Source organism: Apium graveolens, chromosome 11 (assembly GCF_009905375.1).
Source record: "Apium graveolens cultivar Ventura chromosome 11, ASM990537v1, whole genome shotgun sequence".
Lineage (NCBI taxonomy): Eukaryota > Viridiplantae > Streptophyta > Magnoliopsida > Apiales > Apiaceae > Apium > Apium graveolens.
This window is the reverse complement of record NC_133657.1, coordinates 201,059,358-201,131,446: the sequence shown is the minus strand read 5'-3', so window position 1 is coordinate 201,131,446 and position 72,089 is coordinate 201,059,358. Positions and strand designations below refer to the sequence as shown.

Genomic DNA, 72,089 nt, shown 5'->3' with positions numbered 1-72,089 from the left:
ATATTATTAATCAAACTATAATCAAGAATTCGTCTGTAAATTAAGACATAGTATTATCTAGTCAATACATTTTCTGGGAATGTTACACATATTCCTAAACAATATCATATCACATTTTGTTAACCAAAATTTAATTTCCTAGAAAATTAAAAACTTAAAAGCAGGAGAACAAGAGAATAACGTTTAATGTACATCACATTTAACTGTAATTTAACTTTTTAACTATTTGTCACGTGTCTCGGCTGTTCAACGTGGGTGATTCTACATCAGTGGGCTAATATATCTCTTATAGAAATCGGCCGATTTTTCAAAAATCGCCGATAAATCGCCTTAAAAATCGGTCAAAAATATTTGTCTGATTTAACCGATTTTCGATAAATCGCCGATTAATCATCCGAATTTTTAAAAATCATCCGATAAATCGTTAATCGGTACCTCAACCGAGTAGTTCCGATTTCCGAAATCTGTAACACTGGCTAATATATATCATCACCAAATTGACAAAGAGGGAGCACAATTTTCAAGCTAATATTTGGAAATTGAATTTTCGTTATAATTTTAATATAATTAATATATTGAAGTTGGATGAATTATTTAACTAATGGATTTGAATGTTCTCGATCAGTGAACAATTCACATAATATATATTCTATTTTTCTCATTCAATTATATATAATTTATTTTTAATATTTGATATGTATTTTAAGATTAATAAAAAAATACTTTCATAATTTATTTTTGAATTTTTTTAAAAAAAATTAGACAACAAATTATTACCCAGAAAAAAAAATTAAAAATTATTTACGACACTATACTTTTCAGTAATCTTGCAATGTGTGCTGAGCCCGATTCCCAGTGTATACTATTTAGGGGGAAACATTTTTAAAAAATCAGAAAATGATAAGAAAGTGATTCGAGCGAGAATAATTTGAATAGTAAAATCAATAGTTCTGCAATTTCTTGATAAAAATATCGAATGATTAATCTGCACAATTTTCACATTTTTGATTTCATATTATTACAGTGAAAAAAAATAATTCTCGCTTTAAAATAAAATACATCTTCATACAACGTATATTATTTATTTATTTTTCAAAATTTCATCGGGCGAGTACAAAATTTCAGCGGCCCTGTCCATTTCTAGTGGCGAGTCCTATGGTTTCATGGACTGGTATAATTTTTGCACTCGAAAATGTCCAGACTCTTGGGCTTATCTATGGGCTCTTTTTTAAATAAACTTTGGTTTTCTATTCCATGTAAGGAGAGAAGATTCCATGGAAGGAGAGAAATGAGAAGAACTTGGGTGTTGCAAAAGTTTCTAAGCTTTTTCAAGTCAGTTTATTATTATTTAGAATAATATTTTTGTTATAATTCTTTTTTTGTCGGTGAGATATGTAATCTCGAATATAAATTGTATTGAGATATAAAATGAAAAAAAAAAATCTTCACATAATAAAGTTTATCATCTAACAAATAATAATGACCTCAAAATTTTAGACAATAACGCCTTAATTAAAATTTAAAGACAGGATACACAAAATTAAACTAAATAGTATGTATTTGATAAGCATCATAGTATGTATTTGATATGATTAGCTTTATACCCGTGTGAGGATGGTTATTAATTTTTTATATAATTTTTTATGAATATTTATTGTTTATTTAACTAATTTTCAATAAGATAATTTTATTTCCGAAATAAAGTTTATATTCTTCAATAATAATGTATTTTTTCAAAAAATTATACTTTTTGTACTTATATATTTAATTATTATTGTATTATTAATTTGACATTAATAACCTAAATGTAACATATATGTTATAATTTATTGTATTTCTTTCATTGTTTGATTTTTTTTTCAGATTATAAATTTGTACATAAAATATTTTTATTCATATCATATAATATATTTACGTAATTATTTTTTATATTTATATATATTTTACTTAATCTTATGGAGTTTGATCAAAAATTAGAAAGTTGTTTGGATTTGCATCTTGCGACGTAAAAATATTTTATCATTTTTCGGTTCTAATAATGATTTTGAAAAAAAATACTTTACACTTAATTGTCATAGTACTTTTAAATATATTTTATTAGATTAGTAATTTGAATTTTGAATTGTAATTTTTTATTATTATTATATTTTTCCTAATTTCTATGTTTTATGGGATTTATGTGCTCTAAATTTTTAAAAAGACAAACTCTAATTTTCCCTAGTATTTTATAAGATTCATGTACTCTAAATTTTTTAAAAGACAAACTATAATTTTCCTTGTTACAAAACAAAATAAAAAACACGTAATAGTTATACATAAATATAATTTAAATGGGTTCCTTATTTTATAAAATTAAAATAAAATTATCCATTCATAAATATTTTAAATCAAATTGTTTCTCATATTATAATGTAATACTTTTAATATTATTTTATGTCATTTAATAAAATATAATTATAGTTCACATAATATGTTTACGTAGTTATTTTTATTTTATTTATATATTTTCTTTTCATAATATTGTGGTGTTTGAGAAAAAATGCAAAATAATTTGGTGTTTGAATCTTGTCAATATTTCATAATATTTTGGTTATAGTAATGATTTTTTAGAAAAAAATTCACATTTATTTATGATAGTACTTTTAAATTTGTTTTATTAATTTGTTTTTTAATTTTGAATACTAATAATTTTTTATGATTATTATTATATTTCTTCCTAATTTTTATGTTTTATAAATGTGTAATTGTAGTTTAATTTCTTGATTAATTATCTATTGTGTTTGTTATACAGATTATGAAGTATTTTAATGGAATACTAGAATAGATAAAATACATATGGTATATAATATATTTTATTGGATTTCTATATCAATTTTAAATCGTAAGAGTTTTATTATAATTATTATTATTATTCCTCATTTTTATCTTTTATATGATTGATGTAGTCTAAATTTTTTAAAAGTGTCGTTGCATCTTCCGTGACAATATATCATGATTTTCCAGTTCTAATAATGACTTTGAAAAAAATACTTTACATTTTTTGGTCACAATACTTTTAAATTTATTTATATATTTTGTTTTTCAATTTTGAATTATAATAATTTTTTATGATTTTTATTATATTTCTTCCTATAAAAATTCATGTGATCTAAATTTTGTAAAAGAATATTTATACCTAAATATAATCTAAATGTGTTTCTTATTATATATGATAAAAAAAAATTATCATTTTACAATTTTTTTAATCTAATTTACCCATTGCAATTGTTTTTTAAAAAATGATTGAATTTAACGTGATTAACAAATATTTGTTCATTCTTACTTAGATTTATTTTTATTAAATAATTGTTACTTATATTATATATATAATTTTTTTAGTACTATTTTATATCATTTAAGAATGTGTAATTAATTACCTAGTGTGTTTGTTATCGAGATAATTAAGTATTATAATGAAATATTAGAATTAATAAAATAAATATAGTATATAATATATTTTATTAGATTTGCATTCAATTTAAAATTATAATAGTTTTATTATTATTGTTATTATATTTCTTCCTTGTTTTTATGTTTTATTGGATTAATTTATTCTAATTTTTTTAAAATAAATAAAACACATGTAATATTTATACCTAAATATAATCTAAATGTGTTTCTTATTTTATAAGATAAAAATAAAATTATTTATTAAAAATATTTTAAATTAAACTAACACATTTCAATTTTTTTGTAAAAAAATGATTCTAATTTAACGTGATTAACAAATAATTTCTTAATTATTGCTTATATTTATTTTTGTTAACATAATTGTTGCTTGTATTAGATATATATATATATATATATATATATATATATATATTACTTTTATTATTATTTTATATCATTTAAGAATATATATTTCTAGTTCAATTTCTTAGTTATCTATTGTGGTTGTTGTACACATTGTTAGCCATTATAATAGTATAATAGAATAAATGAAAAAAAATTATTATACCTCAACTATCACCAAAACAAAAAATTACTTTAGGAGTGCTTTTTCTGGTTTTTTGAAAAAAATTAAATCTGGTTTTTTGCTTTTTCTTTTTAATTTTTAATGGAATGTTCTAATGTATTAAATAATTAATGTAATTCATTTTTATATTTTTAGGTTTTTTTGTTTATGTATTTGTTTTTTATTTGTTCATTTGGTAGTGTTTTCACACCTATTATGATTTTTTCAATTTGTTTTTTTTTTGTTTTTTAATTTTATGTAGATGTTTATTTATTGTAATATGTGATGTCTTAAATAATTAATGTAATTTATTTTTACATTTTTTTGTTTGTGTTTATGTTTTTTATTTGTTCATTTGGTTTTATAGTTTTTTGATATTTATGTAAGTTTTTTATCTAAAATAATTACATATTATAAGTGATTAAAATGAGTATAATTGAAAAAACTACATTCTTTATTATATGAGCTAGTTTTAGGTGTTAAATGACCTTGTTAATCGTGACGACCAAACCTTAAGCATTACACTAATTATTTGGTTTTATAGCCTTTTGATATTTTTGTAATGTTTTTATCTAAAATAATTACATTTTATTATATATATAATCTCTTAATTGTTACTTAAATTTATTTTTATCAAGATAATTGTTACTTGTATGTTTGTTAAGTTAGCATTATAATTTAATAATTTAAGTTTAATATTAATAATAATATATAAATTCTAATTACATATTTAGATGTTAACCAATAATAATAATAATAATTTTTAGTGATGTTATATATTTAAGTATTAGTTTTTATTATTTTAACTTGTATTCCATTTATTAGACTTTTTTGTTTGTTACTAATTTGAAGTTAACAAATATTAAAATTTTATTAATATTACTCAATATAGTGGTATACTACACATGTCAAATTTTTATTTTTATTTTAAATAAACTATTTTTAAACTTATTTACAACTGAACTATTTCATTTATGACTTTTACGAAAATAATAAATTGAATATATCTAAATATATACTTTTTATATGATTTTGTTAGATATTTTGATTTATCATTAATATTTTAATATAAATATTAAGAACATATGTGTTCTAAAATTTATAATATAAAATTTTTATGTCAACCTTCAATATGATATATTTTTTATAATACGTTTTTTTATTTAATTAATATAATTTATTTTCTTGTTTATGTATTTATTTTTTTTATTTGTTCATTTGGTTGTATAGCTTTTTGATATTTGTTAAAGGTTTGTATCTAAAATAATTTTATATTATAAATGATTAGAATGCGTTTTATTTAACAAACTACATTTTTATTATATGAGTTTATTAGGAAACTATTTAAAAAAAATTGAGTAATATTTATTTATTTTTAAACTTATGTAGTGTGTGAAATGGATAGCTAGATTTAGATTTTAAATGACCTTATTAAGTAGTTTTTATGTATTTTGAACTTATGTAGTGTGTGAAGTGGATAGTTAGCTTTAATTTTTAAATGACTTTATTAACATGACCACTAAACCATCTTACCGTACCATTTTAAGTGCCTTATGTGATTTTGTTAGATATTTTGATTTATCATTAATATTTTAATATAAATATTAAGAACATATGTGTTCTAAAATTTATAATATAAAATTTTTATGTCAACCTTCAATATGATATATTTTTCATAATACGTCTTTTTATTTAATTAATATAATTTATTTTCTTGTTTACGTATTTATTTTTTTTATTTGTTCATTTGGTTGTATAGCTTTTTGATATTTGTTAAAGGTTTGTATCTAAAATAATTTCATATTATAAATGATTAGAATGCGTTTTATTTAACAAACTACATTTTTATTATATGAGTTTATTAGGAAACTATTTAAAAAAAATTGAGTAATTTTTATTTATTTTTAAACTTATGTAGTGTGTGAAATGTATAGCTAGCAAAAAAAATTAAGTAATTTTTATTTATTTTTAAACTTATGTAGTGTGTGAAATGGATAACTAGCTTTAGCTTTTAAATGACCTTATTAAGTAGTTTGTATGTATTTTGAACTTATGCAGTGTGTGAAGTGATAGTTAGCTTTAATATTTAAATGACCTTATTAACACTAACGAACCAAACCATCTTACCGTAACATTTTAAGTGCCTTACTCTAATTATATATAGGATATAATAGGTTTTTTGGTCGTGGGTAATCAATAAAGGTAAAAAAAATTGAACTGATTCTTTTTGTTAATGTTTGTTTTGTAAAAAAAAAATCATTTCCTTTCTTCCTTTTTAGTTTTAAATTTATTCAAAATTTCTCAAAATTTATTTCACACGGCCCTCCCTTCACTGGTTATTTGAATTTTATTTCTCACTTTTATTTTGATAGTTCAATTATAATTGAAACCTTGATCATAAAAAATAGATTAATATCCAAATTAATTTTAAAAAATAGAAAAATATTGTTATTTAGTTTTTACAATTAAAAATTATTTTGATATAATTTATTTGTTAAATTATTAAAATATTAATGATGAAATTAAATAAAAATAGCTATAGTAGTCTATTATAGTCATGTTGTTGAATCGACTAGTCACCCAATTTAGTTAGTACAAATAATAAGTGGACAAGCGATTTGATAATTATGGTGTCCATGGACCTTTACCTGACCCGACAGATAACCATATGTCCCAAATCATGAAAAAAAGGTTTTAAGACGAGGAAACATACACGGATGTACAGAAAAAAAAGGCAACGGCTCTCAACAAACAAACTCTCGTTTCACTCTTTTCAGATGTTTGACTCGGGTAAACTTCTTTTTTAATCTTATTCTCTTTCTTTTTTTCTCTCTCCCCTCTCTTCTTTTTTCATCTCTTCGTCTTTCTATTTTTCTTTCATATATGTCCCAGTTTTTTACTTGTGTGTATATATATATACATAGCTATATATTAATAATTTTTAAAAATGTTTTTAATTCATTTTCCCATTTATATTTTATCTTTTTTAAATATTTTCTTTATTAAACCAAAAAATGAGGTTTTATTACTTATTTATTCCAATTTCGAATTTATTTTACTACTTAATTTAAAACTTGAATTTATAATACTTATTTGTACAAAAAAACAATTTTTAAATTTTATTTACATATACACGGATTGTAATCGGCACAATTTACACACAAAACACAAATTGTATTATACTTTTCTTGCTCAATTACAATTTTTCAATATATTTGTTGTGTTACTTCCGTGTTACTCCTCTCATTTACTCCTCTGCTGCTTGTTTCATTTAGATAATTTTTTACATCTTTCTTTATTGCCTGCAGCAGTGTTGTCTCTTCTTCTCCAACTACAATGGAGACCAATAACCATTTGCAACAGCTTGCTAAAGATCCAAAAAGAAAAGTCAAGTCGAATGGTTCGAGGTGAAAATTTACAACTTGGTCTGATATTACCCGTAAGGATGTCGTGAAATGTATTTTACGCGGGAATGAAAATTATGGCTTAATAGATTTAAGCAACATTTAATTGATGGATTTTCTGATATCATAAAATGTCCAAAAACGAACAACGGAGATTATTAACAAATGAATGATTATGTGAAGTAAAAAAAATGAAAACTGTTAATATATGTTAATGTACATATACAATAAGAAGGCGGCGATGAGGAAGGGTATCAATTCCAATCTATTAGAGCCTCTAACACATTACACAAGAAAGGCAAAATTGTCCAGCAGAAAGACAATGATGCATTTGATTTTCGGAAACATGCAGTGAGTGTAGTCCAAAAATTTGTTAGTTCCATGTTGATGAGGACATCTCAAGTAATTGAAGAGAGGCATAGGGCTGGTCCAAGTCAAACAACTTTGGAGAGCACGATGAGAACAAAAGAAAATAAAGAAATGGTTTCCATGCACATTGCAATTTTCTTCTACGGGAATGGTATTTCCTTTAATATCGCAAATTCTAGGACTTATGAAATTATGGTTGAGTCTATAGGCCAATTTGGACCGGGTTTAAAGCAACCAAAATTCCACGATTTAAGACTACCCTTACTTAAAAAGGCAAAAGATGAAACTAAAAAATTGAGGGGGAGGCATTAGAAGGCTTGGAAAAATTATGATTGCACCCTTATGTGCGATGGATGGATAGATCGACAGAGAAGGCATCTCATCAATTTCCTTGCTAATAGCCCAGAAGGTACTATTTTCTTGCATTCTTTTGATTCTTCGAACAGAGCCCATGATACAGAAATGTTGTCATATTTGATTGATACAATGACAATTGATGTTGGTTATAACAATATTGTGCAAGTGGTGACGGATAACGGGGAAAATTACAAGTTAGTTAGTGCACTCTTATAACGAAGCATGCCTTGGTTGTTTTGGACTTCGTGTGCTGCTCACTGCCTTGATTTAATGTTAGAGGATATTGGAAAGATTTCAAGCATGAAAAAAGTAACTAATCAAGCAAGAAAGTGCACAACATTCATCTACGGGCATGGGTGTATCCTTCATGCAATGAGGAAGATGACTGATGAGATGGATTTAGTGCGGATCGGAGCAACAAGGTTTCACCACTTTTCTTATATTACAAAGCCCGCTCAAGCATAGGGTACCCTTGCGCTCGTTATTTGAGTATGATGATCGGGATGTGTCAAAGCTAGAAAAAACTGAAAATGGGAAGAAAGCTTATGACACTACAATCTTAACAGCCTTTTGGGAAAGTTTAAAGGATTGTTTGAAGGCTTCACATCCACTTCTTCAAGTTTTACGCATTGCAGTTTGTAGATGGTGATGAAAGACCTGACTTGATAGAGGTTGTGGCTGCTATGAACTATGCAAGAGTCCAACTTACAAAGGTATTTGTTGGTCCAAAAATACCACTTCGGAAGAAAGTGTTGACAATACTTGAGAATCATTGGAGTTCACAATTGGGAAAATCATTGTACAGGGCAGCCTTGTTTCTTAATCCCGGAAAATATTTTGACATCATTGAAAAGAATCATTCATGTGCCTCCCTGATAAGAGAGGACTTTAATGATGTCATTGAGAAAATGATCAAGGATCGGACTAAAAGAAACGAAATAATTAAACTTGCCGATGACTACAAAAGTACAAGGAGAGGTTTTGCAAGAGATGGCAATTAAGCACCGAAAGGAAAAAAAGTCCTCGTAAGTTTATTTAAAAATTAGTTAAACTAATGTTACTAGTTTATTATTGTTTGTGTTAGTCTTACTTTATATGACTAGGTATTCTTATTTGTATTATTTTTATATTAGTTGATTGGTGAGATGCATATGGAGGTCGTGTAATTGAGCTTCAATTATTTGCAAAGCGTATTCTTGATTATGTTGTTCATCTTCCGGTTATGAGCGCAATTGGAGTACACTTAAATTCGTATGTGCCTACTCTTTGTCTACTATTATTTATTGTCAAATTGCAACAACTTATACTTGAGACCTAATCATAGTTTATTCATTTGATTAATTGAGATACATACAAAGAAGAGAATAGGTTGGAACATGATTGTTTGAATAATTTGGTGTATATTCAATACCACTGGAAGATAGATTCGAGATTTAAAAAGATGCATGAGCTTGGAAGTAAATTCAATCCACTAATATTTGATGATTTTGAGTGGACTAGTATGTGGATTGATGATATTGAAGATAGATTTTAGAGTGCGGTAGACATAGTTTCGGGCGACTCAGAATCACTTGGAGGACGCAAACTTCCAAGAAAAGTTAAAGGTGGTTCCAAGAGTGATGATGTGCTTATCTATACTCGACGTAACACTAGTTCGACAGAAGTCACACAACAAGAGTGTTAACATATATAATATTTTATTATTGGATAGTTTCTTTATTGTAATAGTTTATTTGTTAGGATGTTTTCCTTTAATACTGTGTAGCTGGTAGCTATATAAAGTCTCATTCTTTTGTAATTGGTAATAAGTTATATTATAAAAAAAATCCTATTTTTATCTCTCCTCTCTATACTTTATCATGGTATCAGAGCTATGCTTCGATCTGGGACAGGTTGACGTAGAGTCGATTTGTAGTGGATTTCACATGTTAGGTTTAAAACATGTGTTGTGATTATTGTTTCTCCTCGTTTTCTACTTATTCAAATCATTTTTTTTTCTTGTATGAATTTGAGTTTTAATCATGACTATTATATTTTTCTTTGATTTGGTTGGATTTCTCATGGGTAAACAAAATTGATTTTGGTTGAAGTTTTTTTCTGCTGTTTTTGATTGGGACTCTCATACAACTTTTCTGCTGGTTTTGGTTGGAACTTATATACAATTTTTTTGCTAATTTTGGTTGGGACTCTAATACACACTCTCGATCTCTTTTTGATGATATTGGCTCCTTGATAATATTTTTTCTTTCTTTCTCTCTCATTTTCCTCTCCCTCTCTCGTGTTGATGATGGGGATAGCCCTAGGCACATCTGTATACTTCTTCGTCTTTTATTTTATTTTATCTTGTGCTCTAGGCACATTAGCCCTTCGAGGGAATGGTTAGTTTATTTGATACTCTAGGCACATTGGCCCTTCGCAGGATTGATTTAGTTTAATTGGTGCTCTATGCACATTGACTCTTCGAGTGATTGCTTTAGTTTATTTGGTGCTCTAGGCACATTGGTTTAGGTTATTTTGGTACTTTAGGCACACTGGCCCTTCGCGGGATTTGATTAGATTTGGATACAATTTTAATTGGGATACAGTTTTTATTTGATTGAAGATTGGATACAATTTGTACTTGGATTTGGTTATTTGGAGTTTTTTGGATAGGTTATTGGGTTGAATTTTATATTATTAGTTTCGGTGGTTGCAGATTTGTTATTTGGATTTAGTTTCGATGGTTGCGGATTTATTTTAGTTGTAAAGTTATTTTAGTTATTAGATAACGTGTAAGGTTCTTCTCTTGATGATTGAATTTCTTGTTAACTCTGATTTTAGATTGAATACACTCGGATTTCTCTATTTTATCTTGTGTTGTTGCGTGTTTGGAGAATTTATCTTATTGGATTGCTCTGTTTTCTCTTGTGTTGTTGTGTGTTTAGACGATTTCTCTTATGTTGTTGCGTTATTAATTTTATTGAAAGCTTTTAGTTATTTTGGATTTGTGACTATATTGGGATTCGTTTGGATACTATTGTTTTCTCAGTTGCAGTTTTGAATCGTTTGGTTATGTGACTCTATTTCTTGTTTGACAAACTTTCAATTCACCATCGTGAGTTTGAGGCGGGATATTAATATATATTATTTTATTATTGGATAGTTTCATTATTGTAATAGTTTTTTTGTTAGAATATTTTCCTTTATTATTATTTGGTTGTTGGCTGTTAGTTATTGAGTACAACACGGGGGGAGGGGGTGGATGTGTTTTCTTGATTTTTAGCCTTTTTAAAACATGTTTGAATGTGGTGAACAAAGCAGTTTATGACCAGATAAATAAACAAATGTCTGCATATAATATACATATACAAATAAATAAATAAACAAATATATATATATTTTATTTAAAATGACAATTATATATAAATAAATAAAAATGAACTTACCCTCATCACCCAAGAAAATGTATTTTTAGTCTCATTACGGAGAAAAGCACATCCAAATAATATAGTCCTGCCATGCAGAGGCGGATCTAGGGGGGTCCAGAGGGGTCTCTGGCCCCCTTTAAGTTTTCAAATATCATTCATGTAGTATACTTATAAACTGACTTCTGCTGGTAGCCTAGCTGGTTTATGATGATGTAGTTTTCCCCATTAACCGGTGTTCGAACCCTGTCTTCTGCTTTTTCTTTCTAAATTTGTGTTTTCTTCTACTTTTGCTTATAAATTTTGTGTTTTACATACATGCCACTTATTTTTTACTATATTCTGCTAAGTCCTAACATATAAATCATGGTGAATAGGTGATGCATACAAATTATTCTTATATTCTAATAATTTTTGTTAACATTTTTTTTAACTTATCCAAAATTTAACTAATTTAAAAATTTAAATTTGAAAATTTGGTACTAAAATTTTTTCAGACCCCCCTAGAAAAACTTTCTGGGTCCACCACTGCTGCCATGATTGTCTATTCCAACAAACATACCCAATAGCATGTCATGAGCATTAATCTTGTAAGTTGTATCAAAGATCACAACATCTCCAAATGATTGATACCAAGTAAAACAATGAGCTGGAGACCAAAAAATATGTTCCACTTTTCTTTCATCATCCAGTGTAATAGAGTATTGAAAATTTTAATTCTCCTCTTTAGCTATCTAGCAATATTCAAAAAAATATAATACATCATTTTTTGCTTGCTCACTACAAATTTTACTAAAAAATATATGAATATCTTTTGAGGTGAATGAAAGGTGACCATGTCTAACATTCTTTTCAAACTCCATTACACGCATGATTTGTTTTATACTAAAACCTCCATCTTTCAATAGAAGAACGCGTTTTTCATCATCTTTTGTCATAAAATGATAAGATGTAAGAAAACTTACCTCTTCTTGTGAAAGTAACTCATGATTATGTGTAACAATAAACTCAGTGACATGCCACTGATCTGGAAAAAAATTCAAAACTTTTCTTTAGTGTTACCCTCATATGAGCTTTGCAATAACACTTAGTAGATGGAGTATTTCGTTGTTTCAGCACTCGATCCACCATCTTTGAAAGTTGCAAACCTTCACGATGACACAAAAAATCTCTTTTCTTGATTTCTCCATCTTTATTTTTGTCAAATATTGCTTTACGGATAGACTAACCATATTGTTTAGCATATCTGTTATAAAACAAATATACTTCTTCTTCACTCAGGAAGCATTGGCCAATGAAAGGCTCAAAGTTGATATTTTTATTTTTCTTGTTATTCTTCTTCACTAGCTTCTTGTTCTTCATCTTCAATGGCTTCTTCACTCTTCTCCAACTCAATTCTAAAAATTACACAATTTTGGTGTAACGCCAAGACTTACACCAAATTTGGTGTGACACCAAATTTTTAGAATTTTTGTATATTCTCATGTTGCACTTGTAACCCTTTACTAAAAAGAAATTTGTTCCATTTGTATCCGACCACTTTATTACTTTTAACTTTACTTATGTACTTTAGTATTTAATAAAATAACCTATAAAGTACAAGAATGGAATGTTGTAAAATTTAGTGTTGATGTGTTGAAGTTGAATTTGAAAATAGTGTAGTTTTTACACTATCTTCGTATAAAAATTACATCAAAATTGTGTAATGGGTTGAAGATGCTCTTAAAAATAATCTGTGCATCGCACGGGTTTTATATAGGGGGCTACTCTATTAGAAACCATTTTAGAATAAAAACTATAAACCAAATAATTTAAAAAAAAATTACTTCGAAACATAACACATATGGTATGCAAATTGATCGTTGAGAGATGGAGAAAATACAATGAAGTCGGATTTTAAAAAAAAATTACCGTTTGACGGGAAAAATCAAATTAAAAACAGAGGGGAAAAGCTGAGATTGGGTGTGGGAGGGTGTAGATTAGTTGGGTGTTGTGCTTTTAGGGGGGCCGTTAGATTAGATTGATCTAATGGTTTAGATAAGTTTCTAGTTTCTATTTTAATTTTGGTTTCTATTTGATCATTCCCGTATATATAGAGAGAGTGATATTCCAGTTTTTTCAATGTCTGCATTTGTACATATGTCCTTTTCCTTAATTTCTAAATTTGCAAAAGTAATTTTTTTTTGCAAAACATTTGAATACCACGTAAAACATACACATAGTAAATAATGTACATCATATTATTCTTCTTTGTGGCGGTTACTGTTTCGTCTCTCTGCTTTCTGTATTACCATCACCATATCCAAGCAATTCAATTACATAACTTTAGACATAAACATCACATCAATCATATGGCTGACAAGAAACCCATATCTACTTTTTTCTTTATCTTTTCTAACGTCTACCATGTCCTACAAATATATAAATTCATCAGTATACATTAAGACATTCTTGTAGAGAGAACCATTTTCAACTTTCTTTAGTTTTTTTGAATTTATTACATTGGTGTTTAACGGTTCTCTGGGGTTTTCGAGTGAAATTTGAATTTCGGGTTCAAATTCCAGACGAATTCAATAATTTGCATATTTGCCGCACATATACTTAAACCTATTATTTAGCGATTTGTCTAGTCTTCTGCTAGCAGTTGTTGTTTTTAAAGGACATTGACAACCGGATTATGATCCGGAAGAAGGCGAGATTGTCAATTATGATTTGTGGTGTCGGTATTGGATACAGAGAATAAGATGAATGATGAATCGTTCTATTCACCACCACCTCGCGGTACAAAATCGAACCAGCAGATATATAAAGCATTTAAATTTTAGAAAATCGTCTCGTACGTCCCATGTGAATAAAAATCATGGGCTCAGGTTTGTATCAATCATTTTTTTATTATTTTTATATGTTTATCGTGCATTTTTGTAACCGTTTTCTCTGACAATCCCATCTTCTTCTTCCTTTATTTTATAAACTTTTATGTATTGTTTCATTATCCATAATGTATACACATACTTTGTCCCATTGGTTGAGTTTCGATTCCCGATATCGAAATCTGAAATCTGCAACTTGTGGGTGACAAAGCAACAAGTAACAAATAATTAGGTAAATCCCATGTGAATAATACCATGGGTTAAGGTTTGTCCCGACACTTTTCAATTTAAGTGATCAGTTTTTTTAGTCTGTTTGAAGTTCATATTAATTCTTGCGTATATATTAAATTATTATTTTCACTTATTACGTATTTTGACACGCACACACAAGTCGGGGGTCTTTTGGGAAATAGCCTCTTCATTTTTCGGAATGAGGGGAAGGCTGCGTAAATCTTACCCTCCCCAGACCCTGCGTTAAGCGGGGTATACAGGGTACGTTTGGTTTGGATTGGATTGGTTTGGTTTGGTTTATATAGAGTGATATTCCACTAGAAATATTCTTATAATGAAAACTAGAAATTAATATAAAAAAGTATCTAAATCACGTCGAAATTTAGCACATATGGTATGCAAATCGATCGTTGAGAAATGGACAAAAATATAGTGAAGTCGGATTTTTAAAAAAAATTATCATTTGACGGGAAAAATCCAATTAAAAACGGAGGGGAAAAGCTGAGATTATGTGTGGGAGGGTGTAGGTTAATTCGGTGTGCTGCATGTAGGGGGTCATTAGATTAAATTAGATTGATGGTGTAGATTAATTTCTAGTTTTCATTTTAAACTGTATTTTCATTTAAACAAATGTCTATATATATATATATATATATAGGCAAATAATCAAATAAAAACTTAAAATTGAAACTAGAAACTAATCTAAGACATTAGATAATCTAATCTAATGGTCCCCCTAAAAGAACCGCAACAAACTAATATGTACGCTTTCATGCACAATCTCGCCTTTTCCCCTCCATTTTTAATTTAAATTTTTCCGTCAAACGGTTTTTTTATTTAAAATCTGACTTCACTGTATTTTTCTTTATCTCTCAACGATCGATTTGCATACTATATGTGTTATATTAGTTTTTATTGTAATGACCCTATATATAAATAAATATATATATATATATATATATTTGACTTGTCGACTTTATTCCATTAGTCAAGGACCTTGGAATTTATTCGACTAGTCGGGCGATTGGTCGACTCCAAGGTCCCGGGTGCCGAGATTCGACTTGACGCCATAATAACCTTGATTATATGCTAATATATACTAGAGTTCGGTTTTATGGAGTCCACTATTTTATTGGAGTCCTTGGAATCTATATATATTCTGCAAGTAAAATATTACTTAAATTATTGCAAAACATATTATTTTTCAAATAATATTTCACAAACATCACTATTTTATTAAAAACCTTGCAGATTACATACATTTTACAAGTAAAACATTGCAAAATATATCATTTTACAAAATATGCTTAGTTTGCAAAACATAAATTGTCATGTTGCAGAACATACAAATTGTACTTTTAAATATATGAGATTTGCATGATTTTATTGAATTAATGATATTTGTTAAACATATTTTGTAAGATAACACGTTTTAGAAGATATTTTATTTGCAGAATATAAATGGACTCTATGGACTCCGAGGACTCAAATAAAAAAAAATGGACTACATGGAACTTTCGTCATATATGTACTATATTGTGGAATGACAAGAGACGGATAGGGGGCTTATTATAAATACTAGCATAAATCTCGTGCGATGCACGGGTTTATATTAATATTTTAAATTTTTATTTATTAAGTTATATTATATTTTTAAAATATTTATATAAATATATAATGATTATAAATTTATAATAAAAATAATAGAATAACATGTGGTCGTAATTTAGTAGAATAAATAGGCTATTTCTAGTAGTTTAGCATATATATAACACTATTATTTATATCTTTTAATAATAGGATAAGTTGTATTCGTAGTTTAGTAGGATAAATATACTATATTTATTAGTAATTTAATAATTTAGTAGTTTATTAGATATATAACACTATTTATCTATTTTTGTAATAATCAAAATTAGGGAATTATCGTTGAACCAAATTATTTCTATTCCGGTTATTATAATATAGTATAAATAGATATATTTAACTATTTTGAGATTGTTTAATATTAAAAAAATTAAAAATAAATATAATTATGCAAGTTTTAATTTCGTTTTTGAATGTGAACCAAACTGATAAAATAAATGAGGATCATTTTTTTAATTCTCCTCCGTTCTTTTTTCAGTTTCATTCCATTTCCTCTGACGAACGAGACGCCTGATTTTATTTATTTTATTGATCTTAACATAAAGAAAAAGAAAGTTTGACAAAAAAAAGTAATTAAGAATGCTATAATGACACTCAAAAGCAGCTTAAATTTTACCTGAAGCCTGAAGGCTTTAATTGATAAATCTACTTTCAATAATAATATAACTGTATAATTAATTAATTAAGCTGGTGTTTCTTATTGTTGAAATTGTACAGATGATTGATACTAATCAACCAACATGGAGATCAAAAGCGATAAATTAGAGATTTTGGAAACTGGGATAGCCGATCAATTCAATTTCAGCTCTCACCAGGTAATAAAAATCGTTTCTTTGTATGATTTTATGTATTATTATCCATTTGTGTAGTTCAAGAATTGATTCTTTGTTGAATTCAATACATGGGTAGCTCTAGTTTTCCTTTTACTGTGTGTGTACGTGAGAGAGACAGAGAGAGAGAGAGAGAGGGAGAGGGAGAGGGAGAGAGAGAGAGAGAGAGCGAGAGGAAGAGGGAGAGAGAGCGCGATAGGAAGAGGGAGAGAGAGAGAGAGAGAGCGAGAGGAAGAGGGAGAGAGAGCGCGATAGGAAGAGGGAGAGAGAGAGAGAGGAGAGAGTTTTAATCTGAGTTATGTTAAAAGGATTAAAGCTAATGGAACAAGTTCCCACTTTATGGTTGTTTATTAGCTCAAGAATTTTTTTTCTTTGTTGAATTCCATACATGGGTAATAAAAATCATTTTTTTGTTTGATTATACGTATTATGATCCATTTGTATAGTTCAAGAACTGATCTTTTTGTTGAATTCAATACACGGGTAGCTCCACTTTTTCGTTTTGAGTGTATGTGTGTGAGAAAGAGAGATAGAGGGATGGAGGGGGGGAGAAGAGAAGAGAGGGAGAGACTGAGAGAGAGGGGGGATGGAGGGAGGGTGAGAAGAGAAGATAGGGGGGAAGATAGAGGGAGAGACTGAGAGAGAGCAGGATGGAGGGAGGGAGAGAAGAGAGGAGAGAGAGAGAGAGAGAGATCATTAATCTGAGGTATGTTTAAGACTTAATGTTGATGGTTCAAGTTACCCATTTTAAATTCTTTAGTAGGATTATCGTAGATGAATATAAAAGACTAGTTTTTTTTTGTTATTCTAGACTGACCTTTGTGTGTGTATGAGGGGGGGGATGATGTTAATGTGTTTCTGACAAATTTATGAGTTAGGCTTGGTGATTTTAGTGTGTCGGGTCCTTCCATGTTCAGTAATTTTCAATGTTTTGTCATTTTAAAAGATTACAGGTGTTTGTATAAAGCTTGAAAGAATAATAATTTTATGAATGGGGCATTCTGCTGATATTAGGTTAAATAAATCGTGTTGTTTCAGTTCAAGCAGAAGTTTAGGTCGTGTTAGGCATTGCTACCCAATAGTTCATCTTTGACCATCATAGTGACTATCTGTCTGACTCTAAGTTGTGCATTTACTGCAATTTGCTGCTATGACAGGGTTGCGATGGATTTGTGGAAGATAGTGAGGTGCCACATGATACTGAGTTATGTCTACAGTCCCATCTTTCAGGGGACGAAAATGGTGTGGTAGGATGTTTGATAAGCCCACAAGTGACTGCAACAAAAGAATCTATTGAAGTACCAGAGTCGTCAGGGTTGAGGAGTGATAAAGATGATAAATTTGAGGATCAGGAACTGGGTAAACTTGAATATTGTACAACCATGTTAGTTCAACACTTGAGGATGGAAGATGATGAGAGTGGTGATTTAAGGAGTTCGGGAATTTCCGAAACTAAAGATTGTGAGAATAAATCAAACCAGCAGTGTGCGAGTGTAGATAATTGTGACAACTGTTCCGTCGGCCAAAGGATAGCTGGTTCTCAGGAATGTGATGCCAATTCACCTCAATCAGTGCATGATGAAAAGAGAAGTGACATTAGCCAAGTCATCAAAGAAGTGGCTTGTAGTGAAGAATGTGCAACCGTAACACCTGGACATATGATGTATAATAAAGATGAGGATACTATGTTTGATGCTCAACTATTGTCCAAAACTGAAGTGTGTGATGTTAATGTACCACGAGATTTGGACAATAAGAGTAATGAGGATGTAGATCGCTATCCGGAACAAGAGAAGTACTTCTACTATGACCCACCACTTTTTGAGGAAACTGGGGTCTGGATACCTGTATCTGTGCCTCCAATGTCAGAAAGTGAGCATGAGGAATGGGCCAGAGGTTTTTTATCAAACGGAGGAACGTTCTTTGAAGAAGACATGGGGTGGGGAGATCTATATGTAGAAGACAAAGAGCTGACCATGTGGGATGTGGTGGTAGAAATGCTACTTGTAGCTAGAGGAAAAGTAAACGCTTTTGCTTCTGGTGATATTCCTAGTATTACATGGATGTCTGGTCACATTGTTGAGCAAGCTTGGAAGGAGATTTCCCAGACTCTCACAGAGGTCAATAATGATAAAACTCAGAAGCTTCTTCAAACAGACCCACCTAAATGGTTGCCTGATAGTTCAGCTTCTGCTTGTATGCTGTGTAGTATGCGATTTCATCCAATCATGTGCACCAGGCACCACTGCCGGTTCTGTGGTGGAATATTTTGCAGCGAGTGTACTAAAGGAAGGAGCTTGTTACCAGAAAAGTTCCGTGTTGGGGATCCACAACGCGTTTGTGATGTTTGCTGTGTGCGCCTTGAGTCTGTACAGCCATACTTAATGAATCAAGTAAGTCGTGCTGCGCAGTTGCCAACCCATGATTTGACAGACCTAAGCACTCTCAGATCTTGGCTAAATTTTCCATGTGGACAATCTATGGAATATGAGATTTATAAAGCCACCAACATAATTCGCGGGTATAATCAGGTAAGATGCAGTTTCACCTATGTAGTGAGTCATCATATAATCTTATTTAATTCGTAAAACAAAGTTGTGATGTAAAAGTTTAACATTTATTTATGAATCAAAGTTGATTTTGTCTTCTTGATATGATAATACTTAATTTCATATAAACAATCTCTTACTTTATTACTGTGGACTACATTTCACTTGGTTTTAGTCACTCACTTTTAAATTTAACTGGGAAGATTGTCCCTTAAAAATTCAGAATGCAATTATACCCCGTTTGGGAAACTAGATATCATTTGAAATTCTGGATTTGATCAAATAACATGTTTGGGAATTTGGATTGGATTTCATTTGAAATCCAAGACATTCAAATATTATTATAAACATGAGAATTTGAAATGACAACTCAAATTCTATCATTTGAAATCCATCTTTTTAAGTGAAATGCATGTTTCCAAACACCCTCTTAAGTAATTTCTGCCACCGGTCTGTCATTTAGTTAGAGATCTTCAGCTATGTGGCATTACGTGGAATCAGGTTTTTAGGAGGTTGAGTCAGGTTTCTTCTGAATGGTTCTTTTCCATCACAATCGTGGTGTCCTTGTCATTTCATAATTCAAGAACCTTTGTAGCACAGCCTTGACTTATTCATATGGTGAGTTATAACAGTAGACGTGTGGCCATGTATAAGCAATCATGATACCGTAAGTTATACCAACAGACCAAATGGTTATATGATAGCAATCGTAGTGAATGAGGTGTAATAATTCATGCTTATTAATTTACCCATTTACATTTGTAGTGAAATATGCCCTCTTATACCTTTAAGTATCAAATTTAACATTGGTTTTGTATAATTACATTTTAGGTTGGTTCTCTGAGACACGAAAGGTCAATTCCAGATGCTATTTTAAGTCAAGCAAAAGGCCTTGCAATACTAACTGTCATGAAAGTTGGTGTAATGGTTACTTACAACATTGGAACAGGACTAGTAATTGCTCGTAGGGAGGATGGATCATGGTCTCCTCCATCTGCTGTTTCTTCTTTTGGTGTGGGCTGGGGTGCTCAGGTAACTACATTATTTTTTTCCTTCCAATTTCTGTTTACTTGTTGAAATATCGTGTGCGAGTACCGATGTATGCTTTGGCTTATGGAGTAATATTTAATGAGTAATCTAATTGAAATTACATTGTGCAAATCTGTCCGTCAAGTTGCAAACCAGAAAAAATGCAATGAATAGTTTTGAATCTGTGAATCGGATGGATAACACAGTTTTGTTCTTTTGCAGGCTGGAGGTGAATTTACAGACTATATTATTGTACTGAGATCAATTGAGGCTGTCAAGACTTTCAGTGGAGATGTCCATCTTTCAGTTGGAGCCGGTTTAAGTGCAGCTGTTGGTATTCTAGGGCGGACAGCTGAAGCAGATGTAAGAGCTGGCACCGGTGGGTATGCTGCTTGTTACACATATAGTTGCAGTAAAGGTAATTTGTTGACCAAATATACTTAAATTAGTATGCTTCGTCTTTGTGCCATATGTTTGGGTATGTTAAACTATATGCATTGATAGTAATAGTATTATATTTAAGTTTCTTGGCATGAACTTGTAGTAGCTACCTGTTTAAATTCTCTTTTGCTGATAAAGATAAAGAAGCGAGCTATTTGGAGGTTACTCCATTTCTAGATAGTCTTTTTTTGCACTAGAACACCATTTGGTGTTATTGTGTGGAACCCCCTTTTGATTTTCATTGGTTGTTAAGGCTCCAAGATTCTTTGTAGTTTATCTATTAAAATGCTTTTCGTCAGTTTCTTCGTCAGTTTTTTGTTGGTGTAGCCTTTCATCAAACAGAAGGAACTACTAAGCAAATCTACCAGGAATAAGAAAAAATTAAACTTTAATACTTGGTCAGTATTTAGAAGTAGATAATTATTTTTTTTCTTTGGATTAACAATTGAGGACTTGAGGTAATGCTTGATCAACTGTATGCTTCGTCAAATAAATTTACCAACCTTTAGTTTCTTTTTTTTATTTTTCCTTTTAAGATGTCAATTTGTACAAATGTGCTGTTGTGTATATTGCAGGTGCATTTGTTGGTTGCTCTCTAGAAGGTAGTATTCTGACGACTCGTGTGAAAGAAAATTCCCGATTTTATGGTAGACAGTCGATAACTGCATCTGATATACTTCTTGGTACATTGCCCAAGCCACCTGCTGCTGCAGCCCTGTATCGTGCACTGGCTGATCTGTATCAGAAGTTTAAAGTTTAATTGTTTATGCTTCAAATTGGAGTTATTGATCTTCGCCAATCGCCACTAATAGACCTGGAATGGGTTATGTACATACTATTCCATTGGATTATTTGTTCATGTAAAGGTTATCTGTTATTGTTACGCGATTGTACAGCTCATATCGTGTGGACCTGGAATGGGTTATGTACATACTATGCCATTGGATTATTTGTTTATGTAAAGGCTATCTGTTATTGTTACGCGATTGTACAGCTCATATTATGTAGAAGATGAAGTTTATGTAAATTGAATCAAAATAATGAATGCTATCAGTTGATAGCTGCATTATGCTGTTGCTATGGCTCTTAGCAGCCGTATCTGTTTTAGAGCATCTCTTGTGGGTAAAAATCTTTAGATAAAAATGTGTCAAAGATATCATAGATTAATATTATAGAAACTGCGTAAAAATTAATGTACTCCAATGGTGCATTCTTGTTAGTTAAAACAACGTGCCTGTATCGGCTATATTTGTCGAACATGTACATATAATTAGTTAAACTATACATAATCTACTTATTGTATCGAAATTATACATTCTATTTATAATAACATAAAAAGATAAAAATATACTATTTTTAAAATATATTCAATCATTATAGCTAACTCCCTAGAGTAAATTAGCTAATAGATTTGACAAATTTTACATAATCACTGTCCCAAATATTTCTTTACATTTTCCTTTTTTGATGTCTCATCCAATTCGTTACATTTCAAAATTTACAAAAGTGCCCATCACTTTCCCACTTTTTTTCCCTTTTCACTATCTTTTTTTTATACATTAAAAATCAATGGGTTCCACTACTTCACTCATTTTTCTTTCTCTTTTTAACTATTTTATACATATTTTTTAACCTACGTGCTCAAAATAAATGTAAACAATTGACCGGGACGGAGGGAGTATCATTTTAGTCAACCACTTTAACAAACAGCATAGGAGACGCTCTTACGGTGAAAAAACTAAAGACAAAGAAAAAAGAATCTAGCTGTCAAAAACTCAAGAAATTTGTAACCATAAATCAACTTTAATACAATATCAAAATCACAAATGACAACCAGTGTTTATGTATCATTGTTGTAATGGAAAATTCTTTAGATAAATTAAAAAAATTAACAAAGGTGAAATAGATCTTAGGAAAATCTAAAAAAGAAAAAGGCCACCACCAGAACTATTTGTATCTTAATTTATACTTTCCTTTTCTAAAGTAAAATGAAGAGAAGTAAAGAAACTGAAGACACTTGGAGCTGCACCCTACATTTCATCCTTGCTAGTTTGCAGTAGCAGAACCTCCAAATTAGTACATCGTATAAGGAGGCCAGGCCACTCGTGTTTTGACAAAGTGCGGATTAGCAACCACTCCATTAACATTCAAATATACCTCTTGTGCCGCAATTTTTTATCTGCGATTTTCAAATTAAAACATTTATGGCCACTCCAGGAAGTTATTTTACGTATATCGGAAGGGTATATAAAGTTAAAGAACAGCAATGCGAAACAAGCTACCTCGTGCTAGGGTTCCCAAGAGTGAGTTCAAGATCATCCGAGACACATTCTTCGTGAATCCTCTCTCCTTCCCATGGTTTAACTAGCCCCTTTGTGTGACTGCCAAATGCAAATTCAGAGGAAATTGCATCGGACATTGGAACATCTGCTGTTTGATCAAAACCCGCTGTAATTGCTGGAGAGCACGTTCCACTTTGCCCAGGAGTCCACATGCGAGATCCTCCGCAGGAAACTGCCTCTCTGAAGCCAAATGTGCTGGGTGAAACGAGGCTAAATGTGGGCGACGAAGCCCCGTCTTGGGGAGTTTGAACACCAGACAACCACCCAGAATCTGGTGGGGTCTGATGGCCAGGGCTCGGAGGTGTGGAAGAGGGTAGAAAAGGATAGTGCTGGCCAGCCCATGCTGGAACAGCATTTGGATCATCCCACCCATCTTTCATTCTAGGAGTTCGAGCAGTAGGAGAACTTAATGGTGGGGTGACAGGTGCACTTATTGAACCTCCAGGAATGTAGAGGTGGAGGGGGTAGTTAGATGACGAAGGTGATGATCCTGATGAGAGGTTTTTCAGCCACGGGATAAGGGAATTGGGATCTGCATTATTATTGCTTCCGGTGTATATGGATGAGATCGGACTGGGGAAGGATGATGAAGCAGGGCTAGGATTAAATGATGCACACGGACTCGGTTGGTATGAAGAACAAGGACTGGCCGAGGCTGAGCCACCCATAACATCCATACGTTCCACAAGTTTGCAACCCTACAAAAAGCAAAAACACCAGGCATCAGAACATGCTAGACTAAAGACTAGAAGTTCATTGTCAACATTCAGTTAATGTCCTTAATTTATAGTTATTTACATAATACCCAACAAACATTTATACGAGGATAAAAGTATATAGCAAAAATGATTACTGGCTTGTCAAAAATAGATATGTTGCCTGAATGGACGAAAAAATGCAACATTTCATTCCTATTCACCTTTCTTTTTAAAAGATAGAAACTGACCCCCTTGGGTTTTTCTTAAGCTTTGCATCTTATCACTTGCCCAAGGAAATGAATAGCAAAATATATGGAAAAGACAGTATTGTGGACCTTGTGTCCCAAATATAAAAATAAAGCCTACAGATTATGCTTACACCACACGCTCCATTTAGAAGATCTCAAGACAAAAGGACCTACCTATATAACCATAATCGAAAGAAGTCAACATTCACCAGTAAAATGATGTGGATCATTTACACTTATATAAACCTATTATTGCATTAATGGTAGAAAGATTCCTCAGATTGAATTGTAAAAAAGCATTCTTGCAAGAAAAACTTTCAATACTTTAAATTTAAATACCAGATTATTGACAACCATATAAATTTAATATACCCTCATCGTCTGTTTTCAATGTCTATGTATTTCTTAACCTTGGTTAATCAAACTATAAAATGAGTTTAAATAAAGGTTGCATAATCAAAAAAATCCAACCTAGAAATAGCATCTCGTCCCGTGGCATGTACGGTATATTGTACCCGAACTGCTATAGAAGAAGTTTTAGAACCATAATGGACAATTTTCCAGTAATAAATCTCGGTCAGAGTGTCACAATGTCGCTCATAGAATTTGAAGAACTATTTATGTCTAGCTGCTTGGATATTTTTACAAATATTCTAATACTAATATAAAGCCAAAAGGAGAAATGCAATAGAAGGGTACCTGATATTCTAAATCCATCTCCATCCCACAAAAAGGCCACGTAATTTAGATGCCAAAAAGAAAATTTGATTAGGACTCATTGAGTGAAAGAATAATATCAGACCCATAATGGTGAACCGCAATTGTGCATAAACCCTCGATTACAATCTTTAGTTGATATGGACCTGGTGGGTCCCTAGTGTTTCCGGTGCTGAAAATTGCACGCACTAACGTAGCTATACATCCTCAATATGTAGCAATTTTTGTAAACCTTCCTCCATACTTAGCTATGTTCTACATGTGATATTGTAGTTATGAACCCTACAACTTTACCAGGTGGGAACCATATGCAACTATCAATTACCCAAGTTAACCATACTAAGTGCAAAAACTGTTACTTTTAGAAGCTAAAAAGCTCTAAACAATCCACCCTGATGGTTCTGTATGATACAGTAACTAATTCAAAACAAGGGACCCCCAAAAGAAATTTGTAAATCATAATGTCAACAATAGTTTTTATAATCACACTGCTCCACACGGCACGCTACCACTTTGCTAACCAGCTCCAACTCTCAACTTTCCATACCAAAAATACTCATTAAACCCCCCATAAACTCTATAACTTGATCAAAAGTTTGAAAAATCTACACCAAATCAATAAATCCTGACATCAAAAAACTAAAACACCAACTTTCAACTTTCCATACCAAAAAATAAACTCATAAAACCCCCCACGAACTCAATAACTTGATCAAAAATTCTATCTACACCGAATCAATAAACCCGACATCGAAATATTAGACCACCGCAATTTAAAAATTCCTTTAACACTGAAAAATAGATATAAACCAAACCAAACATACTCGTTTATGATGATAAAGATGTATGCACACCGAGCCCATCATGAAATTTCTAAAAATAAGACTAGACTTGCAAAAACAAGAAAACATAGGGTGGGCCCACAAAGGCAAACAAAACCAGAAAGCCCATGAGAACCCACGCTGGAGTTGAAAAAGTGTCACCCGCCACCCGGGAATCTCGGATAAAAAAATATACTAATAAACAACCTTTGTATGTATATAAAACAACCTAAACATGCATATGTTTATGTAATAATTTGCTTAACAGTTCCTGTAATACATATGGCTTTATGTCAGAATTTAACCACCTGCTGTCATTGGTTACTCATTCAAAATACCTAAACTACCCTTCTGTAACACTCCATGTACATTTCATTCAAAGGGTAAAAAGGGGATTTTACTTACAAAAATTAATCAGAAGAATAATCAGAAGTCAGAACAGATCTTAGATTAGACTTTGATCACGTAAAACATCAAATCTCAGCCGTCCATTCCCCATTATTAAAACCCTCAAACTCAATCTCCACCGTCGAACACGATCTTAATCCTTAATCACCTCTCCCTAAAAAATGCTAACGTACACTCCACTCCCGGAGGCGCACGTTAGCCTACACATCCCCCGTAAACTATCCACGCATATTAAACTCAGCCGGAGGCGCACGTTAGCTTATCGTCCACCACCGCGCACATTAGCAAGCTCAACAAGCAAATTACTAAAACACGATCTCAAATTCTAGCTAAAAAAATCACTTAAACACTAACTTGCGCCGGAGAAAATTAAACTATCGCCGAAAAAATCGGACACCTTAAAATTCAGTAAAATTTAATAAACTCAAGATCGGAAAATTTTATTCATTTATCGAGATTATAATTAAAATTAAACCACACCGCTACTTATCATGTTATGAATTATGACCGTTAATCGAGCTTATACCAACTTATCGAGAAAATATTAATTTATCGAGATTATTAATTTATCGAGAATTTAACAAACTACTAACCTTCCGATAAGTAGTACCATCTTCTTCAACAGTCCAACCAGCTTCATCACAAAGAGCTTTCAGCACTTCATTATTATCACAATGCTTCGGTAACTTAAAGTTACCGTACATTCTAAGTCCGGCGAAGATCTTGGCGGCGATCGCGCGGCGGCGGCGTTCACGGCGCTTGTTGTTTTCTCGCTCTTTCCAAGTGGGAAGTCTCGAGCCGGACGTCATTGAACGGCCGGTTTAATTGGACCGGAGGGGAGATGAAATGATTGGAGTGAACCGGGATGAATAAATGAGGAGAGGGTGGTGTAGTGCGGAGAGATGCGAGTTTGGGGCTATATATTTGGGGTTTATTTTTTTGCCCTTGGGATTGTGTTTTTATTACCGTTGTGCTTGCCTTATTTTTTCTTTTTATTTATTTTAGATTGTGTAATTGTTTTGGAGATGTATCAAATACGAATGTGATATGATAATTCAAGTGATATAAAATAATGTTACATATTTCAAAAACAAGATCGGAAACGGTTTTAAAAAATATTTTGGGACTCTAATATCTCTTTGGGGGTTTTTGAAAAATATCCAAGTCTAAAAATATTTTTGCAAAAATACTGTGTAAAAATACTTTGACTAGTTTTGCAACTATATGAAAACTAAAATCAACCAAATTTTTTTTATTAAACTAATTACATATCTGGTTGATTTTGATTTATTCCGTATTTTTACAAAAAAAAATATAAGATAGTAAAATCGCAAAAAAACTTAAAAAAGTTAATATTTTTGATAAATTCTCTATCTCTTTTAGTGGTTATTATTTGTTAATTTATAATCTATATTTTGAGATCCGAGTATATGGTGATCGAATGCTCACTTATATTTAAATTAGTTAATCTTCCATTTTCAAGTATTTATTTAAGTATTCATTGAAGTTAATAATAAATTATATTTTTTTACAAAAATGACTTATAATCTTATAAATAAATATTTATTCTAAGAAATTATCGGGTGAGCGAGGATCGAATTCATGATTGGGTGAAGGACAAATTTAGCCTATTTTTACACAAAATTGACAAAAATAACCTAGTTCTGAAAAGTTGGTCAACTTTAGCCGATGTAATACCCAACTGTCAGTGGAGTATCCACTTTATACAAGATACTCAACTGACAGTGGAGTATCCCATATATGAAATACCCAACTACCAGTGAAGTATCTTATACAAATTGAGATACCCAACTGATAGTGGAGTATTCAATCGGCTAAAATTGACCATTTTTTTCAGAATGGCTATTATTGTTAAATTTTTTCAAAAATCCGCTATTTTTATCATTTTTTCTTCTGGATTTGGGCGCTAATTTATATTGATAAAATAAATTCTAACGGAGAATAGGCATAAGAGGGTGGTGCACGTGTTTAGGACAGTGAGAAAGAAGGTGGGGCGAAGGTAGTTGCTACGAAAGAAAGTTCAACATGTGAAGACACACAAAATCTTCCCCATCTTTGGCCTTTGCATTTTACTTACACACACTTATGTTATACATACAAACATATACATACATTGTACCCCCTTTGTGCTTTGTCTCCTTGAATTGGTCTTTGATTTAATTTATTTTTTGATTTTTTTTATTTACTAAATTATTAAGCTTTCGTGTCTTGCTTGTATGTCTACATCCACGTGACTTGACCCCTTTTTTTTAGTTGCATGTGTGTCTTTCTTTGTTTTTTTTTACTAATATGACTTATATATTTTATAATTGAGTATTTGTTCTACTGTTGTAAAAATCGGGAATCGAGGAAGATCGGCCGAGCTACCGATTTAGGATTAATTGAAAATCGGGGATTAATTGGAAGGATTAATCGGGATAAAAATCGGATTTATTATAATATTAAGTTATATTTAATATATTATTATGATTATATTAGTTATTTATTAACAAATATATATTTGTTATATCATAATTTCTATAATTATTTATTTTTAAATTGATATAGTATTTAATTTCAATAAATAATTATATATACTGCAATAAAGAAAAATTCGTAAAAATAAATCGGATTTCAAATATTGAACCGGTCAGATACTTTGTAGGGGATTAATCGGGGATTTTTTTAAAAATCGAAATTTTTAGAACATTGATCTGTTCTAATAAATCTCGGGGGTGAGCAAAAATCGAATTCAGAATCTGGGACGAGAATGAGATAAACTCAGGCTCGTGTCTTTCTTTGTTCATTTCATTGATTTAACAAATTAGGTTCATCAACCGGTTATGGACTTATGGATTCGAATGATCGTTAATTTGTTTTATTTTTATCTCGGTTTGATTTATCACCATAATTAGTATTTATTTAATATAAAAAATGACGATTGAGATAAATTTATTCTGATCAAAATCGAATAACCCTGTAAATAAATTAAAAAATTAGCAAACTATACCACTTTTCAGGTTCAATATTTAACGGTGAGTTTCGTCAAAAGTTTCCCCTAATTATATGCATGTCGAGCATCCATATTAAATTTTGTTTTGAACACATGTTCGTTTTTCAATTTTAACTAACCGAATACACATCATAAAGATGCATAATAGTCATTTTGAAACAATTTTTTTAAAAAATGGGATGGACATCTCCTACATATGTATTCGGTGATTATTTAGGACGAAATTTCGTAACTTTAGGTATTTCGAATATTTCAAATTAAATGGGAGTATTTTAATACAACACCGGAAATAAATTACTAATATGAAATATATCAACATGTGAAACTACCTGTATATTTCCGCTAACTGCAAGATATAATATAGGAAAAGGATGATATACACAGTAATACCATCCTTCGTAATAAAAATCAGGAAAACATTTTCACAAAGATTTACAATATAAGAATAAAATACACATTTTAGAATATTGTGCTAATTTTAATTTAAAATATAAAATTATCCTCTTGGTCACAGGTTCGAATCTCACGGGAGGAGAATTTATGATTATGTCTCCTGAGTTAGAGTTTATCGCTTAAATGCGGTTTATCTTGGTTCACGTAGTTTGCAGGCTATTACGTGAGCCCGTAGGGTTTACCCAATATACATCCGAAAGGTAGCGGCTGCGGGTTAACTATGATTAAAAAAAATGTAAAATTATGTTATTGTCTGAACTAGTCATATGTTGATAATTTGACGTGTAAATTTATCACAGATTATCGATTTAACATATGTAGCACAGCGTAAAAACAAATTGCCATTCAAAAAAAAAAGTTTCAGCAGATAAAAAAAAATGTTTCGCTAGGTTCAGCCCACTCAATTATTTTGGATGCTTCTGGATCTTATTGGGCCTTCTCCAATCATTGTATCCTTTACTTCAACCCAAAACAGTATGGGCCATTTTATACTTTGTAGAAAATCAACTCAAAATCGTTACTACTATGATTTTTTTTCTTTGGAAATGATGTGATAGTCGTTACTGCTCCCACCGTCCCATTAATTAGTATATACAGTAAAACCTCTATAAATTAATATAGTTGGGACCGGAGAATTCTATTAATTTAGAGAGGTATTAATTAATCGATAAATTAATAATTATTAATTTATAGAGAATTTTCGGTAGCAAACAAAATTAACTTTTGATTAAATTTTTATTCACATAAATTTAAATAAAATGAATTGTACAATTTATATTTTATACTTAATTCAATTAATTCAATGTATATGAATTTAGAAAGTCAATGTAATGTACAATATATTAGATTCAAAGTCCATGTAGTGTATAAGTTAAATTCATTGTATTTTACATAGAAAATATTCAATGTATATTAGGAAAATTCAAAGTACATGAATTAATTTAATTCATTGTATTTTACATAGAAAGTATTAAATGTATGTGTAGTCATAAAATATATTATATATACTGTATATACTAGATTAGGGGAAAAATTATACAAACAAAACAATGGCTTCTCATCTAAAAGTGTCACAAAATCAACAATGACGGATGGAGCAAGAAAAGCATTATGTGAATATAAAAGAGAAAATTCATAATGCATTCAAAAAGATCTCCAGTTGTGGCTCGAAAATAAGTTTCATCTAAAAGTTAGTCAAGGTACAATATCAAATACACTGAAAAGGTCAGCAGACTATCTTGCAGCTAATTACTTGGAGAAAAGAAAAGATATTAAGCGACATAAACCAGCAAAATATCCAGATATGGAGAAGGTTCTCTATGAATGGTTTCTCCAGTACCAAGATCGTGTTAATATGACAGGAGAGCTAATTTTAAAGAAGGAAAAAGAGACCATGAAAATTTTATACCCTCAACAAGATCAGGAGCACACTTTTTCTCAAGGTTGGCTTGAGAAATTCAAGTTAAGACATGGTATTAAGTCATTTCGTCGCTTTGGAGAAAGTGGTTCTGTTGATGTACAGGACATGGAGAAGAAACTGGAGTCCATAAGGGAAAAAATAAACCAGTTCCTTATGAAAGATATTTTTAACATGGACGAAACTGGTTTGTTTTACAGGTTACAAGCTGATCACTCTCTTGCTACGAAACAACTTGAAGGAAGAAAACAAGACAAAGAAAGGCTCACGGTTGTTATATGTTGCAATGAAGATGGCTCTCAAAAAATTCCTTTATGGATTATTGGAAAGTATGCAAAGCCACGGTGCTTCAAGAATGTTAACATGGGCAGCTTGAATTGTCATTATCGTGCAAACAAAAGATCTTGGATGACTAGTGTACTTTTTGATGAATACATTCGTTGGTTTGATAGCCAAATGCAAGGCAGAAAAATTTTGTTTGTGGTAGATAATTGTCCAGCACATCCAAAAAATATTGAAGGACTACAAAATATTGAGTTGTACTTCTTGCCACCTAACATGACATCAAAAATCCAACCTTGTGATGCAGGAATTATAAGAGCTTTCAAGATGCACTATCGCAGGAGATTTTATCGTGGGTTATTAGAAGGTTATGAGTTGGGACAATCTGATCCAGGAAAGATTAATGTTTTGGATGCTATCAATTATGCAGTCGCGACGTGGACGACAAATGTAAAACAAGAGTCAATAGCAAGGTGCTTTCAACATTGCAAAATTCGTTCCATAGATGAAGTTTCGAGCAATTTAAATGAACATACAACTCCGGAAGAATACATTCATGAACTTGAGGTGATGATTAAGGATCTAGGTTATCGTAATAAAATGGATGTTAATAACTTCTTAGATTATCCGGGTGAAAATGAATCATGTTCCGAGGTCCAGAGTATAGAAGAGATTGCAAACACCATCCTTGAAAATAGTGTTGAATATGATCTTGAAGACGATACAACACCGTTGGAGCCGGTTACACGTAAAGAAGCACTCAAGGCATCAAAAATGCTTAATAACTTTTTGATGCAACATGAAAGCACCACACCCGAGCTTTTGGATGCAATAAGGAAGATTAGGGATGGGTTTCATGTTGATTTAAATTATATGAAAAAGCAAACTACAATTGAATCATATTTTACAAAGATGTAATAGCTATATTTTAATGAATATAAGGGAATTTATTAATTTATAGTTTTATTGGGACCATATTTTTATACAGGGTTTTCAAAAAAATTATTATCTTATTATCTTATCGAAATTGATCATTTTTTGAACTGACCCAAGTCGGGACCGGACAAAATTATTAATTTAGAGAGATTATTAATTAATCGAGTATTAATTTACAGAGGTTTTACTGTATTGGGGAAGTGATACACACACGGAAGTTAAGAAAAAATATTATTATTTTTTGACGTAAAAGGGTGTTTCATTAATTAGACAAATCAACTTGCAAAATATTCTAAAACTCAATAGGAATAGTACTCCTATTAAGAACTTGATCTGGAAAATAATAAGACTCTCTCGCCATGAGCAACCTCGACCGTTTAACAAAAAACAACGAATTATAAAATTTTACTTTTTTTGAAACGTATACAATTGAGAGAGACGTTCAAAAAAAAATCGTATAAAATTGAACGGAACAGATAGATTACTACATTTTTTCAAAATGACTTGACAATTAACATGGACATGCCGGTTAATGTGATCTTAACAGCTTTTTTCAATAATTAATTTGAAAATAATAAACTGTGATTAATATGTTAATTTAAAAAGGTGTAAATTCAAGTCATACTTATTTAATTAATGTTGTGTAAAAGGTAAAGCACGAAAAAAAGATTTAAATAAAAAATTGTAATATGATTAACTCAGCACTGATGTCACAAAACGCGTGGACGTATTATTAAGTATTAACCCACTAACTCATACTTTTTCTAATAAATTATACGCTAACCGCAATTATCAAAACTACGTTTTCGTCGTTTTACATGCAAGTATGCGAGACTTATGAGTTACTTCCTAGTAAAAGGACTGTCTTAACTGTCATTCGTGTACACCGTTACTACTTGATGTTTCGAGAATTCGAGACAACCAGGTATATAAAAATAATATGCGCACTTTCTTTTTTTTATAGTATGCAAACTAGGCGAATCAAGACAAACCGTATTTAAGCTTAGTGACATGTTCTAGTTCAGGAGTCATAATCATAAATTCTTTTTCCGTAGGATTCGAACATGTGATCAAGATAATAGTTATCCTTTTTTTAACCAACTGAGTCAAACCTACCTTTGCGGACATTTTAAAAGGGGTGCAACACGAGAACTTCCCAGGGTTCACCCATCCTAGTCCTACTCTTGCCGAAGCACGCGTAACTTCGGAGTTCTGATGGGATCTGGTACTAGGGATGACAATCGGGTCGATCGAAACAGGTTTAGCAAAAATCAAACCCGAACCTGATTATTTTTGCCAAACCCGAACCACTAAACCCGAACCCGAACTCGGGTCCGGTTCGGTTCGGGATCGGTTCGGTAGATTACTATCAAATTGCACCTTAATTTGCACATACTCTAATGAAAAATTACAAAGATCTGATTTTAGCAAAATGTTCATAAATATGACGATTTTGAAATTTTTGGGATTGAATTAGAGGGTTCAGCGATGACAATGGATCATACCTCTGTGAATAAAATTGTTAGTGGAATAATGCAACAATCTTGACCTTTAGTATACTTGTATTAAACATGCTTGCTAAAAATATATTTCAACGACTTTAATACTATAGTTTCTTAAAAGTACATTTTTTAGTATTAATATTAGTAATATATTATATTATATTATATTATATATTATTAGTTATAAAATGTTATTTATATATTAACACGGGTTTCGAATCGGGTTCGGGTTCGGGTCGGAACGGAACGGGTTTCGGGTTTTTGGGTCGGGTTCGGAACGATAAGCCTTAAACCCAAACCCGACCTGAAAATGATTCGGGTTTAAAAATCAAACCCGAACCCGAATCCAAACTCGAAATATTCAGGTTCGGTAAAACCCGATCGGATCGGTACGGATCGGGTATCCATCGGTTCGGTACAAATTGTCATCCCTATCCGGTGCATTAGTGCTGGTATGATATATTACTTGAACATATTTACGCCCTAATTTTACATAATTCAAAATCTCGACATCCTATATAATTTTGTTAAATCTTAAGAAATGATTAAATTATTATTATCTTTTTGTTCAAATACATGAATCTACATTTATTACCCGAAACGAACATGACATAATATTTGTCGTAGAGAATAAGGATCCTAAGGTTAATCTTAGGATACTTTTTCTAAAATCACCACAAATACATGTAAACAGTTAATTTTAATAATTTATTATTAAATATTTACTTATCATATTTTTGCATGTCTTTTAAATTAGGAAAGTAAACAATTTGATAACAAATATAATAAATTTAAGTCAACCATTGTCTTAGAAAATTTTCATAAGTTTAACTTTAGGATCCTTATACTCTTTGTCTTTGTCGTATGACATTATTCCTGACATTACCACATATTTAAAATAATTTTTTTTAGTGTGTGTCAAAGGACAAAAACTAAAAAATTGTATTTGACAAGTTGTCAAAATTTTATTGATAGAGATTTTCGTGCATGCAAGGTCATCATCATTATTAATAAGATCTTTACGAATAAAATTTTGATATCTTATCAAACACAGATTCTTAACATGTGTACTTGGACATTCACCATAAAATTCATTTTTGAAAAAGAGAATTATTTAAATCTATATTTTCATTTTCCTACATTCTTGATCTTAGGTTTTGTTCACAATTTTTTAAGTTTTTTTACAACAAATATGAATTATAACCTTTATTCTGAAACGACATAGAATAATCTCAACCATACGAGCTAGACAAGCGTACTGCATTTCCTGGCCTGTTAACGACCATGGGAGTTGGGACCAAAGCAGTTAAAATGAAAGTACAACTACCTAAACTACAAGCCGTCATCATTAAAATGCATACGTCACCGATGACATAAGCAGTCAATCTACAGTAAGTTGATATAAATACTTGTCAATTGTCGTATACGAACACAACGCTTCAGTCAATACATTTGATCAAACTTCAAGTTACTATCCCTGACTGTCACAAATCTTTTACTAAAATTTTTGAATCATCTTAAAACCCATTCAACATTCAGCAAGGTTCCTTGACTTTTTTTATTCTCTAAGGTATTCATCTTGACAGTGTTTATTTTAAATATGTGCATGTGTATTGCTCATCTTGTAAGTTCTTGTGGTAGGGTTTGACTTGATATGTGTCATATGCTATGATCATTGTTTTTGAAGGTGTTTGCTTAGCTGAAATTTGAGTGAGTACTCTTGATTATTTTCTTGGTTATTGATGGTATTACTATGTTTTCATATGTATCGGGTTTGGGAGAACATGATGTACGCAGCCGAATTGAGATGTTTTCTCAAAGATTGTTGTGAATATATGAGAATTTTGCTAATTAAATTTGTTTAGTTTTGCATTGAGAAGAAATATGAGCTAATTGTATTTGATAAAAAAATTTGAATAGTTTCTTGGTTTATTATGTTTTCATATGTAACGGGATTGGGAGGATAAGATGTCAGCAGACGAGTTGAGATGTTTCCGCTAAGATTGTCGTAAATATATGAAAATTTTGCTAATTAAAATTGTTTAGTTTTGCATTGAGGAAAAATATGAGCTAATTGTATTTGATAAAATACTCCTGAATATTTTCTTGGTTTGTTATATTTACATATGTAACGGGATTGAGAGGATAAGATGTCAGCAGCGAGTTGAGTTGAGATGTTTCTGCAAAGATTGTCGTGAATAAATGACAATTTTGCTAAATAAAATTGTTTAGTTTTGCATTGAGGAGAAAGATGAACTAATTGTTTTTACTTGTTATGTTTGTTATTGTATTTGAAAACATCTTTGCTAGATTAAGTGGTTTCTAGAGGACTTTAGGCTAGAAGTTTAGTTTCTACGCGAAAAGGCTCATAATTTTATTTTCTTTGCAGTCAATATTGAATTTGGGACTCATTGGTGGTCTGTTTCTGAGTTCGAAATCTGCTATAGAGATTGCTGTGAAAGAGTTAATGATGGATGAAGGTCAAAATAATTTCAGTGCATTGCCTCCATTTATTGCCAAGACTTATGAAATGGTGGACGATTTCTCGACGGATCCCATTGTTTCGTGGAGTATGAGCAATAGAAGTTTTGTTGTGTGGAATCCACCGGAGTTCTCCAGGATTTTGTTGCCGATATTCTTTAAGCACAATAACTTTTCCAGTTTTATTCGACAGCTCAACACATATGTAAGGCAATTGGAAAGTACCCTTTGTGTAATTGTTGTTGCTTTGCTAATCTGTGTTACTTGATTCTTATGTTTTGATGGTGTTGGATTGATAACAGGGTTTTAGGAAAGTTGATCCTGAGCAATGGGAATTCGCTAATGAGGATTTTGTTAGAGGTGAGCCGTATCTCTTGAAGAACATTCACAGACGCAAGCCAGTTCACAGTCATTCAGCGCAAAATCTTCACGGACAGGGAGCTTCTTCATCTCCGTTAACTGATTCAGAAAGACGCGGATACAAGGAAAACATTGAAAGATTGAGATATGAGAAGGAATCACTGCATTTGGAGCTTCAAAGGAATAATGAAGAGAAACAAGTATTTGAATGGCAGATGCAGATTCTGACTGAGCGTGTGCAACATCTGGAACAACGACAAACAGATGCGATATCTTCTCTGGCACAGACTTTGAAAAAACCAGAGCTTGGTTTAGGTCTCGTGCCAAAGTCGGAAGAAATACACGAGAGAAAGAGACGGGTGCCCAGAAAAAGTTCCTGGCAGGAGGATGGAAGCTCGGAAGATGATCAGACGAATACATCCCAAGGTTCTATCAAAGGGACTTCAGGGTTCAATGTGGAGTTGTTGGAGAGATTGGAGTCTTCTCTGACATTTTGGGAGAATGTAGCGAAAGATGCTGCAGTGGCTACTACTGTGCCAGATAATTCATCAATGGATTTTGATCAATCTACAAGCCTTGCAGGGAGCCCTGCTATATCTTACTCCGGTCTTGGTATTGAAACTTTAAAAATTGACATGAACTCCGAGCCTAGTAAGGCAATTGTGCCTGAGGTTGTCGTTTTAAAGGAAGAGGCAAGAGATGGAAGCTTTTCTAATTCTCCAACTGCAGCCAATGACGGATTCTGGGAACAGTTTCTGACCGATAGCTTGGAATCAACTGATGCTCCAGAAGTTCATTCCAAGAGAAAACATATGGAGAGTAGAAAGGATAGAAGTACAGTAGTTGATCATGAAAATTTTTGGTCTAATATGAGGAGTATAAATAATCTCACTGATAAACTCGGACAGCTTGCTCCAGCACAAAGGACTTGATTATAGTTTCTTTCTGGGCAAATAAGAGTACATATCGAGTTTTGATGGTTTCACTACCTGCTTGTAAATATGAGATTACAGATTCAACAACAGTTACAAAATTTTCATGTAAATCACGTCTACCATTGACTTATTACGTAGTATTGCATTAATCGACAATTTCATTTGCAAGTGTTGTTCAATTCATCTGTATCGTCAATCAGATGGTAGTATCGAATTCCTGAATATCTCTTCTTGATTAAGAAAATGGAGTTTTCAGCCTATCTACTCCTAGCAGCAGGGTGAAGGATTACATCTCTGATCTCACCCTTTCCGGTTCCTCTCCTATTAAAAGTTAGGACGTCGTAGATCTTTTGAAGAACTTGATTCAGCTTTGGGGAACTAATCATACTCGTGGCTTTCATTGCAGGAAGAAAACAGTGCATGCATATGAGCTGAGATTGACTTCAAATGTGCTTTGCAGTCTTCTTTCGAGATTTAACATTACTGGAAGAGATTCCAGAAATGTTTAACGAAGCATAATTGAAGCAGGAGTCGACGTGACTGTATTGCCAAGCAGTCTCCTCTGTTGCTTCCTCTGCTGCTTGAATGCCTAAGGCACCTGATCAGTCTTGGTTGTAAGATACTAAGATGATAATTTTGGGATTTAAGTTGAGTTCATGAACATTCTACCTTAGCAGTAGTGCATCAAGTAATGTTGATCTGATGTTATTTCTTGATGCATAGCCTTTTCAGCACACTTCATGCCAAGTGACTCACATTGTTGAGATGCACTAGATTGATAGTTCATGTTCGTGCCAAATGGCTATCATTGTCAACTGATCTAGGTTATACTTGATGTCTGTGGCCTTGTGCCGAACGGATGACGGCACACATAGTTAACTGCACTAGATTACAGATTGTGTTGTTGGCTTTGTTCCGAACGGCCGGAGCTGTTAACTGTACTTTATTAGAAACTAGCCTTCTTGGCTGAAGCAAACTCTGTCACTTAATATGCAAGGGTCAGAATATACACATTCAGTACATCGGGTTGATGTGTAGGCTTTTTTTCTTCAAGGATTTATGTGTACACATGATCATACGATCATACTTTAACGTCCAACGTATAATTAAGCCCGACATGCACCGAGTACAGATGGAAGGGGAGTTTAATGTGCTAAAACAATTGAATGAAGCATGTTGACAAGAAAAAAAAATATATGTGATTCACTGTGTAACACACTTCACAAATAAAGAAATGCAGAACAGCTTTTTCAATTAATTAGCAATTATCAAGTGATTAAACTTCAATTTGTGCTGCAAAATACCAACACCCTAATCATATCATTACCACCAATAGAACCACGATTGAGAAATTGCACGCTCATCTCCCATGTTAATAATGGCTTGGGCACTTGCATAATGTCTTTTTTTACATTCCACTCAACATGTCTCCCCACACTTCATCCCTACAAACACTATCAGTCTTTGTATTCTCCTAGTAGAATTTCAATAAGTACAACAGATTGTCAGTGCCATACTTGATTACCTGTGTGACATTTAGCTTTGTTTTTCAACCAAACAATAAGATTTTGTCTCAAACCATAAAACAAGAAACAAGAAAAGGCTTTTAACAATGTGCAAGTATTGGACTATAAGCAGTGTTTCTACTACATGGAGCAATTTTCCCAACTGTAGATAATATTATTAAGCTGCAATACTAAGTACTAACCCTTACACAGCATAGATGCACAATTTACAACAAGACCACGTTTCCAATTTCCCGAACACATTTCTTATGGTAATCCTGTATTTTTGTTCTCGTATTAACATTTCAATCAAAGAATTAAGGATATTGAAATCTACATTTAGGGTTCTAAGGAATCTGAAAGGCCGGCAAAGATTAGAAGTCACCGCTATATAACTGGAACAGAGATTGATAGAGGCACGGAAACATCCCTGGTAAAACTTGAATCACTATTTGCAGCTGAGTTCCCAGAAAATGGATAACCAATACCTAACCCGTTAATATGTAATGATCCATTTTCACACCTCTGGAAAACTCTAGCAAGTGACGCTGCTTTTCTTCTTGCTCTCTTCGTTCCTGTGAAAAGTAAGCTGTGTAGTAAACCAATCATCGCAGGTATCCTCAAAACCCTCTGTGTTGCAGCTGTGCCACCTCCTCGGCATAATTCAAGCAATGCAGCAACTGCATTCTCTTTCCCTTTGGGACTCCCCGAACGCATCATACTGATTAGTCCAGCCACAGCTGTTTCTTCCTTCCCAACTGCTTCAGCCCCAATTGGCTGCCTAACGATAAGGGCTAATGCACCTGCTGCTTCTTCTGCAACACCATCAAAGCCCAGTGCCTGTACTAAAGCTGCTACAGCCCCCGAGTCTATCATTTTTGCACAATTATCAATGTGAGTTGATAGGTTAAATAAAGCCGTCACAGCGTCCTTCTGTCCTCTTTGTGTGCCCTCCGTCAAGAGCCCTGCCAAGGCTTCAACTGCACCATCTTCTTGTGCTATTCTTTTCTTGTAATCGTGGACTGCAGAAAGGCTGAACAATGTTGCAGCGGCATTTTCCCTTGCCTCGGTTGTGTGACCAAATCTAAGAACTTCAACAATTGATCCTAAACATCCTGTTTCATCCACAATCCGGCTTTTATTCTTGTCATAAATCGACAGGTTAAGAATAGCAGTTACTGAGTTTTCTTGCGCTACAGCATTCAAGGAGGAAAGCAGAGCCTTCAAATGGGGTATTGCCCCAGCTTCTGCAATATATGCACGGTTCTCTCTTCCAGTTTTTGCTAATAAACGTATCTCTCGAGCAGCAACAGTTTTAGCACCGTGTGAACCATTAGCAAGCTGTTGAATAAGAAGCTGCGCTGTAGCTTTATTAGCTTCAATTGCGGCCTTGCTTGCTGAAGGAGCTGAGAACATTTCTGTAGAATCTAAGCCCTCAGGTGAATTATACATAATTCCATGAGCATTACACCACTGCATAATCAAATTTCTGAGAGCTCTATTGGGCGCCAGTTGTGTGTGAATTAAAACTTGTCCTGTCTTTGGACAAGTACAATGTCCCTCTTCCATCCACCTTTTTATCGAAGATCGATCATAAGTTTGTCCCGTAGAGATTATGACAGGATCCATCATCAAATCCAGTGTAATAGGACAAGAAAAATCTTTTGGAACAGAAATACAGGTATCCATAATTTCTTGACTATTTAACCTTCTCTTGCCTTTCTTCAGCTTGTCTCTCAATCCCGATTCAACATTCTTAAAACCAAACAACAAAAACCGACAGTACCGAGCCAGTGCAACAAACCCATAAAGCACCGAAGCAGTAGGCTCAATATCACCTTCCTGATTAACGATTTGCTCTTCCAAGAACTCAATTTCAGCTCTAAAATCCTTAACATCAGAAATCCGCAATCTTTCCACAAAAAAGTAATACAATTCCCTAGTCTCCGGAACCCTCCCATTCTCAAATTCATCTAAAAACGAAAACAACTTCATTCTCAAAATCTCATCTTGTTTATCAACCAATAACTTAGCTCGTCTACATTGTTTTCGCAATAACTCAATCTGTTCCCTCACATCATCACTCAATTCAACTTCGCCTAACGGAAAAACATCCAAAAGGGTCGAAATTTCTAAACTCAAATCATGAAAATGCCCCGAAATCGATTGATTTTGAATCAACAACCATAACACACTAGACTGTAAGCAATAATCAAGCAATATCTTACATCTATACAACACTAAATACATTTCTCTCAAACAAAAAACTGCAGAACCCGGCAAATTCAACCCCAACTCACACAAATTCTCCAACATAACATGAATTACCTTAACCTTACGTACCAAAGCCCTCGAATTCTTTCTCTGAAAACACGATGACGTCACCCCTGGGGAAGCTGACGTCAGCTCGGAGGTAACAGCAAGCAGGGTATTCAAAAGCGCCCCATCTGACAAACCCACCGGCGCCAGAAACGCGTCAACGGACGGCGACCTCCTCCTCCTCAAGGAGGAAAAAATCGCAGCAGAAGCCATCAAAATCAAGAACCCTAGTACAAAAAATCAAGAAAATCACAAATTGGGCGTTTTCAAACCCCTCAATATTTTCAAAATCCAAGAACCTGGGGTTGTAATTAGACCACAAATACGAAATGGGTTGGCCTTAGATTTTTAAATTGATTAGTTTTGAAGGTCGAATTGAAATGTAATATCAATATGTATGTGTAATTTAAAGATAGTGCCTTTGAAAAAAAAAAGATGGTGTTTAATAGGTGTAGAAGAGGGAGAAAAGATAGAATAGAATGCGCGTTTAGGAAAAGGAGAAAGATGTGATATTGATTATCTCTCGTTTGCAGACTTGATGAAAATGACGTTCATGTTCATCGCCTTGCTTCCAAGGGGTTCATACGTTTTCGTAGTTCATACGTAAGACGTGTTTATATAGTTTAGGTTCAAATGAGAAAACTGATCAAAGAAGATGTAATGATGTAAAAATCATTTAAATTCATATTTTACAAAATTTTGTTTATTATAATCGATGGGAACTATGTTTTTAAAAAGGGTGATTAAATTATAATTTTAAAATTAAACAATTGATGTTACCCGTCCCAAATTTCTTACTATTTTTTTATCAAATGATATCGCTAATAAGTGACGATTTTTTTATTTATGGACGTATATTTATACACGAGGCGTTTCATAATATATTTACAAATGTTGCTATTTATTATATGTAATATATCAGTATTTGGGAAAATTTTTGAGAAAAAAATTTTAAAAATCAACATTTTCTTTACAAATAAAGTATTTGTTCAAATTCAGAATACGAGAATCTCTAAGACTAAAATTGAGATTATACACTTTATAAATAAATATTTGTTCTCGTAAAATTTGAATTTAAAATATGAAAATTGAGACAGAGAAAAATAATTTCTTACCACTAATTTATTAGAAATGATTGTACATATATTAAATTATTCGTATTTAACATATGGTTATAAACTTATAATTGTCATTGTAGCATACGTGGGCCGTTTTCTCATTAAAATCAATCTTGCTAAGTTTTTTAATCTAAAAATTACACATAATCTATTCATAATACTTGTTATATATTTATTTATTTTTCAATTAAATCTTTTTAGATTTTGATGTGAATATTTTAGTTGTGAAGTGTATTAACTAGTCATGCATCTTTTGTTCTTAAGTGAATGTTACTTTAAACTCGTTTTCACACCAAACTATAGTCAAACTCTTCATTATGTTCCGCATTAGTTTTCCAAATCACATCATATCACTATTATTATTTCCAATTAGTCCATTGACTACACTCTCATCCATGATGATATCCTTAATCTCAACTGTTTCTTAACTTTAATCTACGTACTCACTGTAAATTGTTGTTTTAGATGATGCATTTGTCAATTGTCAATGCAGCAAAACCGCAATACTGTGTTCTCGAGAACACATTATCAATAATTTTTAATTTTTTAGGATGTCGTTTATGTGCGAAAGCTCTTCTGGGCATAGTTTTGTTTAAAATATGTTTTCATATTTAAACAGGGTCGTAAACGAGTCGAGTTGAGTCTATTTTTTTTATTTTCATATTGAATTCGACTTTTTTGTGACCTTAAATTCATATAAAATTTTAAAGATATAGTATTATTTTTCGGGAGAGTTGCCAAAAGTCCAAAATACACTATATATTTTACTTTAAATATTTTTAAAAGAAAGGTTAGAGAATCTTCGATGGGTAAAAATTCTTAGCTAAATTGTGTAAAAAATATCATAAAAAATAATATAGATATCATGTAAAAAATAAACCACTTCAATGTAGTTAGTTAAAAATTTAATCAGCCTATATATTTGTCGAATATGTAAATACATGTATTAAAATTAGACATTATTAGAGCATATTCAATAATGTTGGCTAAAGTGGTTAGTTAAAATGACATAAATAGTGATTATGTAAAATTTGCTCAACCTTTTAGCAGATTTGCTCCGATGAAATTTGCTATATTTTAAAAATAGTACATTTTTATTATTTGAAGTTATTATAAACAGTGCATTATTTCGATATAGAGAGAATGACTAAAATTTTAGATAACATCGATGATTAATTTTTATTTATTTATGATAAATTATGACACATTTTTAACTAAGGGTTTTTACCATCTAAGATGCTATATCAAAATAGCAAATTTTACATTTTTAACCAACCAATTCACTAAACATTAGATGCTCTTACGAAGATAAATATAAAACGATTTTCATCCCAATTTTGCAGAGATCCTTTTCTTTCTTTCCAGAAAGTTATTAGGAATCTTCATATTTCTTGTTTTTTACTTGGGAAAAGATTGTGGAACACAGTTCGGTCAAGTGTATCTAGAGCTATACTTTTACCATAAAGACTAGACTAACACTGAGCCGACTATGTAAACATCATCGATGGCATATATGCAAATGGTGGTCAACAAATGAATAATGAAGCAAACAGGCAGCTAATAACCACAACCAGAAGAGTCAAATTACACCGATAAGGACGGCAACAACAACGACGTCAAACACAAAAACGTCAAGTTTAGGACTTGACCTGTCTCTTGACCTATGAGTTTCAGCCTTCCCACATTTTCCTTTCGTTTTTTCTTTCGAATTATATTCATAATAAGTAGACAAAACATGTTAGAATAATATAAGATCCTGAAAAGAGTCATTCTTGAGGTTTTTAGAGTAACCTCGACTCATAAATGAGCTTTCGAGTGTGAGGGTGTTAGAATAATATAAGATCCTGAAAAGGGTCATTCTCTATTCTCTAACACTTGAGGTTTTAGAGTAACCGGTTCCTTAACAAAACAAAACTTCTATCGCGAGGCAAGATTTATATTTCTAAACTGTAACATAACAATGATACTCCCTCCGTTACAAGTTACAAGTTAGTTGTCCCGAATGATATTGTACTGTAGAGCATAGACCACAACAATGCCATATTAGAGCTTGACTTATTGGCTTAGCTACCAGCTAAAAATTTGGCAAATAAAGGTAGTGTGGGAGGTATGGAAGGCATGACTGTTTACCATTTGAAGCAAAAAGATTTGAGCACCGAGTCGCAAAAATAATAAATTGACATTTCTTCTATTCTATAATTGTTTATTTCTGAAACGAAACGGATTTGACAGATTTAATGATTAAAATCTACTATATAAGTACCAGGAACAAAAAATTCTTAATTCATACAAATTATGGCTAAAATGAAACCTTCGGACCTGTGAAGTCTAATTCTATCTTTACCTCGGTGACCTAGTAGACAAACACCTTCCACATGACACAAATTTCACCAAAGCTTTTGGTTTCCTTGCTCTGACTTTTAAACGGGAAAGCTGCATGCACACAACATAGTAAATACCATGCTATCATAATCATCTTGATGAATTTTGTCTATTCTAGGCCAAAAAAGTGTTCCATGTTATGTACATACTTGTTTAATTAAAGAAAATATCGAAAAAGACTGTGTTTATATGCACTAGGAGATCTTTACAGGTTAAATTTATCAATGCAGTGAATAACTGACAAACCTAGATAAATGACAAGACACATATTTAAGACATTAAAACGTATTTTGTATTGGAATCTATGATATATTTTATGGATTTTGAATACGAAAAGGATATTGGACAACATAATATGGACTTTGGTAACTCTACCGGTTCAAAGATATAAAGACTTATTAATATAAATGTATAAACATCCGTGAACGTACCCTTTTACGTGTCAGTTTGGAGGCCTTCCAACAAAGATAACTTCTTGATCTAGGTTCTAACCTCCTGCAGAACATTAGCAGTTAAGATGTTACCAATTGTATCATGAAAGCAAAGCAGAGATGTTTGTTTACTAAAAGTAACCTACAAGACTTTATTTGACAGAGGTATGAAATTATAAACATAAAAGCAACACTAATTGTAGCTTCATTTTAATAAATTTTTAACAAGAAGAATAATAACATAGAACTACTCTTACATTTATTTCCTATTTTGGAGGCCGCTCTACAAACAATGTAGGTATCGAAGAAATTATAGTAACCTTGTAAATAATTTTTTTTAAAAGGAGTAAAAATGGATAAGCACCTAAAAATATATTGGATATCTAGAATCTAAAGCTTATAACAACATGGTACACGTGGGGCGCTACTTTATTGATGAGAGCAAACACTCCTTATCTCCTCGTATTAGATACTTGGACCCCACTTACATCTCACGTTAGCTCTATAATTGCAACCAACAAATAAACAAATAACTAGATGGTAGGGTTTGCTTATGATCCAATGTGGAGAAAGTGTTTTCCAAACTTCTAGGGGCGATGATCCAAGAATAAAGAAACTAATAAGGCCCAGACTTGGGGGCACACTTCACTTCTTTTAAGAACTTACACGTAAGTTTAAAGCTTGTAACGTATTTCTAATAGCTTGCCAGCAAAATGCAACATCCTTTTGATGCTGTAACATGAAGCAGCCATCTCTCCCTCCAATTAACTAATTAAATGGGCTGATCCAGCACAGTTATACATATCCAGAAATATTCAATTAAGTATCTGGTAAATAATTAATAATATTAAACCTAGATAGGTATTAATTGAACATTAGGAATTGGCACTTCATCATTTAGCATTTATTAAGAAAGCGCATGCCCACTCTCCCATTGTCGATGTAAAATTATTAAAGCCAACCTCAATGACAACAACTACGATTGGGCGTTTATCGGAATGTTGTTCCATGTGCAATTGTTTGGTCAATAGTTTTACTTGGTTCGAATGACAAGCATACTCACATTCACCCGGTTAATCAATCCTTACATGCCTTAGAGGATTTCCAATCATTTTGATTCCCATTTCCCCCTATTCCCATTCCCATTAACAATCCAGATGCCCCTATATATGTATAAATTTAAAGTAGAGTTAGGAAGTAAAACACTACAAATTGTGAGCAAGGCATATTAGACAATTGTGTGTAATACTAATATAAGCCTGAGTCTAGCACTGACAACAAAAGCTTACATCGCACAATCCTAATTACTCCCTGTACGAATATAAGGGCTTATACAGAATGTGTTTGTAGGACCAACACTTTGCAATGTAAAATTTAAACATGGAAGTAATGCACTAGTCAAGAAAAAGAGACGTACAGATTTTCTTGTTCAAGCTTTTCCGCAATAGAGACAGCTTTGCTTTTTGACCCCCCAGTTCGCTGTGAACCTCTTTCTGCCTGCATAATAATATGTGCAAGAGAAACCTTGCTCCTCACCATGCTCTTACTCCGATCTAATTCACTTGATTGTTTTTGTTCTGCAAGAGAAGCCATTATGGAATTCTGATGCGAAGATGCTAATTGTTCATTCCAAGCACCTTGCATCTCTCGTCTGGCAGACTGCATATTGCCAAGATACGAATTATCTTTCGGTTGTCTCGGTGACGCTTCAATTTCCACTATTTCACTCCTACCCGTTCTATTTGAATCAAAATGTAATGGTTCAGATCTAGTTAGAGCATCTGTATCTCTCAAAGTTCTTCCTCTAGCATCATCATAACTTGTCACTGGCATCCTGTTAATGCCAGGAACTCCTCGATTTGCATACGCTTGGGGTGAGACATTTTGAGAAGCAGGTATAATAAGGGGAACATTACTTCCTGTTCTTGTATCTATTCTTGATTCACATTTAATTTCTATTTTTACAGGGGAACCAAGAACAGCTTCAAATGCCTTTAAAATGTGTGCCATAAACTTTTCTGCTTTTGATTGCATCAGATGGGAGCTAAACGTCAAATGAACTGTTGAACCTGCTAATAGAAGTCAAAAACAGAATTACAAGATGTCATTTCGGTGAAGTACTTGGCTGTTTTCTTGTTCCAAGGAAATTACATGGTAAAAAATGAAGATACAATACATGCACCATGCATACAAAGAAATAGTGTAAGATATTTAAAAAAAAAACGAATTTTATTGTCGATTCAATTTTCAGAATCACTTCCTGTCAACTCAAGTAATTCTGTACCCATTCTAACATAGTAGATGTCCCCTCTTCTCTTTGTAACAGGAGGTTGAGGGTTCCATCCCAAAAGGAGCATGGGTGTGAGTACCAGGGTAAGGGGCCTGTCAAAACCCTAATTGCCTTTCATAAATTATACTAAAAACAGCAAATACATTCAAATGATATATGTTTCACACTATTAGATTACTAAAGTTGCTAAACCCCTACACCCACTATTATATATCTTCTTTAGAAAAAGGTCAGTATGCTAATTTTCTAGTATATTAAGAATCTGTCAATTCGGACACTTCCAATCAGATTTGCACTAGTCGCTGAACCAGTTATTATTTAATCACCAAAGTGACGGTTAATTTTTCACTAATTTGGTTCCCCAATAGACAAGTTGATACACACTTTCTGATCTGCCAACTAGTTGACTGGTCGACGACAACGATGAATAATTCTCATCAGCATGACGCCCTTCTTAAGAAAGATGCATGACAATTCAAGATCCTTTGGGATTCACATTAATCTATGTTGCACATACATTTAAGTGCTCATCGATTGCTTTCATGCCCAAAAACAAAGAAAACTTAAGTTTCAAAACAGGTTATGATTTTACTATTATGGAGATACTTGCTCATAAAATCCTGCCTGATTCCTTAAGAAATCAAGTGGTGAAAATGGAGAACATAATCTACAATTTGGTGTCACTATTCAGTACTCAATATAGCCAAAGACTATAAATTTAAATGCATGACTAACATGTGTGAAATTTGTCCAGTTCCACATGCTATTGTAACCCCAAACTGCGGCAGAGGATACCATATTTTTTACATTTTGCAAAAGATATTTCACTAAAAGCTAACAAGTAGAAATTTAGGAACAAGGGAACATTTACTGTACAAGTTAAGAGGCAATGAAGTTGCTATTAGTACCTGCACCAAAACTGACTCCTACCAGTCTGCCTTCTTGGTAAAAGAACTCCCTTATGCTATTTGAATGGATCTTGTCAAGGGCCTCTAACCAGATTTCTTCAATTTCCTTGTTAAATTTACCTGGAAACTTTCTGCTCTTCACTCTGTTGTTCTGACCATCTACATCAAATTTCTGCTGAGGAATCATTCCCAACCCAGAATGTCCTTTAATGTCTAGACTAGTTCGACCTTGCATCGTAGCATTATTGTAAGTATCATCAAAACAGCCAGCTTGAAGGTTATCTGTTCTGGAATTTGTTGCCATTCCTTTTGTATTATTAGGTATATCGGTATGTTCAACAGTACTTCTCCATGGCATATTACTTCCATTTCCATTAGCGGTAGTTAGGGCCAATGGACTCTGATTGATACTAGTGTCCGCAGAAGAAGTCGGCAAATTATATTGTTGATCAGGAGCTAGTTGTAATAGGGCTGCTGTTAGCCATGTCAATCTGTCATTTGACATTCTCAGCTGCTTTTCAGCTTCAGATAATGTTTTCAGAGCTTGACGTAGTTTTTCCATGTCTTCCTTTGACACTGGACCAGTGGAAATATGAAAAAGTTAAAATATTAGCAAAAAAGATGTAAATATCACAAGTATTAAGTAACATAAAGGGCAGTAAAGCTATTAGCTGTGATTTGTCTAACCTAAAGAAGAGGAATTATTGATATCTATTACTCGTATCTAGTAATAAGGTCCTCCAGGGAGATAGCTAATCAAAATGTGAAGGCTATCAATAGTAAGGGATATAGCTGTTCAGAAGTTGCGCATTTAAATGGAAATCTGAAAAGCTTAAAGGATAGATGACTATTGTTGCAATGTGCAGCTTAACATGAGCAGCCTAATACAGGCATGGACAGCTAAACAAAAAGGACATCACTTTCAGTGTCATTATATATACATATTCCGCTGTCATTCTATTGTGGAGCTTATATGCAATAACTTTAAAAGAGAAAATGCATGTAAGAGATTGAACTAAATTGATGAAAAATGTTTAGTTAATATTATGTGGAAACGATCAATAAATCTAAACTTACATGGTTGTCGCCGGAAGAATTTTCTTCTAAGTCGTCCCTTCATAATATCATAACTACCAGCAAGAATATCAGTTATTACTGTAGCAAGTTGTGACATTAGGGCCAAAGGCTCAACGCCAGATTCCATAATCTCTCTCAAATTCTTAACAGTATTGACTGTATCTGCAGAAAATGCTAAATCAAGTAGGTCCACCAACTTCTCGTCAGATACAAGCCCAACCTGTAAAAAGCATGCACGGTTAGAAGATTGAACAGTATAAAGAGAGTTATCAAAAGTCTTATATTATATATGCAGAAAGTAAATAAAATATAATCTTAAAACAGTAAAAAGCAACTACATAACAGGTATACTAATAAGATGACATACTGAAATTCCGCATAAATTTAAAATTTTAAATGAAGTGATTTCAAAATTCAAACATATAGAAAAAAAGAAGCAAATAACTAGATTCAAATAATAGAATGTCAATGTCTAAAGATCTTACGCGTGCTTTTTCTCGAAAAATCTAGTCGAAAATTATTTGTAACCAGATCCAAATTGTATTTAATTTACTGCTTTTAGCATTAAACTAACTTATAGAATTTATTTTCAACAACATCCAATTATTCACACATGCCTATAAAGGGAAAGCAACATATTACAAAGAGAAATGTCTTGGTTGAGCGGAAATGTACTTGACAATTGACAGAAAAATAAAATAAAATTATAATAATATAATAATGCCTGATTTGGAATTTCCTATATATCAATATTGACCAAGACAAGAAATAATCATATCACAGTCAGACAATTTGAATTTAATTACAAGTCAGCTATGCCACCCCATGAATAAGAAGAACTCATAGACAGAAAAAGGAAAAGGTAATTCCAGTTGAAACAAGGCCTCCAATTCTTTCTCCTAAAGTCTGCAATTGGTTATGCTTTTCATTTTAGGAAGCTTTGTATATATGCTGACAACAGTTTCGGCTCAAACTTAATAATCGAACTAACTATATAGAATAAAAAATTAAAGAATCACATTCTACAGTGTAACCTAATTACAGCTACATTAATGAAAACCACAAAAATAGAAAGAGAATTGTACATGTGCACCGTAATACTTTTTGAGGACATGTCAAAATCGAAGTTGGCTCTGCTCAACTAAAAGATGTTGAATAACACACACACATGTAGTGGATGTTATGATTGGGAAAGGTACAGCTTAATTTACAAGATTTGAGAATCACGAGATCGAAGATGTTAAGTAAAATTGTTTCACATGCAGCATCCAGATATTAATAAAATTGGCAATAATGTGAAGATTGTACGATAGAAACCTTAAGATGCTAACAGAACTTAAAATAAAACAACCTTTGTTTCTAAGATACCAAAGGGAGTTGCATAGAAGATGAATGTTGCGAAATTAAACGATATTTAATCAACAGTTTTATTCTGGAGCATTGCACATATGTAATTAAAGTATTTATAGAAGATCATTAATTCAAACAAGATACAAACATGTGGAAGACAATGAATTGAACTTCTTCCCCAGTAAAATGAATTGAAACTAACCAATTCCTGAACCAGGAGAATAGAGATTTTCTGCCCCAGCAAACTCAATTGATCAAGAGTCATCTCCGCGTCCCTTAGTGAACCATCTGATCTGGAAGCAATAAGCTTTAAAGCATCCTTGTCAATTTTAATATCTTCTTTGGTAGCAATCCACTGCAGATTATAGATAATATCAGCATCCTTTAACTTTGGGAAGAAGAATTTCTGGCACCTGGATATGATCATATGAGGTAAAACATCAAGACTTGAACTGACAAGGACAAAAACGACTCGCCTGAGACCTCGATCCATAACCTTTGATATAGCACTCCAGCACTCAGCAGATAGGGTATCACAATCATCAAAAATAAAAACTCTATACTGTAGTGGGTGTCGCTGAACAATTGTGTTGTTAAGAATATCCAGAATACTTTGGAAGTCCAAAGTACTAACTGGACCTACTTCCCGTATGTAATGACTTCTTCCCTTGTCATATGCAGTGCAGGACACACAAACTCCGCAAGGTTTAGGATGCTCCAATGACTGGCAGTTTAAAGCCCTGGAGAATATGCGCGCACATGAGGTTTTTCCTGTCCCTTGAGGGCCATAAAATACATAAAGCGGCCCAATTTTCCTTTTTACAACTGCATTAGAGAGAGCCTGGGAAACCAAATTCTGCCCCACTAGATCTCTAAAGGTTCTAGGCATGTACTTTTGAATTAAATTTTGATGCCTATCATTTCGATGCTGTTGTAACTTCTGCTGATCACCGGACCTAGCTTCCGAAGCAAGGTCAGAGTCAATTTCCCTCTTCAATAAATTATCAGCAAAAATGCCTAACTCGCCCGAGTAATCATGCACCCAAGCAGCATTATCGGCACTGTCCTGATCATCAATGAGTAAAGGATGTTCCTCGCCATTGAATTTACTAGACGAACTTGAGTGATCAGATGTCACAAGCACATTAGAAAATTCCCCTTCCTTGGTCACTATACCACCTTTTCGTGATCTTGAGTCGGACAAACCACAAGAAAGGCTCCTTCCTGCACTGTCAAGAAATGATTTTCCCCTGTGGTGAATTCGTGACCAATTCCAAGGAATACCACACCCATTTCCGGGAGCTCTTCTAACATTTGGATCACCAAGCTCTTCTCCTCTCTCCTCCATCTGATATTTTGTGTGTGCTGCACCATGAGCTAATGCATTAGAAGGCACAGATATATCGTTTTGAAACGTAGCATTTCTTGTAGCTGTTCGAGTCTTCCTTGTACCTCGAAACTTGCGCCTCTTTGCTCTCTTTAGACCATTAAAGTGGCCGTGAATGCTTGCTTCTGTTTCTTTAGGGGGATCTTCATAGTGTTCATGTGTTTCATGGCGATGATTGTGTGAGTATGCTACATCAACCTCTTGTAATTTTTCAGGGAGGTCTCCTTGATGATCATCTTCTTTATGCCTCTCCTTCTGATTAAGTCTTCTACTCCTTAATCCAGCATTTCCTAGATAAGTGTCCTGGGAAAAATCATTTAAATCTACTGGACTCTCATCCTTTCCATGTAGGAGATCATTTGCCAAATTTCTTCCTACCGATACTTCCCTTCTACTACTTCCCCGGACTCGACCCTTCCGACTGCGTTCACTCACAGCTGGAACCTCATCGTTACGCATGCTCACCTCTCCACGAGCCACATCTGACATTGGTAGATTAGCAAAAGGCGGTGGACTCCGCAAAAATCCTCTATCATTGCTCTGCCGCTCAACGCCTACAGACCGTCTTCCATTACCCACAAACGCATCATTCTCACCCCGCCTCGATAACAAATCAATTACAGACGGAGAATTCCACGAGGGTGGACTCATGGACGGATCCCTCAGAGATCGAGACCTCTGAAGAACAACAAGATCCCTTATAATAGACCTATCTGACAATATAGGGCTTTGCTTATGCATATGGTTCTTCAAATGAATACAGTTTGTCAAATGAATATGGTTGCGAAGATGATCACTAATATCACCATTTGCATCCTTAAGTATCCTGTCCCGGACAGCCCTGGTCATGATCAGAACCTAAATCGATCCAACCACAAACATAATCTATCTTTAATGCAGAATAACACAAAATCTTGCATTTTCTTAATTCAATACTCCTCAATGCAGCCAACTTCCACAAATGAAATCCTACTAAATTGAAACCAAATCAAACATTAACCTCCAACCCATGTACTCAATGACTCAAACATTCACATAATTAAAAACACCTAGAAAATCTCCAAAAAAAATAAAAAAATCTTGGCAATCAAATTCAAAGAACCGCCTAGGAACAAAACAAAACACACAACATTAACAGTTTAACAGATAGTACACCCTTTACAGCTGTAAACTCAACTATTACTTCACAAAACAACTTTAAGCAAGATAAATATGTCACAGTTTCCAAGGTAAAAAAACCATCTTTTTAGCCTTTACAAGTTAATGCCTGTTAATGGTACACTATATACACACATTAATTAAGAGGGTGAGACATTAAACGAAACAAGTAGACTTACGAAAAGGGCTATTGAGAGAACACTAGAATCACCTGAATCAGAGGCTAAAAAGCAAAAGAGGCAAGTGACCCGTTTGAATAATTAAGCTTGGCACCATCAGCAGTTGAGAGAGAGAGAGAGAGAGAGAGAGTTGAAGCTGAAGTTGACAAGTTTTCTTGGATGAAAATGATGGAGAGATTGAAATTTAATTTGTTTAGTGGAGTGAAATTTAAACTATCAAGAAGTACTCAGATTGAGATTCGTTTAGTTTTGGTTTTTTTGTGTTTAAGTGTGAGTTAGTGTGTGTGTGTGTGAGTAAAGTACAGAGACTGTACACTGTCTGGTTATAATAAATAATAATGAAGCTGTCTGTAAATTATTTTGCAATCCAATTTTTTGCATAATAGAGAAAAATGTTTCTAAATAAGGAAGTAGAGTTAGCTGTAATGTAATATAATAATAGATTTAATAATTTTCTAATAAAGTTAGATATAACTTTTTAATTAAGTATTATTCTATAATATAAAAGTTCCAAAACTTTTCTTTTGATTAATTAGACCTAGCAGTCTTACAAATTAATACTATATTTTTAACAAATACCCTCTCAGTCTCATTCAATTATATACATCACTTTTGAGCACGCATTTCAATACTCGTTTAAAGTATAATTTCAAAATATTTTTTTTAAAAAAATGTCTAAATAAAAGTTTCATATTTAAACTTTTATTCAAAAAAAAATTTAAAAAAAAATATCTTAAAAAATACTTTATAGAAGCTAGAGGGACGGAGGTAGTATGGGAGGAGTCGAACCAAGAACCAGTAAGAATAAACATTTACAATTAGTTCATTTCATCACCTAAATGTTCGAGAAAAAAAAAATAAAACAAGATGCGCTTGCGAGTGGATTAATATTAGTACCGCCTCCGTCCCAGTTATTTAGTTATTTGTATACAAATTATTTGGGTACGGAGAAGAAATATATTTAAATAATATTGTTTTTGGTAAGGTAGTGAAATGAGAACGAAAGAAAATGTGTAATTTAGTGAAAAAATATAAAATTGGTTAAAATAGTGGAATAAATTAATATATAATGAATAAAGTGAGTGTAGGGGAAGAAAGTAGTGAATTTAATTAATATTTATATTATTAAACTTTTATTATTTTGACAAATTTTAAAATATATAAAATTAAATGTAACATTAAAAAAATATAAAAATGAATCAAACGTAATATTCTGTTTTTCCCTAAATTTAAAATGTACTCCCTCCGTCCCTAAAAACGTTTCTCATTTGTGTTGGACACGTTTGTCAATACACACTTTTGATTGTTAATATCTTTAATTTCGTATTATTATTAAATATAAAAATTTTATTACATTAAAATACTCATAAATGCGAAATCAACAAAATTATTTATGATTATATTTGATCTTATATATTATTAAATAAATTAATAGTTAATCGTTTATAATGAATAATATAGAAATAAAAATAGAAAACATATTATGGGAGGAAGGAGGGAGTACTATGCTGAGACGGGATTGTGGGACCTAGTAATCAGTTAATTGAGATATCCGTTTGTGTTGGGACATGTGAGACCCCGTTGCCCAAACTGTGATATGTGATAGGTGATGTGTTTGTTTGGACCGGACTTCCAAGTTCCAGGTAGCAACTGCTTCAATCATTCATGACATTTACGGACGTTACGGTCACATCGTATTCTCGGTCTTTTATCGCTTCCTGTTACTCCGTATTTATCTGAAAATATGAAAATGATTTTTCTATTGTACGTTCATTTGCACATGAAAAGCGAAAATTTATGATATCGATTTAATCGGTGCAGGAGTGTGAATGTAGGTAGTCCTCTATTATTAAAAAATAATAATTAAATTAGTGTAAAACTACCCATATTTTTAATATTTTTATAAAAAATGTGATTTGTGGAAATCGAACTCAAGTTATTTCATTCAACTATACAACATCTTACCACTGCACCATATTTTCACATGTGTTTTTTATCATACACATAATATATAAGTGTGCTAAATTAATATTTTATTTAACTTTAAAGATATTTAATTGAATCCCGCAAAAAAAGATAGTTAGTTAAATATTTGTACAGTTAATTTTAAAGAATTGAATTTCACATATAAAATTAGACATAGTACATAAATGGATTATTATCTTATTTATTAATTTTTTTTTAGTTTGAAAATATATCTCATATACTTTTAACATATTTTTAATTATAAAAAGTAATTAAAATGTACATATATAATTTATTTTTTAAAAAATATTTAAAATAGAATCGCTTATATATAAATAATCTATAATGTTATTACATATTTAGATAAGTTTGAATTATAATGAGTTAATGTATTTTAGAACTTGACCCATTGTTCAAAAAATACTCGAAATTTGACTACATGACCTGACCAAAAAACATTCAAAGTGGATTAGGCCGCGAAAACGCTCCGACGAGCTGTTTCATTCCTCCCTCTCCTTAGTCGCACAGAAAGGCTTATCTAACAGGAAAAGGACTGACCGCTTCGTCACATTATACGTTTAGTAAATTTAAATTACAAGTTCGGCGAGAATATCTTACCAATAATGTGAAATTTTTTAATAGCTTATGTTAATATAAATTAATGTGTTTGAGGTCTTTATAGGATCAAGTCAATTGATTATTTATATTAAAATTACCAAATTCACCGGTAGCGCATTATTATTTTTGGGATTTGTCCTGATTTTAAAAATATTTGAAATTTGATATGAGATCTCACGAGATTTGTGAAGACTACGATGATATATTAAATCGATTTATTTTTCATTTTTCACTTTAAAAAAAACTAGATTTTTAAAGAGAAATATTTTATAGCAATATTCATTGATCAATATAATATTGTACACATATTTTGAATTATTTTTATATTTTGAATTATTCAAATAAAAGTTATATATGTACTATATTGTAGCATTTGATTCAATGCATTTTATATTATTTAAAGAAAAAATATATATTGTTCAATAATTTGAAGTAATTAAATGAACTGATATTTATAACACTTTATCGAATTGAAAATATTTAATTTCAGGAGAATAGTACACAATGTTATCAAATTATTATATGAAGAAATATTAGAGTCGTAATGAAAGAAACTTAAAAACGGTTTAAATAACGATATAATTACAATTTTTCCTTCCAATTCTTGAAAAATTCATGAATATTAATAATAAGTCTTAAAAATATATAATTTACTTTTATGTTACAACCATGATTAATACTCGGTTACGTAAAAAATAGATATGAATTGTTTGTCACTGATAATGTGAATACCATATATAAATTATAGCAAATTATTTATTACATAATTTTAATTTTTGAATAATCATAAATACATGTTATTTAAGTAATCAATTGACTCACTAAATGTTAATAATGATTATACGTGTACATAAATAAAATATTTAGCATATAAATAATTGAAGTCGTCATAATTTACTAAGAAATTTCCATACGATAATTTGCATGCTAACATACACACAACTTAATCTTACTTTGTTAACAGTGGTGTAAATAAAAAATTAACATTTTCCCATACATACATCCGTTAAATTTCAAAAACTAATATTTTTCTTTAAAATCAATTTTTATATTAATAGTAATGTAAATTTTACATTATTGTATATTATGATTACAAGTCAAGTCATTCTGACATCAGTTATGCACCATTTTATAAATACTCCCTGTATCCCATTTCATATGAATCACTTTTCTTTTTTGGACATCCCAAAAGAATGTACTTCCCCTTTATAGTATTCACTTAAAAAAATTTCAACCACACATTTATATAATACATTTACTTTAACCTCTGTTATCCCCTTTTTGTGTTCCATATTGATATTTACCATAAATTTCTTAAAAAATGTGTAAATCAAACTGACTCGTACAATTTAAAACGGAGGGAGTATCAAATTTAAATATTAACAAGAATCATGCATCGCACACGGGATTTAAGTTAGTCATAAGTAAAAGTTCAAGAGGATGCTCTAAGTCGGTCATTTGTCCTTGGTATATAATTCTCAAGATTCACAAATACATCCTTTTCTTCTTGGATTCTCTCAAGAACATTAAAAAAAATGTGGCCAAGGACCACCTAATTCTTTTGTCTAATTCTTTTGTCCTCTAATGAACCTAAGTCATAACCTAATCATAGTAACAGATTTTAAAGAAAAAACCTAATCCAGAATAGCATGTGCTCTACATTTCTTAATAAGTTACTCATTACCAGCAGTGCTGTAGCAGCCATCTGAATGAACCAATAATAAGACCCATCACCGTGAGCCTAAAAATGCTGCACCTGCATATGCATGCATGTCGTATCAAACCTTCAAGTAACAACCCTATTTTCTGTTTTCTGGAATAGGTTTTGAGGGTCATGTGTCACAAAACCAATGGGATCATTTACGACGGAAATTTTAATTACAAGTTTCGGATCCGGATATATATCAAAGTCGTCATTAGTTTGCCTAATATATTAAATTAATCACTCATTTCAAAAATGACTCAATTTAATTATTAATTTGAAAATTGATATCAAATGAATTATTAGAAAGATTTGTATCGGTTTAGTCATTATAAAATAATTTTTTATACAAAATTTCAAATCAGTAAATAAGTTGAGTCATTTTTGGAATGAGCGAGTAATTTGATATTTATGAATGAAATGAGTGACGGTTTTGATATTTATTCCGTTTCAGATTATACAATTCCCCACAATTAAATTCAATTTTTAATATACAATTTATTTACGAAATAATTTTGTAATCGCTAAATAAATCGGACTAATAAAATCTAGTGATATTAGTTGCACAAATTTATGAAAGAAAATTTGTTATAAAATAACGTGATATTGTCAAATATTTTTTATTGATGAAATTAAATAGCGTACTAACTACATTTACACAAGCATCGATTAAGGGGGGAAACTGAAAGTAAAATGGAGTACCCCCATTTATCTAATATGAAACTATGAAAATATTAATTACACTTTATTTTAGTATTTTATAAAATGACGCACATGGCCCGGGTTCAAATCCCGGCTGCGGTAATTCTTTTTGTCAACAAGACAGCTTTGCAGGCCTCTATCTAGCCGTTAGGCTGTATTTGGACGGGGTTGGGCTGAGTTGGGCTGGGACGGGCTCAAGAGAATCATGTTGGGGAAAGTTCGTTAAAGTAGAGGTTGGGTTTTGTGAGGGTTCATCAAGGGTTCAAATGTGTTAATTTGCAATACAAAAATTAAACTTTTCCACACCCCAATTTAGGGTGTTGGTAGCTTACTTTTTTTTATTCATGCTCTCTTTCACTCTCTCTCTCACTCTCACTCTCTCTCTCTTTCAATTAAATTTTTTTAATTTTTTTCTTTTTGAATTTTTTTTAATTTTTTAAAAATATTTTAAATTTTAGTTAAAATTTGTAGATAAATTTAATTAACTAGTTTTTCAATATATAATTTATACATAATAAAAACCAACATTATTCCAACCCCAAACCAAACATGTCAAGATTTCAACCCCTATTCACACCACACATACATCCAAATGAGTTAAGGGTTCAACCTAACTTAACCCAACATAACCTAACCCAACCCAACCCCTCCCTCCTCAACCCCAGTTTAAACAGGGCCTTAATATCTACAAACATATCATTCCCATATTCTTCTATTTTAACTTGTAAGTTTATTCTAAATTTATAATTTGAATCTTACAAAAGAAAAAAATCTATCTAAGCCCCCCGTAAATCGTGATAATTTAACATTTTTAACTTTTTTTTGATAAATTTAAAGTAAATTTAATTAATTTGAAAGGAATTCAGCCAAGATAAATCCCTAACCGATTGTACAATCAAATTGAAAAACAAAATAAATAAACTAAACAATTAGTCGTTTGATTTATGAATCACTAACGTATATAATATCAATATTCTTGAAATTAAAAATGAATTTAATAGTTTGGTGACCAATTCAACCTACACTAAATTTTGATATTTTCTTAAAAACAGTTATATCGCAATTAACCTTCACCAATTAAAATTTAAAATCGAAGGTATTGTTGTCCCCCAGAATCAAACTTCTGTCATGAAAGATGAATTTTTGTAATTTTCACCACCATTCCATTCCACGATCACTTCAATACGAGCATTCCAAAACTCAAATTCACCATGTAAATTAATCTGAACCAGAAATAACTCGAAACATATTAGATACTAAACACTCTTCCGAATAGATACAATAAATAACCCAAAATATTAGGTACAGAAAGCACATCTCACCCAAAAATATAAGCTCGAGAAGATACTATCTCATCTAAGAATGAGTATTATTCAAAGTAAAATACAAGATTAAAGCAAGAAAATAGGCGTGAATAAACCACCACGGGAATGGGAAGACCGAAAGTGACTAAATGTTTTTTTAACTTAAAATCTATAGAGTAGCAATTTTTTTGTCAACAATGCAAATTAAAAATTTGTTTGACATCTAATAATCTCGTATGTACTCCACAAGTAAAGAAAAGTTCTCAAAGCAACAAATCTATCTATTACTATTATATAAAAAATGAAATATTAAAATTTTTGGTACGGTACCTGTTTTTTGGTACACGCTGAATTTACCGAATTACCCTTATTTTACTTAAAAATTTTATTAGCCTTAGTAATCGAATTATAATAGAAATAAAAGTTGTTTTTCAACTATAACACATTACCTTTTTTTATTTATCTCAATTAAAACAACTTCTCTAAATATCACAGACAAGTTTATTTAATAAAATAAAATAATAATATTATAACCACTAATAACTAATAAATTATTTTTTTCAGCTACTTAATTATTTATTTTATTTAATTATTGTTTTAGTTAAAGACTTTGTTAAACTCCCTGATTTTAGCAATTCTACTGCTTTACAAGAACAACTTAACATCTTCATCCTTATTTCTCGACAACAATCTCATCTCATTGTTTAAGACAATACAAAAACTCTTTGTTCTTAAAACAATGTAAAAGTCAAAACCATCTGCACCTCTAACCATAGATGTCGCAGATATATTTTGTATGGGTCCACAGTAGAAAATATTTGTTTTATATAATTTGGTTTTTGAAGTCGAAATATTGATCCATCTATATTACTATATTAAATGTGTAACTTTACGGTGCTTTCTTCAATTATATAATTGCCCTTTCTTACAAATATTTAATATTTTACTCAATCGCCCTTACTTAATTAAAATATCTAACCAATTACATTTATAAGTAAAATACGTTGCCTTTTTTATTTTTACCAACTAAAACAACTCTTTCTCTAAAAATGTTATGGACAATTCTTTTTAATATATGTTGATTATCTATCTATCAATCAATCTATTTTCTATACTATCCATCTATACTATTATATTAAAAATGAAATAATGAAACTTTGGTCTCCGTAATTATAGTAATATATAAAATAAAACACTCTCATAAATAGATTAATATTCACAATATAATTATATAAATACAAATAGAATTGTAATATGTTTAATGGTTTTGATTTAAACAAAATTATATATAATATGAAATAAAATTATACTATTGATCCAATCCTAAATAAAAAATAAAAATAAATAACGTACAATTGCGGAACGGCCACCCCGTGCGGCTTTATAATACGGGGCGCGTCCCAAAGGGTCCGGGGACACTTTTTCGGAGTCCGTATTGTTAGATATATTTGATAATGTCATGGCTAATATGATTTATGTTTAGTTTTCAGATCTTACTTAAATAGGATAAATCAGTACTTACTGGAAGTCAGGACTTAAGGATATCAGTACTTATATTATCAGGAGATAATCATCAGAAGATGGATATCAGAACTTAAGTACTGAAGGACGTTCAGATAAGGACATCAGCTGATTAAATGAAAGAAGATCGAGACAAACATAAGAAGAGATATGCATGAAGAAGGAATTCTATGAATAATAGAATACTTGGAAGAAAAGATATCTGATTGATATATTTTAGGAAGCAGAATTATATTCCATATCAATTAGCGATTATCTTGTAACTGTGTAGTATATAAATACAGACATAGGGTTTACACTAGAAGTGTTATCATATTCGAGAAGTTTATTCATTGTAACCCTAGCAGCTCTCGTGATATTTGTTCATCACTGAGAGGTAACAGTTTCATACTGTAACAGAATTTATTGTTTCAATAAAGTTTATTTTCTGTTACTTGAGTTATTAAAGTTCAATTTAATTGTACTATACACTGTATTCACCCCCTCTACAGTGTGTGTGACCTAACAAGTGGTATCAGAGCCTATCTGTTAACGCACAAACAGTTTAAGATCCAAACACAATCATGTCTGAAACAGAAACTCCAACTAAGCCCACCAAAACTGAAGAACCTCCTAAGACACAAATTCAAAGCCGATATGAGACCATCAGAGTTCCCATATTGAGACCATCTGAATATCCCATATGGAAGGTGAGGATGACCATGTTTCTGGAAGCAACAGATCCAGAATATCTTGATAGAATCAAGGAAGGGCCTCACAAACCAACCAAGCTCGCGGTTGCAGTTGCAGGTGAAGCAGCAAAGACTGTACCAAATGAGAAGAGTGATTACACTGCTGAAGATATCGCATCAATTGCTAAGGATGCTAAGGTACGACACTTACTACATAGTGTCATTGATAATGTAATGTCAAACAGGGTAATAAACTGCAAGACTGGAAAGGAGATATGGGATGCCCTGGAAACAAGGTGTCAGGGAACTGATACGATTAAGAAGAACAAGAAGACAATACTCACTCAAGATATTTACACTTTGACTCAAAGGCTAATGAGTCATTGACTGATTTATATGATAGATTTATCAAACTCTTGAATGATTTGTCACTGGTTGATAAGGAGTATGATCTTGAAGATTCAAACCTTAAATTCCTGTTAGCTCTTCCTGAATGCTGGGATTTGAAGGCAACAACAATAAGAGACAACTACAATCTTGATGAAACAACTCTTGATGAAATTTATGGAATGCTCAAGACTCATGAACTTGAGATGGAACAAAGAAGCAAGAGGAAAGGTGGAAAGTCAAGGACAGTTGTTCTTAAGGCTGAAGAAGAATCCCCCAAGGCAGCTACCTCAAGGAAAGACAAGGGTAAAGCTCTTTTCACAAAGTCTGATACTGAGTCATCAAGTTCTGAAAGTGATGATGACTCAGAATCTGAAAGCTTGCCTGAGACGGATGCTGATGAGGAGATGATGAAGCTGTGTGCTCTTATGGTGAAAAGGATCACAAAGATTACATACAGGAAGTTCAAGAAGGGAAAGAAGTTTTTCAGGAAAGGCACAAGTTCTGATAAGAAGAATTTTAGAAGATCTGAGAGCAGAGGAGGAAAGTCTGACATAGGAGATTATACAAATGTCAAATGCTACAACTGTGGTGAGAAAGGCCACATATCTCCTGATTGCAAGAAAGTTAAGAGTGACAAAGGCAAGGCTCTTGTCACAAAGAAGAAAAGCTGGACAGACACCTCAGATTCTGAAAGTGAGGAGAATTATGCCTTGATGGCAAATGCTAATAAGGCAAGTGCTGAAAGCAGTTCTGAAGCTGCTGAATCAAAGGTACCTCAAACTACTTATGCCTTTCATACTGATGATATAAATGAGTTGGGAAGATATCTTAAAATCATGTTTGTTAGTTATAGAGATCAAACTTTAACATGTGAAAGATTAACTTCTGAAAATCTTGTTTTTAAGAAAAGAAATGATTTCTTAGAAAAGGAATTAGTTATGTTCCATCAAACTCAGAAAGATAGAGATGATGCTTTTTATGTTAGGGATGAAGTGCTAAAAATGAATGAATCTCTAAAAACTGAGTTACAAAAAGAAAGAGAGGTTATCAGGACTTGGACTAACTCTGGCAGAACAACTCAGAATTTGTTAAGTAGTGAAAACTGGAAAGAGGGCTTAGCTTATGGAGATGATAAGAATGATAAAGGAACTGAAGGTATTAAGCCTGTAGTTGTTAAACAAAAGCCAAAGTTAAAACCTGTCAAGTTTGTAGCTGTAAAGTCTGATAATGAGAAATCAGAAGTTAAAAAGGAATTAACTTCTGACAAACTAAAACAGGAAAAGATAGCTGAAATAAACATAGGCTTAATGACTAAGAAGCAGCTTAAGCATAAGCTGAAAGATGTTAAGAATGCAAACAAGGTAAAATCACCTAGGAAAAATAGGAATGGAAAGGAAGGTGTGAATAAAAGCAATGATTATAAGCCTGTTCCTGAAGCTCCTAGGAAAATGTGTCATAACCTGTGGAAGTTCTAACCATCTGGCTTCTTTTTGCAGGAAGAATAAGAACATAAACTCCTTACCTTCAAAGTTAGGAGTTAAGAGTCAGTCTGTTAGATATAAGCCACAAAATCCTTGTTTTCATTGTGGTAGTTTATGGCGTTCCATTTATACTTGTAAGGAATATCATAGTTTGTACTATGATTATTATAAAATAAAACCTTCTTTAAAGAAAGTTTCTATTGTTCCTTCTAGTGTAAGTTCTGATTCAAAGTCTGATAGTGTAAATTCTGATAAGAAAAATATTAATATAAACTCTGATGCTAAATCCACTGCAAATATTAACAAACTTAATAAGCCCAAAGGATCCAAGCAAGTCTGGGTCCTTAACACTAATCATTAGTGGTCTTTGTGATTGTAGGGCAACAGGAAAAACATCCTAGTTCTGGACAGTGGATGTTCAAGATATATGACTGGAAATAAAGCCCTGCTATCAGACTTTGTGGAGAAAGCTGGCCCAAGTATTTCTTATGGAGATGGCAATATTGGAAAAACATTGGGATATAGCAATATCAATCTTGGGAATGTCATCATTAAAGAAGTAGCTCTGGTCTCAGGACTTAAACACAATCTGCTAAGTATAAGTCAAATCTATGACAGAGGTTATCATGTTGATTTCTTTGAAGAACATTGTGAAGTTGTAAGTAAATCTACATGCAAAGTTGTTCTGAAAGGATTCAGGCGTGGTAAAATTTATGAAGCTAAGCTTTCAACAAGTACTGATGGTTCTGCAATCTGTCTGATGAGTAGAGCATCAATTGAAGAAAGCTGGAATTGGCAAAAGAAACTCTCTCATTTAAATATCAACAATATAAATGAACTAGTCAAGAAAGATCTTGTGAGAGGACTGCCAAAGTCAGTATTTGCTCCTGATGGCCTTTGTGATTCTTGTCGGAAGGCTAAACAAAGAAAATCCTCATTCAAGAGCAAGACTGAATCATCAATTCTTGAGCCTTATCACCTAGTACATGTTGATCTATTTGGTCCAGTAAATGTCATGTCTATTGCAAAGAAGAAATATGCTTTGGTCATAGTGGATGAGTTCACCAGATACACATGGGTGTAATTCTTGCACACAAAAAGTGAAACTGCATCTATCTTGATTGATCATGTCAGTCAACTGGATAAATTGGTCAAAGATTCAGTAAAGATAATAAGGAGTGATAATGGTACTGAGTTCAAGAATTTGATAATGGAAGAGTTCTGCAAAAACCATGGAATCAAGCAGGAATTTTCTGCTCCCGGAACTCCACAACAAAATTGAGTTGTTGAAAGGAAGAATAGAACTCTCATTGAAGCTGCACATACAATGCTTGATGAAGCAAAGCTTCCAACCTATTTATGGGCTGAAGCTGTACAGACTGCTTGTTTTACTCAAAATGCAGCACTCATTAACAAGCAAGGAAAGACACCATATGAGATGGTGAAGAAAAAGAAGCCAAATCTGAAGTATTTTCATGTATTTGGATGCAAGTATTTTGTTCTTAAGACTCATCCTGAACAACTATCTAAATTTGATTTAAAAGCTGATGAAGGAATTTTTGTTGGATATCCACTTTTCACAAAAGCCTTCAGAGTCTATAACTTGAGAACAAGAGTGGTCATGTAATCTATCAATGTCTCTTTTGATGACAAGAAGATTACTGGACTTGAAGATTTTATTGATCATGATCAGCTGAGATTTGAAAATGAAGACTCAAATTCTGATACTGATAATCCCGACAATCTAAGTCCTAATACTGCAAACTCTGATGGATTAAACTCTGATGTTATTGAAATTGTGGTGACTACGCCAAAGGAAGATGCACCTATGCAGGGGGAGCATACTCAAGATCTTACCACATCTCAAGAAGCATCAGAACATACATCTGGCTCTTCAAGTTCTGATTCGTCAAGTTCTGATAAGCCAAGTTCTGATAGGTCTGAAAATCTAAATTCTGAAGAATCCAACTCAGAGAGCATAGTTTCAGGGGGAGGATCAGAAAATGAAAATGAAGACAACATGGATCATGGGGGAGCATCCAGTTCTAGAGAAAACCTTCCATCTGCAAGGAAGTGGACTAAATCACATACACCTGATTTGATAATTGGAAATCCTGATGCAGGTGTCAGAACTAGAACAGGTACTTCAAATGAATGTCTTTACAATTCTTTTCTTTCTCAGACTGAGCCAAAGAAAGTGGAAGAAGCTCTTCAAGATGCTGATTGGGTGCAAGCAATGCAGGAAGAGTTAAATGAATTTGAAAGAAATAAAGTCTGGACACTAGTACCAAGACCAAAGAATAGATCTGTTGTTGGTACAAAATGGGTATTCAGAAACAAAACTGATAGTGATGGCATAATTACAAGAAATAAGGCAAGGCTGGTTGCAAAAGGATATTCTCAACATGAGGGAATTGATTATGATGAAATATTTGCACCAGTTGCTAGATTAGAAGCCATAAGGATATTTTTGGCTTATGCTGCTCACAAAAAGTTTACTGTCTTTCAATTGGATGTGAAAAGTGCTTTTCTCAATGGAGAATTGGAGGAAGAAGTATATGTTGAACAACCTCCAGGCTTTGTAGATTCAAAATATCCAGATTATGTCTACAGGCTTGATAAGGCACTTTATGGACTTAAGCAAGCTCCAAGAGCATGGTATGAGACTTTAGCTCAGTTTCTTCTGGAAAGTGGATTTAACAGAGGAACTATAGACAAAACACTGTTCTACCTCAACCATGGAAATGACTTACTTCTGGTCCAGATTTATGTTGATGATATCATTTTTGGTTCTATAAATGAAAGATTTGCAAGAAGTTTGCCAAAATGATGTAGTCAAGGTATCAGATGAGTATGATGGGGGAACTTAGCTATTTTCTGGGCCTTCAAGTCAAGCAGAATGAAGAAGGCACTTTTATTTGTCAAACTAAGTACACCAGAAACTTGCTGAAGAAATTTGAAATGCAAGATTGTTCAAGTGCATCCACTCCCATGGCCACTGCAACAAAACTGGACAAGGATACTGGTAAATCAGTAGATATTACTGATTACAGAGGTATGATTGGCTCTCTACTCTATCTAACTGCTAGTAGACCTGATATCATGTATGCTACCTATCTTTGCGCAAGATTTCAAGCAGATCCAAGAGAACCTCACTTAACAGCTGTGAAAAGAATATTCAAGTATCTTAAAGGAACAGCTGATCTGGGATTGTGGTATCCCAGAGAATCATATTTTAAACTAATAGGTTACTCAGATGCAGATTCTGCAGGTTGCAAAATTGACAGGAAAAACACAAGTGGAAGCTGCCAATTTCTTGGAGGCGGATTGGTTTCTTGGTTTAGCAAGAAATAAAAGTCAATTTCCACATCAACTGCAGAAGCAGAGTACATTGCTGCAGGAAGCCGTTGTGCACAGATTCTTTGGATGAAGAATCAGTTACTGGATTATGGGTTAACATATTTCAAAATCTCTATTTACTGTGATAATCAAAGTGCTATTGCTATGACAGGTAATCCAGTTTAACACTCAATGTCAAAGCACATCAGCATTAGGTACCACTTCATAAGGGAACATGTGGATGAAGGTACAGTGGAATTGCACTTTGTTCCAACAGATCAACAACTAGCAGATATCTTCACAAAACCACTGTGTGAAGCTACTTTTACAAGATTGGTAAATGAACTTGGAATGGTTTCAGGTCCTTTTTCCAAATCTGCTTAGTTTTGTTCTGATGCATCAGACTTTATGATCAGTATTTACAGAAATTACTCTCTTTGTGTATTCTGTGCTTAATTAAAAACTGCTTAAGTACTGAATGTTGTCTGATGTGACTTTCTAAACTCTGATAGTGATATGAATGTTAATGTAACTATTCTATCCTATGAGGATACCTGTGCTAGATGCTGACCCAGTAGTCTTCAATAAACTATAAATCCCATGTTAGAAGTAATTATTGTTATGGAAATCTATTGACACAAGCAAATTCTGATATTGAGCTTAGTTGAGTTTACTTTGTCTATCTTATTACTAAGTCATAAACTAGAATACTGCTTCTCATCTGTTAAGTTCTGATGCTAGTAAATCTGTTGAATGCACTAAGTGCTGATAAACCTCACTTAACAAAAGAAAAAGAATCAAGGATTAAAATCAGGTACTCCTTTGAGATCTAGAGTAAAAAATGTGGAAGGGACGACCCAAGTGCATTGCTGGTATTAAGTAAATATGCATCAGAAAAGTAAAATATTTTCTTGGTGACTTTTCACACTCTATGATTACTGGAGAAATACTCTGATAATAGCATAAATTCTGATAAGCAGTCGTGACTCACTTACACTGAGAAGCCACTGTACAATGGAATTTAAAAAGATGCACAAAATTAGCACAAAACAGTTGAGGTGGACTCAAGTATGAACTCATTCAATAGTAGGCTTCAAAATAATGACAGGTTTTTAGTAAAGTTTTAGTTATGCCTTATTTCTAAGATGTACTGAAGTGAATCAGACTTTACTCTTTGTCTGATATTTAGCTTAATGCACACACTAAACACTCCATATAAATGATGAAAATTACTGTGGTGATCTATGTTATTTTAGATGAACAGTTTATGTGTCAGATTGTACAAATTCTGAGGACAAGTTCTGTTTAATGTTCTGATGACTAAGTTCTAAAGAATCTACATCAGAATTTGTGTGAAGAATTACAAAAATAGGCATTCATTTTTCGAGTTAAGAAATCATGTTCTGATAACTGTTAAGTTCTGATACAAGTCTAAGTTCTGATATTAAACTCTGATCCTTTACTTGACTTATTTGTGGATAAAATCTAAAAACAGTCTCATTGTAAATCAGAATATGTTTGGGTAGAATATTAACAATTAATATCATTAGGGATAGTGGTACACGTAATGCACAGTAATTTTTTACTTGTTACTTGTGCGCATTAAACCCTGACTTACACTTTCAATGACTGTTTTTCGTCTTCCCAAGTCTAGGGAGACGATGTAGAATTAATTCTACCTGTCAGCATTAAATTTCTTTGCGTCTCCTGGCATTCTCTTGCCTATATAAACGAACATTTCACATCAGCCTATACATCAATTCTTTCCTCAAACACTTACTCTCTTTTCCCTCATATACACAACATCATGGTTAACTACAATATATTTTTAAACTATGAGACCTTCAACATGGAGTTAAGCTGTGAAGCCTGGCAGCAGGAATGGCACGTCACTGCCATTCCTGATGAGATATGGGACTCAGTTCCCCAGGAGGTACTCACCCACCTCCTGTTCTTCTATATAAACTACCATCGCCATCTGGAGCGATTGGAGGAGGAAAGGCTGGAAGCTCTCCGCCAGCAAGAGCGAATCATCAGACTCGCTATTCTGTTTATCGAGAGTAGGAAGAAGAAATAATTTATTTTCTTCTTCCAGTTTTTCTTCATCGTCAGCCTTGCCCTGCTTCTTGAGCTAGGACAAAGGCTGTTGATGTTAGGTTTAGAAGCTTAGGACAATCTTGTAAAGCTCTGATGTAATTTAAATTTCATGAATGTATTTTCTTAATATATTAATGGAATTTCTACTTTTTGCAAGTTTTTGTCTCTGAGATGTTTGTAATTTAAATGCACTGATAAATCCTGATATATCCATATTCTGATGACCATTTCAATTTTGATTTAAATTAAGTTTTGATCTTACAATATCAGTACTTGTTTACTTGATTTATTTTGGTCATTCTCACTCGATTTTTTTTCCCAGAATATTGGTGTTGCAGTGAAAAATAATTGAATAGGTGTGAATAGTTTAAATTTTGAATTAAAACTGATTTACCTCGATTAATGGAATTACTGGGTAAACGGAACGGTTTTTCCTTGAAAAACTGCAAGTGGGTAAGTAATGATTACTGTTTTCCCGTGCCCATTAATTATTCATTATTACTGCATGTCTGACAGGTGTCCAACGGTTATATTTTTTTTTTTCAAAGTATAAGTAAGACAGAGAAAGGATTTTCTAATCTTTTATTCACTTTTACACTTTATCTCTCTGTTTACTTTTACTCTCTTTCATCTCCTGACGTTGGTTTTTCATACAGATATTTTATCAAACACCTAACAAGCACTCTTAAATCTCAATTATTCTCATGGCACCTAAGGATTTGATCATTGATGGAGCTAAATTTGTTCCAAATAACTATGCTGCAATTTTTGATCATGCTGAAGCTCCATCTGAGTTGTATTTTGTGCAAGATCTTCTTGCACACAGTGAAATTGGGTATGCATTGACCCAACCTTCAACCTTTTCGAGCCAACAAGTTCTAACATTTTGGCGGACTGGGCACTTTGATAATGGTGGTACAAATGGTACTCCCAGTATTGTTTTCGAAGTGGATGATTCTACATATGTGGTAACTCCTGGTACAATTCGTAAGGCCCTAAATTTACCAGAAGGATGCACTTTTTCAACCCCGGAGGAATCAGCTCTTCAAGAGTTAATGGCCAGTTTGGGGTATGAGCAGAGTTTGGCTAAGCTTGGGCAGTTGAAACGGGCTCATATCAGAAAGGAATGGAGCTTCTTCTTCGACTGCATCACTAAAGCTTTTGGGAATAAGTGTTCCAACTTTGATGCCATCCCTATAATGAGTCAGAACATCGGGTATGCTATTATTAACCAAACTCATTTCGATTTTGCAAATGTTGTGATAGATTTATTGGGGATAGGATGACAGAGGATAGGAATGTAGTTTACTTTGCTAGATTTTGTCAGCTTATATATAGTTTCTGTTGTGCCGATGAACCCCAACCTGCCAGTACCTTAACTCCACCTTTCAAAATTGCAAAACGAGCCTTTAATGACCTGGTAAATGCTGATGTTAAGAAAAAGGTGGTTAGACCTTTACATATTCCTCAGTCTGTAAAACAGATCTTGGTAAATGCTGATCCTGAAATATATAGATCTGTTTATTCTGATGTCCAACCTACCACCACATCCCAAACACCACAACAACCATCAGAACATACCACTCATACTACTCAACCTACCCTCAGAACATATCTCAAATCATATCTCTCAACTTCACAGATAGCCCAACCTTCATCCTTAGGACCTACTGTGAAGCCTTCATCTTCCAAGCCCAAGATGACAAAGATTGTTCCTCAAACACATCAGAATTTAGGTGAGCATCAGGATATGGCTGTTGATCAGAACTTGAAACCAGATTAGCAATTAGAAAATGATGTTGAAGCCTCAATTGTTTCTCATACTGTTATTTTATCATAAGATACTGATTCTGTAAGTTCTGATGCTGCAAATGCTGGAGATACTGGTGATGCTGCTCCAAATGCCGATGCTAATGAAGCAGGTCCTTCAGGACATGCACCTCAACAAACTGTTCTTAAATCTGAACTAGTTAAGAAGTTTGTCATTAGAGAAGCACCAGTGCCTTGGAGTGAAACTCCTGCAGGACAGGAGTGGACTAAGGAATGAAACTCAGTTACCTGTGTTCCATCTGCAAAGAGTCTTGCTGAGCACTTGACAAAAGCTGATGAGATGTTAATCACTGATGATTTCAAAACACAGCTTAGAGTCACTGCATTGAGTACTAAAAATCTACAAGGACTTCATTCAACTACTCATGCAGAGATACATAAGATTCAAGAAGAATTAATGAAGCAAGAACAAATTCAGAAGATTGATAAGAAAAAAATCTTCCAACCTACCTTTGACAGAGTTGCTAATATTAAGAAGACTCAAGAGAAACAACAAGCTCAGATTGATGATATTCTGAAAAATCAAGCTTCTCAGGAATCTCAACTTAATGAAATCCAAGCCTCGGTGGAATTGCTTGTCTCTCTTCTCTTACCTACTGATGCCAAAAAGGGGGAGAAAGTAATTAA

At 32.4% G+C, this 72,089-nt stretch overlaps 6 protein-coding genes across 14 annotated transcripts; 3 read left to right on the top strand and 3 right to left on the bottom strand.

Moving 5' to 3' along the window:
- The first annotated feature begins 16,838 nt into the window (after nucleotides 1–16,838).
- LOC141697247 (uncharacterized) lies at nucleotides 16,839–22,201 on the top strand. Its single transcript, XM_074501529.1, has 5 exons — nucleotides 16,839–17,091; nucleotides 18,264–19,637; nucleotides 20,487–20,687; nucleotides 20,907–21,102; nucleotides 21,701–22,201. The coding sequence occupies exons 1-5, from the start codon at nucleotides 17,017–17,019 to the stop codon at nucleotides 21,883–21,885; spliced, it is 2,031 nt and encodes a 676-aa protein (XP_074357630.1). The 5' UTR covers nucleotides 16,839–17,016; the 3' UTR covers nucleotides 21,886–22,201.
- A 685-nt stretch (nucleotides 22,202–22,886) lies between these two features.
- LOC141697217 (BES1/BZR1 homolog protein 4-like) lies at nucleotides 22,887–27,267 on the bottom strand. 3 transcript variants are annotated; one of them, XM_074501494.1, is made up of 3 exons: nucleotides 26,953–27,266; nucleotides 23,408–24,165; nucleotides 22,887–23,304 (listed from the first exon to the last, which is right to left on the bottom strand). In XM_074501494.1, the coding sequence occupies exons 1-3, from the start codon at nucleotides 27,166–27,168 to the stop codon at nucleotides 23,301–23,303; spliced, it is 978 nt and encodes a 325-aa protein (XP_074357595.1). In that variant the 5' UTR covers nucleotides 27,169–27,266; the 3' UTR covers nucleotides 22,887–23,300. The 3 variants fall into 3 exon arrangements, with proteins under 3 accessions (XP_074357595.1, XP_074357597.1, XP_074357596.1); XM_074501496.1 differs by lacking the exon at nucleotides 26,953–27,266 and adding an exon at nucleotides 25,113–26,743; XM_074501495.1 differs by lacking the exon at nucleotides 22,887–23,304 and having other exon boundaries at nucleotides 23,404–24,165; nucleotides 26,953–27,267.
- Nucleotides 27,268–31,128: 3,861 nt separating this feature from the next.
- Nucleotides 31,129–36,311, top strand: LOC141696506 (CENP-B homolog protein 2-like). The gene is made up of 2 exons (XM_074500638.1): nucleotides 31,129–32,382; nucleotides 36,273–36,311. Exons 1-2 carry the CDS (start codon nucleotides 31,129–31,131, stop codon nucleotides 36,309–36,311), a joined length of 1,293 nt encoding a protein of 430 aa, XP_074356739.1.
- LOC141698558 (heat stress transcription factor A-4c-like) lies at nucleotides 35,400–38,870 on the top strand. Of its 3 annotated transcripts, XR_012565156.1 has the most exons (4): nucleotides 35,400–35,532; nucleotides 36,352–36,648; nucleotides 36,746–37,843; nucleotides 38,145–38,867. XR_012565156.1 is itself a non-coding variant. In XM_074503256.1 (3 exons), the coding sequence occupies exons 2-3, from the start codon at nucleotides 36,430–36,432 to the stop codon at nucleotides 37,733–37,735; spliced, it is 1,209 nt and encodes a 402-aa protein (XP_074359357.1). In that variant the 5' UTR covers nucleotides 35,400–35,532; nucleotides 36,352–36,429; the 3' UTR covers nucleotides 37,736–38,869. The 3 variants fall into 3 exon arrangements, 2 of the variants coding, with proteins under 2 accessions (XP_074359357.1, XP_074359358.1); XM_074503256.1 differs by having other exon boundaries at nucleotides 36,746–38,869; XM_074503257.1 differs by lacking the exon at nucleotides 35,400–35,532 and adding an exon at nucleotides 35,541–35,672 and having other exon boundaries at nucleotides 36,746–38,870.
- A 527-nt stretch (nucleotides 38,871–39,397) lies between these two features.
- On the bottom strand, nucleotides 39,398–42,152 carry LOC141697125 (U-box domain-containing protein 17-like). The gene has a single exon (XM_074501359.1). It carries the CDS (start codon nucleotides 41,773–41,775, stop codon nucleotides 39,631–39,633), a length of 2,145 nt encoding a protein of 714 aa, XP_074357460.1. The 5' UTR covers nucleotides 41,776–42,152; the 3' UTR covers nucleotides 39,398–39,630.
- Nucleotides 42,153–44,840: 2,688 nt separating this feature from the next.
- On the bottom strand, nucleotides 44,841–54,135 carry LOC141697577 (protein STICHEL-like 3). 5 transcript variants are annotated; one of them, XM_074502015.1, is made up of 7 exons: nucleotides 53,843–54,135; nucleotides 51,321–53,474; nucleotides 49,769–49,988; nucleotides 48,692–49,267; nucleotides 46,911–47,565; nucleotides 45,494–45,557; nucleotides 44,841–45,113 (listed from the first exon to the last, which is right to left on the bottom strand). In XM_074502015.1, the coding sequence occupies exons 2-7, from the start codon at nucleotides 53,352–53,354 to the stop codon at nucleotides 45,021–45,023; spliced, it is 3,642 nt and encodes a 1,213-aa protein (XP_074358116.1). In that variant the 5' UTR covers nucleotides 53,355–53,474; nucleotides 53,843–54,135; the 3' UTR covers nucleotides 44,841–45,020. The 5 variants fall into 5 exon arrangements, with proteins under 5 accessions (XP_074358116.1, XP_074358115.1, XP_074358114.1 ...); XM_074502014.1 differs by having other exon boundaries at nucleotides 51,321–53,477; nucleotides 53,875–54,135; XM_074502013.1 differs by having other exon boundaries at nucleotides 53,875–54,135.
- Nucleotides 54,136–72,089: the final 17,954 nt, after the last annotated feature.

Bases quoted from the DNA above. Each gene is read 5' to 3' on its own strand.
- LOC141697247 (XM_074501529.1), top strand. From the start codon at position 17,017: ATGGAGATCAAAAGCGATAAATTAGAGATTTTGGAAACTGGGATAGCC. The intron at 17,092-18,263 runs GTAATAAAAATC...CTGCTATGACAG, and splicing joins TCAATTTCAGCTCTCACCAG to GGTTGCGATGGATTTGTGGA. The intron at 20,688-20,906 runs GTAACTACATTA...GTTCTTTTGCAG, and splicing joins GTGTGGGCTGGGGTGCTCAG to GCTGGAGGTGAATTTACAGA.
- LOC141697217 (XM_074501495.1), bottom strand. From the start codon at position 27,168: ATGACGTCCGGCTCGAGACTTCCCACTTGGAAAGAGCGAGAAAACAAC. The intron at 24,166-26,952 runs GTTAGTAGTTTG...TGCTTTTTGTAG, and splicing joins ATGGTACTACTTATCGGAAG to GGTTGCAAACTTGTGGAACG.
- LOC141696506 (XM_074500638.1), top strand. From the start codon at position 31,129: ATGGAGAAGGTTCTCTATGAATGGTTTCTCCAGTACCAAGATCGTGTT. The intron at 32,383-36,272 runs GTTGATTTAAAT...CATCTTTGCTAG, and splicing joins AGATTAGGGATGGGTTTCAT to ATTAAGTGGTTTCTAGAGGA.
- LOC141698558 (XM_074503257.1), top strand. From the start codon at position 36,430: ATGATGGATGAAGGTCAAAATAATTTCAGTGCATTGCCTCCATTTATT. The intron at 36,649-36,745 runs GTAAGGCAATTG...GATTGATAACAG, and splicing joins TTCGACAGCTCAACACATAT to GGTTTTAGGAAAGTTGATCC.
- LOC141697125 (XM_074501359.1), bottom strand. From the start codon at position 41,775: ATGGCTTCTGCTGCGATTTTTTCCTCCTTGAGGAGGAGGAGGTCGCCG.
- LOC141697577 (XM_074502015.1), bottom strand. From the start codon at position 53,354: ATGACCAGGGCTGTCCGGGACAGGATACTTAAGGATGCAAATGGTGAT. The intron at 49,989-51,320 runs GTTAGTTTCAAT...TGCTTTTTACAG, and splicing joins TTCTCCTGGTTCAGGAATTG to GTTGGGCTTGTATCTGACGA. The intron at 45,558-46,910 runs GTACGTCTCTTT...AATGTTCTGCAG, and splicing joins AAGCTTGAACAAGAAAATCT to GAGGTTAGAACCTAGATCAA.